The sequence below is a fragment of the Manacus vitellinus genome, unplaced genomic scaffold (genome assembly GCF_001715985.3).
Source record: "Manacus vitellinus isolate BGI_N305 unplaced genomic scaffold, ASM171598v3 scaffold_57_pilon, whole genome shotgun sequence".
NCBI lineage: Eukaryota > Metazoa > Chordata > Aves > Passeriformes > Pipridae > Manacus > Manacus vitellinus.
The window spans coordinates 433590-505678 of record NW_021940666.1 but is presented as its reverse complement, the minus strand read 5'-3'; the positions used below and the strand labels follow the sequence as shown (position 1 = coordinate 505678).

The following is a 72089-nucleotide window of genomic DNA, read 5'->3' as shown; positions in this document are numbered from 1 at the left end:
TTAGTTTTCTAATTCCACTGGTCCAAGAACAAAGCAAAGAGACCTAAGATAGCAAGTCCTGCACGTATCCTTTCACTCCTGCTTCAGGAGTGGGAGGCATAAGTAAAGAAACCCTTCTACTTGCTTGCTTCTGGCTACTGTCTTGCATCCAGGCTTTGTCCTGTTAGCCTGAGGTCTAGGAAAGCAAACAAGTTTCTTGGTTTCCCTTTTACAGAAGAGTAAAATAACAGCTCTAGTGCTGCATCATGCCACCTTTCAGTGGCAGAAGAGGATTTCTCCTTCATCACCAATCTGTGTATCCCATCCAAGTCACTTCATTTAATGTGGAAAAAACAAGGAGTGACAGAACACGGCCCTCAGAGTAAGGCTCCCAGCATAATGCAGCCACAAGAATTTAACAAGTGGGATTTACTTAACTGGTCACTAAGTGTTAGGATTGCTTTAAAGATATATTGCTGAAAGTGTTTCTCTGGCTATAAAGAAACAGAACCAAGGGAGCAGAGAAAATGCCTGGCAAGCAAACTCTCTCCCTTTTGTTTAATAGCTCTCTTCAGATTTGTAGGCCCAGAAAAAGCTTCATTAAAGTTAATGGACAAATCTTCCAGGGAAAAAAATTAAGTACTTAAATGTTACTAGTTTTGGTCTGAGCACACAAAATTTCTCTTCCTTGCTGGGCTCACCCCAAGATAGCAATCTTCAGACAGAATTACATAAATATTGACAGCTTTCAGGCTGGCTTTTTGTCTCAGACCTTATAAGTGACTGGCAGAGTTCACGGGCCAGGTTCACAAGCCTTGTAAGTGGGCACAGCTTCACTGAAGTCAGTGGGAAGCCTGCACACATTACAGGAACCTTCCATAAATAGAACAGAGCTGTGTCCATTTGTACCAGAAATGACTGCAAATTACTGCCAGAAACATTACAGAGTACATTTTTCACTCTGTAGACTTCAGGCAAACCATTCCTGATGACACCGTACGAAAACACCACCCCCGAGTCACTTCCTCAGCTATTGCCAGGGCACCCTTTCCCTTAACATTTAAAACCTCTCCAACACACCAATGCCAATTGCTATCACCCTTGCTACACCTCCAGTGTGCTACTATGCTTACTTTTCAATAGGTGACTCAGGCACAGATTGTGACCTTCACCAGGACCCAGTGAGTTGATGGGGAAACACAGCAAGGTGCTGGGACAAAGAAAGGTGAATATAATCCCTTATATAATGGATTTAACACTCAGTCTTTACTCACATCAGGCATTTCGCAGAAGAAATGCTTTAAATAGCTTCTTTATCCACTCACAGTACAGGAAGAAGTAAACTTACCCTGCTGTATGCTTCTAAAAGGCAAAATTAAAAAAAGCTCAGTTAACAATACATGCTGCCATTTTATATCTTAGATGAGATTTTAAATGGGTAGCCATTAACAAAAAAGGCTGTGCAACTTCCACCCTAAACCAGGCAGAACTGCGACTAAGAATGGGATGCTGCACAGAGACAACTGTGTTCTAGTACCACACCTGAGGTGAGAGATAGCAAACATAATCTGCAGTTCCCATTTGGGTGTTGAAAAGTGTAAAAACAACATTTGAGATGTCCTGTTCTTGCCAGACATGAATGATGCAATCAAAGATAAAGTATCCTGCTGTGAAGCCTGCAGCTCATACAGGGAGCAGAATGTAACAGGGACCACTTACACAACACGAGGCTCCTGACTGCCCTTGGAACAAGGTTGGCAGAGACCCCTCTGGATGAACAAGGAGGAGTCATTTCTCATTAATAGACTGTTCCTAAAATTTTTACGTACTATCTCACTGATATTATTATTTATAATATCGGTGTGATATTGTTATCTGCTGTTTGTTCAAATGAATACAGTTAAAAATAGAATAATGGATGGGGTTTGGTGTATAAGTGACTTGTTTTGGCAATTTTCAGCAGCACATGAGTAAAATGCATTGTGTCATGGCTTCTTTAGGGAGAGTCAAGTGCAATAGCAGAAAAATCAGTAAAATACTCCAAAGAGATTTTAAAATTCGGAGAGGATTTTGAGGGATCTCTTGGCAGCACTGTCAGGTTGCTCATGAAAACACACGTTTTAATACAGACTGTCAGTTCTCCAGCTATAAAGCAGACGCCAAAATATATGGGTCTGAGGATTCTCCTGTAAAAGCCAGAAGACTGAACACTCATGTAGTCACAAGGAAAACTGATAAGGCTGTCTTTGACAGAAAAAAAATTAAAATTCTGGGAGGTCCAACTCGACAAACCTCATGTTTTTCCCATCAAAATTAAGGGGCAGAAATCCAATACTTCACTGTGCAAACTTATGAGTCCAGGCTGACAGCACTATGTACTGTACAGAACAGAATGGGGTGCACAGGGACCTGATGTTTGGGCCTTTGCATTTTGACCCACAGCATCTGATGAGGATTCTGCAAAGCTATTCTAGTTTACTGCCCAAAACACACTGGTCTGAAGAAAATTGAGTGAATACCTGCTTTTCAAAGCTGAGCTTCACATTTAAGGCATAATGTAGCCCCGATGCATAATCTAGTTTATGCAGACTCCAGCTTTTTCATGTTTTACTTTCAAATCCAAAAACTTATTAACACTGACTTTCCTAAGTTTTAACAAAATGTCCATCTTGATGACACTGTAATCCCTGAAATAAAATGCCATAAGGCTTCAGAGCTCCCAACAGTTTTAAAATATGGAGACAAGTAGTACATATTAGCCCGTGATACACACAGGGGAAGATTATTAGCTAATAACAACTTTCCTTCTCTGTTCCAGCTCATGACTTTACTCCTTATGCACAGTCATGGCTGCTGCAACTTTCCTGTTTGATGTTCCTGCAGCTTTCAAGCTGCACACTTCTCCTGCATGTCTTCACCTGAGCAGCAGCCCCATTTCACACCTCCCACTCTCCAAAAAGTTCTGTCTTCAGGTGTTTTTCACCACTCACTAGTTTTCAGTCCTCTTTGGATTAGACACCACGAAACTACTTCCCGGATGAATCCATCATCTGTAATTTTGTATTGAGCTTATTTTGGATTGAGAGCGCCCTGGGGTAGGGACAGCTTTTTGTTCTGTTTGTACAGTACCTCCCATAAGGGCTTTCATAACTGAAATAATAAATATGTAACCTCTGTGTCATTAATGAGAGTCATTGGCAAAAGGAGGAAATGAGTAAGTGCTAATACCCATGACGTTAATCTGTGCAATGTGCTGCTTCTTAACACCACAGTGAGCCAATGGAGTAATTAAAACTGATCAGTGCAATTGTTTCAACATTAATGCAGAACTCAAGATCAGAAACTGAGCAGCTGCAGGGATTGCTGGAAAGTCAGTGTAAGTATCACCATCCTTGCCCGTAGGTGAAGAGCTGAGAGTGAAGATTAATACTCTGATTCACGGCATGGTAAAAGTACTTTACTCCAGCATTTTCCAGTGGACTTCTCTGCAAAGCTACCATAACTAAAATGAACTTGAAAAGGTGTTCTTTAAGAACTCTGTAGTAAAAGCGAGATGGGAAGGATCTTACTGCTTTTTCCAAAGCATGCTAGTATCACTTGACAATTTTTTGTCACATTGATTCAAATTCACTTTTTCCCCTGAGAAGTATAAGAATTCATCAGCTTTCCCTCTCTGATTTCTGCTGTCAAACACATCAGAAAGCATGCACCTCTCCATAATTCAAATTCTTTCCTGCCCACCTTAATTGTGTGTCTCTTTTCTGGATGTAACATAGCAAGAATGGGCTGTCTCGAAGGAAGACTTCCCCTGGATGTCCTTATAAGGCAGGTGTACATGATCACTGAAGGATAAATCCTACGCATAATTCTTCTGTCATCAGTTTACTCTATGTCTCCATGCTCCATGACAGCCATTTTGATGGCCTTGTCTACAGGGAATATTCCCATGAACTTCCTCAGACTCTGCAAGGAATGAAAGTAAATTGGTACCTCCAAGTATAAGTCATTCCAGCTGTTTCAGAAAAAAGGAAAATGGTAAATTCATGCTCTTCAGAAGCAATAAAACAGATCCTGATTTAGCTAATTGTCTTAACAGGAGTTGAGGAACTCAACAGTTTCTGTGGAAGCCAGCTAAGGTCTCACCTATTTCCATTCACCTTTAACAACTTCTAGTCAGCTGATAAGTTGCTCTGTTGATAACAAGAGGCTGTTGTGACAGACAGTAATTGCTAGAAAAGAGTAGATGATCGTGTCTGTGCTTCAGGATTCACAGAGCTCTAACAGACTGTAGATCCTGGAGTCTGCATGTGTGTGGATTTTTGGTTATACTGACTGTCCCCAGTGTTATGCAGAAGGCATTTGGGTCTCCAAATGCTATTTGTGCTACATCTTCAGGGATTAGGGCTTGGCAGCCCTGCATTCCTACCCTTTTAACTCCAAATGTCACACATTGCTAAGGAAGATCTTTAAAAATACCTAAAATTTGGTTTGCAGCACTGGATTCCTTCAACACAGTAGCTTTTTGAAATACCTTCACCCTGATACACTGAGGGTTGTAAACAGCACTAGACATAAGGGGAGAAAAAAAACCAGAAAAGAAGTAACATAAAAATACTGAACAAAAATGAAAGAGAGAAGGATGACAAGAGAAGTAAGACAAGCCAACTGTAGTGAAGAAAAATGTTCTTACGCTGATACTTTGGGGACTTCTGAAAAGAGTTCACAGCTCAGTGGTGTGAGAATATGTCAAGGTTATTGAACCCAAGGCATAGGTTGCTAACTAACTGTTGCTTACTTTGCTTGACCTTTGAGTCTGCTTACCCAGCTTCCCCAGGACTTTGTAGAGTGTACAAAATGCATCCTTTACACTAGATGGCCAGTAATTTGGGCTAAATTCCCATTGTTTACTGTGCAGCCAAAGAGCTGCCCCCTTGTTCTGCTCTCACATTTAAACCAACCCAAGAAGCATCATCTCTAAACTTCACTGAAAACATATGGATGCCTCAGAGTAAAATTATATACAGTTAAACATACAAAGGAGGTGCTAAGCTTGTTTCTTTCCATGCAGAATAAACATGGTGGAGGGGAATATCTGTGTGTGTGTGTGTGGTGGTGGGGAAAATACATCTGTCATCAATTAGCTGAACTGTCAATCCTTTCAATAGGAAAAAAAATTAAAAAAGGAAAGAAAGCACGTGACATAAGTATTTTCATTCTTTTCCCATTCTCTCAACATTTCAGAATATCTACAGTGGAGATTTATCATCTTTTAAAAGAAGAAACTTCCTAAGACATCTGACTCTATGAGGCCTTTTCAGGCTTATTAAACACACTCCCCCACAAAAAACCCCCCCAAAAAACAACATCCCAAAACCTAGAAGAACAGCACCAGTAGCTGTGGCTTGAGAGATGCTACTTTTGCCTTTCTTTTCCTTGCACTGTTTAGACAGATCCAACCTTGAAATAATCTTGCCATTGCCTACTGCTGGCTGGAGCCCCTTTCGTTAAAGTCAGAGAGAATCAGAATAAGGTTTGCAAAAACCTGAGAATAAAAATAAAACAATCACCCAGCAAACAGAGTAAAAAGAAATTGTAAGCAAGTATTTGTATCAGTAAACTTGAAAACCATCATCTGCTGTCTTCGCTTAATGTCAATAGTTACTGATGTCTGCTCTCATAAATATCATCTTGTAACTGGCTTTTCATCCCTTTCCACGCTTGCCACCCCTCCTCTTCAACATGCACTCAGTTGTAATATATGGAAAAATTGAGCTCTGTAAGTAAATTCCAGTCTGTATTGGCAAATCTCAACAGATTTCCACATAGTGCTGGCAATTTACACTCATAGCTAATTTGACCCATTAAAGAAGTTATTCTGGTCAATGAATTAGTTTGTTTACCAGTAAAAGGAAGTAGTAACTGTGAACTAAAGTGCTATTTGAATATTCCTTATTTACAGACTCTGGTTCAGCAAAGCTCACACTGTGGCTACATTTGATTAGGATTGATTCTGCCGTGCAACTTGAGCACAGGTTATTTGATCAGTATCTAACTAAAATAACACATTTTATTAATAAACTGTAATACTGAACTCTACCTCTGTTCCTCCAACTCTTTCAGGAAAAAAAAAATAAAATCCATAAATATACATACATTGTTCATATGCCTGAAGGCCAAGTGAATACACTTAGTGCTAGTTGAAATAAGACAGTTGAATGCTGCTGAAATCTTACTGAAGCAGCTTGCAAAAGGCCTGAGGAACAGAACACAATAAGCGTTCAAAAACATCTCACAATGTAATAATCAATGTGTAATATGAGCTAGGGGTTAGTTAAATAAAATGTGAAAGCTGTATTAATGAACCCTTTTGCTGTCCGACACAGCATTTCATTTTCTTTCATAGGCTGCATAATGCAGGGCTTGGGAATAAATTATAGATGAAACCCCCATCATATGTTTATAAATACACTAACATTAGCATTTTACTTCCTCATAAATCTGCACCAAACATTCAGGCACAAGATAGAAAGCCCTGTAAAACAATGATATATTCTCTGCTTGCAAGACTTGCCTAGTGGCCCATTCATTTTTACCGCTGTTCTTCAAACATTACTTTCTTCACTCATGCCCCCTCATTTAAAATCCATTTTAATTTAAAGATGTTCGATGCAGTCCTAGTGGTACATTTACTCATCCTGGTTATACATCATGGAGCAGGGAAAAGAAAATTGTTTAATCTAGAGATACGGTTCACTGTGGTCACCACTGAACAGTGGAGTAATTACCAGATCAGCTCTGCTAAAAATGCACTCAGGGTGTTCTGTGACCTATCATCTTCTAATCTGCATAGTGAAGTATAGCTTCATAACTATAAATTGCTGACTTAATTAAAACCAGGACCTTTCTGTCATTTAATTACAGGGAGAAAGGTTATTGCTTAAATGCAATTTTCCAAATGTGATTTCTTAACAGTTATTAACTGCTTCACCATCATTTATTGTTTCAGATTTTTCAATTTGAAAATAGTCCCTGTGACAGAAGTAATGACTTCATGAAAAACTCAATCTAGATGGAGCTGAGCAGACCCATTTGTTTCTCGTAAGTGGAGCAGACAGAAAACTTGAAAATGTCACAGGAGGATCCTGTGATTGCTCCACTTTACAGGAGTAATTAAAAACCAAGAGGTTGTATTAAAGGTGAAGAGAGGGGGTTTATGACAATCTCAAGGTTTTTCCCCTACCAAAATATTGTGCTTGCCTTTTCAACTCTATTAGGAAAGGTTTGGATTAATAATTGATAGTTTATCCCAATCCAATACACAATGCCAATACACTAAGACAAGCCACTTAGTTCTGCAGCTTTTCTATTCATCTTCCGAGAGTCACCTTAATTTGAAGAAAAATAAATTCAATATAATTTCCCTCTGCATATAAAGCTTTTCCCTTCTAAGAACTATTGTTTTCATGAAGTAAGTGCATCTTAACTAAAATTTGAATAATGGCTTGCTGTCTAAAATAGACCTTCTCATTCAAGAATTAATTTGATTCTGCTAAGCCACTTTTATATCAGTTTGAGTCCAGTGAGAAAAAAAGTCAGCATCAAGACTTCCATTGCAGAGTTCTGCATGAAATTCTACTTGAAGGACAAACCCGGCCCTTTTAACTCAGAGGAACAGCTAAAGCCTATACAGCAGATACAAGGTAAGGTCCCTCAAAAAAAAAAAAAAAAAAAAAAAGAAGGAAAAAAAAAAGAAGGAAAAAAAAGAAAGAAAAATATTAAAAAAAAAAAGGAAAAAGAAACACAGATGCTTGCTGTTGCCAGGACGACAATTCCTTGCTCCCCATAAGAACACATTTTTAATGTGAATTTTCCTTGAATCCCCTTTTGTCTAATTAACAGCCCTTCCAAGATGCAGGTGAATGTTACACGAAAGAGGTTTTGCAGATCATGGGAAGCTTATAGTTCAAGAATACCATAGGAAGCTAAGAAGCTTTCTACCAGCCAGTCATATATTTATTCCTTTGCCCTTGTGGTGAGACTCTACGTTCACATAAAGCTTCACTGGCATCACTGGCGAGGGCTTTAAGGTATTGGAGGAGCTGGTAATGGATACAATAGGCAGCACTATGGATCCATCCATTTCAAACATCTTTTTGATCCCATAAGTATACCATAGTCTTCAACTCATTCATTAGTAAGGGGAGAGCTGCTACCTCCAGGTAACTGGAGCTGAGGGACAGAGGCCACATGGTCCAGAACCTTCAGCTTGGGGTCAGGGCCTGGAGAACAGAGAACCTCTTCTTTCCTGAACAAACAAGCCACAGGGATTCATTTTATGTCCAGTTTTCTGAGGCATTCAGTTGTATGTGAACTATGAAACTAGAACCTGAAACTTAGTGGGGACTGTTACTTACGGGTAATTCTGCTGAGCAGTTTGCAAATATTCACTGTAGGCACAGCACCGGCTGCACTGCATGAGCCATGTGGCAGTGTTTGCTCTCCCTGCAGCAACACAGCTGAATATTGCCCATTCAGAATTTGCTCTGCTTTTACTATTAACACAACACCCAAAATATTTTCAAACCATGTGTCGCCTCTGTTCCAAACTGCATCGCTAAGTGGAATACGAGCTTTTGACTCTTTTTTTCCTCCCCTTCCATTTCTTATTGTGAGGACAAATCACGCTTTTGGTTAGTCACCAAACATATGTGTTATTGGTTTTGTTCCCTGACTGGTAGACTTGCATAACTTAGCAATGGAATCAAAACTGTAAACAGACAACATATGTGCATGTACGATGTGCAGTTTGCTTTCAGCTAATGATCAAGCACTCTGGGTTACAGTTTGCCCTTGGCAAGTATCTGTACCAGCATAGCTGGAATCCTTACATGTTTACACTCCACACTGGCAGGGGAGTGGCAGTGTGGCACAGGAAATGGCACGAGGGAACATGAATTGTCTATTTTCGAACTCTCTGGAGATGCCCTTCACGCGAATAAAAACTACAGAGAACAAAAATGCAAGAGAGAGAGAAAGAAATGGAGGAGTTTAGCAGAAAACGGGAAAGATAAAATGCAGCAACCATAGAAAGAGAACAGAAAAAGAGACAGTGGATACAGCTGCATTCCCTGGAATGAAAATACAGCAGCTCTGAGCAGAAAGCATCAGGTATAGGCAGTCTTGACAAAGACTCCGGACTATCTTACCAGGCCAAACCAACATCTTAGTGATATATACTGTGGCCCTACCTGTTTATTTAGAAAGCAGTGTTATTGCCAGTTCCATGGAATTACATGGTAGGGTTAATAAATTACATGATTTTTGTGACCTTTCCCTTATGCAGAGGAAACCCTCCCTTTTTGCCAAGAGATCTGTCAGAGTGCAAAAGTATCTCCTAAAGAAAACCATACACCTTCTTTCCCCATTTCAAATTAAGCTAGAAATTGTACTCTAAGGACACCAGTGCACTAGAGGAGTTTAGTAACAATTTCCAGTCTCAGTTCTACACTCAAAACACTTCTGTGTCCTTCTCCAATGCCAATAGCTACCCTGCAGGTGGAGGAAGGAAAGCCTGTGCCTGACACTGCAGACTTCCTGCTGGGTTGTGTCCTGTGCAAGTTGCAACAGAGCTCCTTACTATCACATCCATGCTGGGTGTGAGTTTTCATAAAGCTCTTATATTTATACAGAACTCCTAGGGAACAGACATTCCCTAAAAGGGCCCAAAAATGCTTACAGAATATAATGATGAGTATCTTTTGTCTCCAACCTTTCTCAAATACTTTTTTATCTCTGATGCCATTGTAGGTGGGACTAATCCAAGAATCAGAGAAAAGTTCCTAATAGTAGAGGCCAGGTCCCCTCCAAAGGAGAGAGAATGTTCCAGGCTTTGATCACTCTTACCCAAGTTTAACTCACATTCAAAAGGAAATAAATCTAATAAATTCAATGTGGCATTTTTTTATTTCCCCTTGCAGGTGCTGAGGCTCACAAGGCAATAGGGCACATACCACAGTTCAGAGAATTAGAAGAATGTGCTGAGGACAGTGAGAGTTACTTCCCATATACTTTTTGTGAGCCCACTAACATCAAAGCTGTTTCTTCTTTAACACCTGACAGATTCTCATAGATTTTTGTAGAGTAGAGACTCTTTCAGTGAACACTAAAATAGTAACGGATGCCCTCAGGTCAGTAAAATTCATTGTTTTACCTTGGATATGTTTGAGGCCAGTTGCCTGCTCTGAAGCAAACTTGTCATGCTCACATATTCAGAAATATGCAGTCCTATTTCACAGGCAGAACTGGCTTGATCACGTGAAACAAGACCCACTGTCTGTGGGGTCTGACAAGGCATGTGCTTACAAAAATCATCGTGCCATGCTGCCTTATGAGCTTTCCATGCTTTCCTATGAATTACAAAAACATGTACTCTCAGAGAAGCAACACATGAATTTCAAAGCACACCATTACAACAGGACATAATGGCCATGCAGGTTAATAGCCTGAAAATATAGAAGGAGCCCTTTTTGTAATTTCCTTTATTTTGTTCGTTTGATTAATTGAGCCCATTCGATTTCCATTGAAGACTATTAAGAAGTCTGTAGCTCCAGCTATTTTTGTCTGCGAGACTCAGCCTGGAGATTTCAGAAGCTTAACATTCTAGCTGCATGTCACTGCCACCATTGTCTCTTGTCACAATTCTAATTCTATGTTCTGATAATAAAATTTCATTAGTGTCTGCACATCCTTTGCCTTACCTTTGAAGTACTGTCTTGTGCTGAAACGATTAGCAGTACTTTACGTCATATCACTTGACTGTTTGACAGCCATTGTGAGTGAGCTAAACGGGGAGAAATTAAAATTTCTGACAATTTCCATTACATCTAAATTGCTGAGAAATTAAGGGATATTTACTTTTACAAATATTAAAGGTTGTTTAAAATGTAAACTGACTTCATTTTATTAGTAGATTCCACAATGTGCTAATTCAAAATGACTACATGGCCTTATGTGAATAAATTACCAACTCATTTTCCAAAAGCGAAGGACATTTCCTCCAGGCTGCTTTTTGACTGTTTGTGTCAGTAGAAAAAGAAAACAAAAAAACTTATGAATATTTCAGAGCAGAAGATATTCCTTGGTGCCTGTATTTCTTGCTTCATCTTAACAGAATAATGAGGTTATTCCTGTATGATAGGGTTTTTTTAACAACTTAACAAAAAACATGCCATGAAGCACTGAGTTTATCATATGATGTTAATTTATCTCAGGAGGGGTCCCTCCTTAATCAGTCTTTTGAGTCCTGCTAGTCCAGACCATCACACCCCACATGCCTGTCCATACAACGACTGAGCTTAATTTTAAAACTAGTTTAGGTTTTCCTGTTCCTGAGGGTTTACATGTTTGGTGTCACAATTTCTTCCATGATTCATTCTCCAACCTAAGTGGTTATTGTCCTTGCAGGCTCCAAAGGGACGTAAGCAAAAGGGAAGTTCAGCACACCTGCATGGGCTTGTGGGGTGTCACCAGTCAGGTGCCTATTTCAGACTCAAATACATCACTGAAGTCTTTTAACCATTCATTTAACTGAGCTGACTGCAGCTCAGTCCTGCTGATTTAAAAGCTAAGTTACTATAGCTGCCTATAGTTATTTAGGTTTCAGGTTGAGAATGAGTGTTGTTAACAACAGTCACGACTTTCTTTTATCTCAGCTGAAGTAGTATGGAGAGGCCAGACACTCCTTTATATTTTGAATTGCAGACTAGAAAATCTGGTCATGGTTCCTCCACTCTAAAACATTTCCTTTCATTCCCCCAGACCCTCTTCTGCACTATCTTTCTTTCCAGACTGATGAACCTTCATTTCATCATTTTTTAGGGTTTTTCACCTTGAGTTTTTTACCAAGACTTTTCTTGGTTTCTAATCACAGCTTTCCTCACAAACATTTTTTTTAAAGGTCTCTGCACATGGCCCAAAGACAAACACTGCTCCTAAAAGTCCTAATGCTTTGCCTTGCAGGTTCCTCTTTTATAGACTCCATTGTAGACAGCATTCACATGATGATTCTGGGATGAAACCCCCAGTGACTGCTCATAATGTGCTGGCATGTTGAATGTAGCTTATTTCACGAAGTCTGGTGCCCATAAAATGGGTATAATAGTTACCTACCACATAGGATGTTGTAAGGTTTAATTTATTAGTGCTGTAAAGCATTTTAGACCCTTAGAAGAAGGGTGTTACAAAAACATAAAGCACTATTGCCCTAAAACATTTGTCTGGCTGAAAACCCTCACTGGTCTGCCTGCAAAACAAAGAGAGATATAGGGAATCAGAGTGTCTTACCAGGCATTTTCCATTAAGAAAAAAAGTACTGCTTTCATTTATTTACTGTCAGCATGCATATTCTAAGACTCTTGGTGATGGAGAAGCAGGAAGAGCAGTGAGTAAGCTTTATTGCATAAAGCATTTCTATTTGATTAAAAGATTACTAGGACATGGAAAAGCATACGAGCTGTTTCCCATCACCTAAGCACATTTACGAAGAGAAACAGATCTGCAGATGCAGGAACTTTTAAAACTTTAAATCCTTCTGATTAAAGCAATTCATTATGAATAATGCAAACTGTGTAAGAAATGATGTGAAAGGATGTGAAAACAGAGAAAGATTACAATATTTTTGATGGCTTGGTTGTGGGTTGTTTTGTTGAGATTCTTGAGAAGCAAGAATCTCAGCAGTAAATGCAACCATGTTCAGTGGCTGCCACCAAAGCTCACTGTGTCTGAAATTCTTTCTTACATGCTTTGCTGAATCAGGACTCCAGTACATGAAATATACTTTGATCTTGACAGTGGTTCAAGTCTTTTCCTTAAAGTCAAAGCCATTTTGGTTTTTTTTGCTTTGATGCACCATCAAGCTCATGTGCATTCTTTGTCAGAATTTATCCATATAATAGGGTTATAATAAATAGTTCTTTTAACAGTTCATTTAGGATTCCAAAATGATGAGGTTTGCAAAATGCAAAGAAAAATCACACAGATTTTTTAAAGCAAATAAACTGTAACAATCCCTGAATTAATACTACAACTGAAAGAAAATCAAATCTGAGATAAGTTTATGTGACCTAAAGGCTTTGGGGTAGCATACAGCAATATGCTAAAGACAGACTCATAACCACAAGCCACATTTAGGACTCAAATCACATATGAGTGGCACATTTCAAATGTTCTTCTGCTCCTTAAAATAGATATGTGCTCACCAGATGTTGACAAATGGCTACCCTATAAATGGCTAAAGAAAGATTTCTCCTTGTTCATATTTCATTTTCTCTTGCATTCTATGTCATGTCCAGCTTCTGCTCATATGCTACTGAGTCAAAAATAGAGCTATTCCATGATAAATGTTGATGTATGATATTTTTGATCTGCCCAGAAGACAATACAGCATATGACAGCACATATTTCATACAAGATTTTCATTGAGTTCACTAGAAACCCCCATATAGGTGCTCATAATTTGGGCTCTATGTTTTGATTCCAAGAATCAGAGGTTGTAAATCTCAAGAGGACCTTTACGATCCTGGGCTGCCCTCTGGCAAAACAAACACCAAAATGTTCCTCCAGGAAATTGGAAGGATTCAGAGGAGCATCTCAACTTTCGGAAATATACTTTGATCAAACTTCCAAACCACTTCCAACAATATAAAACCAAAAATAATACTGGCAGGTGCATCTTTTGCAATGTCCTGTTGTATAAAAATCATGGGTCACTTAATTGAAGTGATTGGAAGTCAAGAAGATAATCTAAATATATACAGCCATTCTGTGAAGTCTGCTATGTTGTAACCAGACTTCCAAAAAGTTTGCTATGAAACTAGTAACAATATCTAAAATTAAACAGCACAAAATGAGCCTTACTTTTAAATTCTGATGACATTTATGACTGGGATTGTAAGACAATACAACTATAGGAATGAACTGGTGCAAGAATAGCTTGTGTGAATGCAATGATCAGCTTCACAGCAGAAGCTGGTCTGTTCTGTGCTCGCCCTCACTGAAATGTGCTGAAGCTGCTCTATAGATAAATGTATAGATCAGTGTGTACTCCGTGCCTCACCTGGCTGCACAGTAATCTGTGTAAGCATGTCTGGAGAAGGGGTTATCATTATGATCACGCCAACAAACATTGACCTCAAGGCACTTACACAGAGGCTACTCGTTGTTAGTAAAACCATGGCTCGCTCCAGCTTGTACACGGGATATTGCCACCAGTGGAACAGCAGCACTGCAGCTCCCAGGGAAGCTGTAGAATTTGTGTCCATGTGCTACCACTCAGCAAGTGTGTGCCTCAGTGACTTTGGACCTCTGACAAGGTCCAACTGTGCAAGGGTGGGCAATTCTGCCTCCAGGTTACAGTCTTTCCCCTTAAAGTACTGTTAAACCAGTTTAGCCCACAGCTTGGTTGGGGTGCTGCCTTATCACCAGTCTTACGGTGTCACCTCTGCCTTTGTTTCGTGTGGACTAATAAATTTAAGACCCCCTCCCTCTGACTTCAGCCTTGAAAATTTCGATCTCAACAGAGCAGTTTCACTGATTGCACAGTGGCAAATGGGAGATTGTCACTTGTTTTTAAAGTGCTTGCTTTTTACAGTGCAGAGCATGAAGTGTACCAGCAACGTTAACCTTCCGGAAACACACAATATTTAAATTACACTGCTCAGAGCACAGTAATTGAGCCAAACAGACATAAGTTCACATCCACTGAGCCTTCAACGCAGCAAATGCTGCCATCAATCCCCCTGAAGTGCCGGAAGGATGGTTCACATGCCCAGAATGTTGTGTATTTTTTTCCCTACTCTAGCAGTAGATTTAATAAACTAATAACTTCCTCTTCCAAATGGTACCTCAGCCATGTAATCTAGGGATAGTCAGATTGTTGGCTAACTCAGACCTTTCTGACACGCTTAGCTAAAACCCTGAGCAAACAATGAAATATCACTCTAAACACTTTCTTTGCCACATTTTGAGTGAGCAGACTGACAGGAGGCCATGCACAGGCATGATCATACATTTGTTAAACTGCCATGTTTATAAAGAGTCCCCACCTTATTAACAAGCATTTTAAGAAGAGATTCAATCACTTCAGAGTCCTCTATTTGGTTATGACCTGTACCTAGTAACAGAAACAAGACTTTTCACAGACCGTCATAATGCTTCATCCTTCAGAGGTCCAGATTCCTGTTCACCAGCCCTTACTTCATTACTTGCAAACAGAAGTACAAGAAAGGATGAACTGCTTGCCTACTGAATTCCTCAAAAACTACGTTCATTGCTTTTGCAATTTTCCAAACATCTGAATCTACTTTGCACTCACATAAGAGCATTACAGACACCAAAACACTTGGTTGCCACACAGCTGTTGCTGCCAGATGTCTCAGCTTGGGTGCTGCTGCATCCCAGGATAAATGAATACTAATGTTCCTAGAAAGGGAAAGAGGGTCTTGCCAGTAACATTCTTCTTACTTGTTACATACCACCGTGATGACTCTGGCCTGGCATGGGAGGTACCTCCAAAATGCTTCACGCTAAGAAAACAATTCAACTTCCAGCTACTTAGTATCATATGTACTAGGTAAAACATCATATATATCTGTATGTCTAATGTATAGATATAACCTGTGGTCATATTTCAAAAGACATAAAGAAATGCAGCAGCTACACTGTTATCTTTCCTCTTTATTTTGCACGTCTTGCAGTGAGTTTCTGGACTCACTGCACTTTGTGGCAGTCATGACATTTTAAGGTCTTGCAGGGTAAAGAGTAACCTCTGTGGAGAACCTGCACATGGCATATGAACCACTACTGTGCCTCCCTCATCTTCAAAGCAAGGTACATTCACCCCATCTGAGAATATCAAAAAGTGCTGTGCTCTCTCTGCTGGGTTACACAGGCACAAAGCAGATCAGGCAGAGACACAGGCAAACACATTTACTCATCTAAGAAATCCAAACATCCTTTTTAAAAATTAAGGTCTAAACTATCTTTTGAGAGAAAGTGTATTATATTCATGAATAAAATAAACACCTTTGTTATCTGTTAGGAACATGTGGTTAAGTATTTTTTGTTTTATGGTATTTTAGAATCTTGCTTTACTGATGACTCCAGCTCTCAAAATGCAGGAAATGAGCAGGTGCTCAACATTGTCTATTAACTACCCTATCAGCCTATCAAAATGACATACAGAGGCTTAATAACAGATTTTTGATAAAAATTTTATAAGTCCAGGTGTAAAACACATGCTATGTCACAAATACAAAGGGGTTTGCAATGTCAGCTGCCTGCTCTGCTGGTTTTTTGCAGAGTGGGTATCTCGAAGAAGCTTTGTCCATCTCAGATAATGCCAGAACTTTAATTATACTTGCTTTAGAAAAAAGTTATATCAACTATTCCCACACTCTCCCAAACCAAATAACAACAACTCTTCCCTCTACTTCTGCCTGTGCACATCATATGCTATAAGAAGGACTAAATGCATAAATGCATGCGCTCTCAATTTCATATTTCTAATGGATTAGTCTAAAGAATCCTCATAAAAAAAGTGTTTGGAATCTCATTCCAGAGGCAAGTTTTGCTGTTTGGAGTCTCTCCCTACTCCCAGATGCAATGGAATATGTCACACTATGGGCTAACAAACTGTTCTAAAATAAGATACTTGGGGAGATAGTGATCATTTTAACTGTAGGGTTTTTTCTGGGGGAAGAAAGTCTAGATCCTGACTCAGCAACACTCATGTTGACTTAAACAAAGCTGTTATTGAAAACAGGCATGAGCTGAAGTATCTTGCAGAATTTGTCCCTAAATATATATAAATTAAACATATAAAAGAAAGCCTTTAGACATAAAAGTGTTTTTCTGCTGCAAAGGCACCCTCATCTGAAATTAAATCTGCTGTGTAAATAAGCCTCACTCCTGATCATTGTGCTCATCTCAAACTCATAAAAGCAGCAGTATAATTTAAGAAAAAGTATCTTAATATATCGTTTATCACCCTTTCCTTTTTACAAGTATTGTCCATTTAAAAGTCTCATTTATTTTCTTTCTTATTCTGGGCAGGCTTGTTTATGGTGTTCTCATTTTCTAAGGAGAAAAAAACCCCAAAAGCCACAACATAAAATCACCCTCCTCAGTACTGAATAAAACCATTTCAGAAAGTCTAATTATACCCTTGCTTTTGTAACTTTTTCTCATTCAGATTCACAGAGAGCTCTTGAAATCAAATGCTAGTAAAAGCAAAAGATTAATGTTATTATTATCAAGCACTTACGGTGTGTGTAAATTTACTCAGTGTTCTTTACAAGCAGAGATAAGATATCCTTCCTACCCCAGAGATAACAACTGACCGCAAAGAACTGGGTGTAAAAGGGAGAACGCGGGGTAAAAGAGGGCGATAAGAGATAGGGTAATGAGCACTGAGTCACTTCTAACCCAGACCCAGCCCATATGGAAGGACGGAGCCGCGTCCTCCCCGTCCAACAGCAGGTGGGGCTGCTGCAGTGCCGCGGCCCCGGCGGGGGAAAGAGGCCCTGGAATTCCAGACTCACCTGTGGAAACACGACCTCTCAAATTCAGAACCGCAGTACGAACGGCCTGACTTTCAGATAACTTAATTTCATTGTTCCTGTTTGCCTCAGCAAGCTTTACCAAAAAAGCTCCCGAGTGCTTTTCTGCGTGTCGCTAAAACACCGAATCGGAAAGATCCAGGCCAGACCCTTGTCCCAAGTCTGCATCACATCTCTCGTGGCAAAGCTCCACTGGCTAGTGATACAAAGTCAGTCTACACCTGTGCAGAGCACACCTGAATGACTCCTGAAAAACTTCAGTGCATCTCATTTAGAACACATATTGCAGACCAAAGCCAGCTCTTTATAATATAAGGGTCAACTTGTCAACTCCTTCCCATAGCCCTATCAAAATTAGCAGCATGTAGAAATGATGTTCAAAGTAGAATGCAAGAAAAACTCCTGAGGACAAATCTTGTTAGCTGAAAGACTGAGGTTATTTTCAAGTCCAAAGGTCTGTTTCTGCTGGACTGAACGGGAAGCTGAGCCCTTTTTCATGAAAGGGAATGGGCACAGAAAGGTGGTATTTGGTTTAGCATCCAAAAACCACCTGCAAGGATGATAGAACCAAATTCTAGACTTCACCAAGCAGGCACAGCTCAGTGAGAAGTACTGGCTGCCACTGCAGAGCCCAGACATTTAGTTCAGCTCTGTGGACCTTCCTCAGTCTGACAGCTTACATAAGCCATGCCACAGGGTAAAGCAGGAGAGCCCCAGGGATCAGGCTGCGGCAGGTAACATCCGGATATCGTCATTCGGGGTTTGAGGCCCAGTTTTCATGCTCTATTTCTACCACTTCTGAGTCAGTGGCAGGTTGTTCTGCAGCATGACACAGTCCCTGCCAGAACGTTGTTTCTTCAGAATCAAGCACCATGGGAGGGTTTTAACAGTCCTGGTCATCATTTTTCTGGCATGGGTTCATACTTCCAGCACTGGAGTGGAAACACTGCTTTGTCTCCATCCCTCCCCTGGCATGCCAGCTATTATGTTGCTCTACACAGGAGTCAGTCTTCCCTTTGTTTGCCTCATTTTCTATCTTCAGTCTCTTAGCATTGATTCCATATGTGCTGAGGGTGTCTCTGGATGAACATTTGTACTGCTCATCCAAGATGTTATCACTGTATCCCGCTCACTAAAACAAGTGCATCCCATCCACAGCAGCATGATACTCAAGACAAACTGCAAAACTCACCCAAGAAGCAGCACAAACTCTGTGACAGTCATTTAAGTTAGCCATTACTAAGTAACAATTCACTCACTGTGACATTATTAACAGCTATCTCAGGGTATCTCTGCAAGCAGCAGTTGTTGCAGTGTCAGCATACCCTGAGATATACACACAAGGTCTCTGGAGACTTTATAACTTGGTTGCTGGCCAGTGCTGCTGCATCCTCACTGCTGCTATTACCTCTGCCAGTTAAATTAAGACAGGCAAACATGCTGCAATCACACCTTCATTTTGCCAGGTAGACCTGTGGAGATAAAGACAGACCCAAACCAAAAGAGAATCCCTGATTACAGGGAGAAACAGATGCATAAAGACAGCTCAAACTGTACTTTTTCTAGAGAACACAGAAATTCTGCTCTTTGTTGAGCAGCACACAGAACAAAAATATGCAAGTGTGGGGTTGGCCATGTCTCAGACGTCACTGAGGTAGGGTACAGCACCTCATCAGGTCCAGGGTCCCTGCCAGCCACCCACAGTAGGATAGCAGGGGGATGCAGGGAGCAAGAACAGTAAGAGAGAATGATGCCAAGTTAAGGACCCCCTGATTTTTCTTTTTTTTTAACTAAATGATGCTCCCTTTCTGCACCTTTTCATCACCTGTGTGATGCCGCTGTGTGTAGGGCCATGCAGAACCCCCTCATGACCACAGTGTCTGAAATTGGAGGCACAGCAGGGGTTTTGACTCACATGGGAAGAAATGGCCAGGTGGAAGCATGAGGAACAGTCAAAGGAAGAAACAGAGTCACCTTCAGAAGGAAAACAGACAAAAGAAAGCACTGCTCTTTACCCAGCCATTTCTGCTCTCCCAGTAAAATGCCTGGCTACAGTAGAGGTGCTTCCCTGGGAGAGGAGGAGGAAGGTGCTGTCTGGAGGATGGTAAGTGCTAGAGGCAGAGCTTCAGATTTGCATCCACCCTCCTTTGACCAGTCCCTGCCTCACAGCCTTAGCAAATTTGCTCCCTCCAGCACATGGCCTATTTTCTCACTTTTATTGCACTAGGACTGCAAGGAGCCTCTGAAATCAGAGGGGCTGCTTCTTCCCCAAAGCTGCTTTTACACCAGGCCAGTTTCACTTTTTACAGCAGGTTTAGTCCCAATTTGCACTTTGCTTGAGAGCAGCATCTTTCCAGATGCAGAGATGCTGAATTATAGTGTGAACATTTTTCAAGAAGCATCATTCCAAACAGATGCCTTCCCCTCACAGCAGAAGGGTACACTCTTAAATGGGGTAATGAACAGGCAGCACTACAACAAATGCTGTAAACGTTAATAACATGAAATCTTTACCAGAATTCTTGCATCTGCTCTTAGAGGGTTTGTTTTTCATGGAAGACAAAGCAGTGACTGTGTGTAAATTACTCTCATGTCAAGTGCTAAAATGCAATAATGCACCATCCTAGAACATGCATAGAAATGACTGCTTTGCCATGCATTTTGTACTAAAAGCAGAAACCTAATCATCAAAGTAAAGCTGAATGGGCTGTTACACACCCTCAGCACTGCACAGGAACTCTTACATGTCATGATTCAGAATCAGCAATTCACATTTTCCGCAGAAAAACAAGACCAAATGGCACAGAGAAACTTCCTCACTCACATCAGATGAATGCCTGCAAAGAACCCCACCAATACCACCTAGAATGCTGTCCCATGTTTAGTCCCTGCAGCAGTCAGGGCTGCAATATCCGAACAACAGAACTGGTTGGCCACTCTCTATCCAGCTTGGATATTGTTTGCCCTACCTGTGCTGGACAAGGAGCTTCATCCATGGACAAAATTACGTAGCATTCCTGCCTCACGACACTCCAAACTCCTTTGTGGACCACTCTAATAAAGAAATCCAAGATGAGGCCTTTGCAAACAGAATTTTTTCCTTCTCATCATTTGTGATTTGAAGCAGCAGACACAATCTAAGCCAGGTTTGTTGTGAGGAACCTGCTCTAGTGGAAGGTGTCCCTGCCCATGGGCAGGGGTTTGGAGCCAGATGATCTTTAAGGTCCCTTCCAATCCAAACCATTCTCTGGTTCTATGATTTGTTAGTGTAACAGCTCTCTTTGTCCAGGTGTTTTGTCCTATTTCTCTAACTCTGTCCTCCAGAGTTGCCTGCACAGGACAGAGATTTCTGCCACTTATCTGCTGGGGAAATCCCTTCTGGGAAGGGTGAAGTGTGGTTTGAGAACTAGCCCAGGCAGCATCTGACATTTCCTTACTGCAGTCACCCTCTCAGGGGGAAGTTGACTTTGGCTGGAGCACTGTGTGTTCTGGCTAACCCAACTGGCAGACAAACTCCCAGGGACTCCTGGCAGTGTGAGCCAGAGCAGCCTGAGGCTGCACTCCTGCATTCAGGAAAGCCTGGGGCAGAGACACTGAGTCCAGCACAGAGCCCAGCCTTCAGTGCCCCCATAAAAGCCTGAGCCAGCTCACAGTGAGGTTGGTGCCAAGGCTCCTGTACGAAAGGGAATCCAGCTTGTTCAGAGCAGCGTCCTCTGTGTCACTGCCAAACCCCACAGGATCTCGGGTCCAGTGTTAGTCATGCTGCTGGTGGTAGTACACATTTATGGGGTCTCTTGTTGAGGCTCTGCCATTTACTGCTTTGTTCATTCAAGAAACTCAAGTTGGCTTAATCTTATCGTGTTAATAGATCTAAATATGGACATAAAGAACTTGAGCATACATAAGCACAATGAATATGAGTCTCTCATTCATTCCTGCACAGTACACAGTAAATTGCCAGTGTGGCCCTTTCAGCTTATTAACATCTTTAGACTTGGCCTCACAAAGATTGCACTCCCCACTCAGCAATTCAACCTCCTTCTAATACTTTTAAAACAGAGGAAAGGTCAAGACCCCTAGGGAAGATGCCAAAGATTGAATGGTTGGCCCTGAAAGCAGATGAACTGCAACAGCCAGCAAAGCAAACAGGCCATGCCAACAGTGGTGCTCTCAAGGAAAGGAAGTACAGTTTCTGTTCTGGCATCCACATAACCCAAACACTTACACACACAATGCAGATCCCTGCAAGGCAACAGCGAGTATCTGCTTGGAAAGGGTCTTTGCCACTTGGAACTTTTTCAGGCTTTCTTAACGCTGTGGCTTTTCTTATGATTCCCTCACCCTTCTGGTCATTTTGGAAAAAACAAGTTCACTGCAGACCAGGCTCCCACACTTACTGGACCCCAGAAAGCTGAAACAGCTCAGGGCTGGAATATACTGGGTGATAGTTTGTTTTCTTTCTAACAAGAAAGGACTTTCATTTCTCTCTGAACCGCAGTAAGCACACATCAGGAAACGAGCATTTGCAAGGACGAAATCTCAACATCGAGCATTATTTAAATTTGTAGGGCTATTTAATGTTCATCACACATTTGATCCTAACAGTGCAAGTGATTTTCTATCAGAACATTTTTTTTTTCCACTTCAACAAGGAAAACCGCCCCTCCAAATATAAGCACTGCTTGTTATTTTGAGGCAGTGAGGCAAAACATACAGCACATAGACCACATTTGGCTTGCTTAGCAGATGTCTACAGATCACTTGATGTTAATTTCAACATAAAAGCTATTATATTTCTGGCCTTGCCCTATTAGTTGTTAAATAATTATTTATGCTTGGCAGATAAATTCTAGGAACCCTGAATAAAGCCCATCAACCCTACTAAACTAACCATATTTGACACAACAGTTTTCACTCATAGAAGACCCAAGATGTAATGTTTGTTGCCTATATGATTCTGTCTCACAACCTAAAAGGTAATCCCATATTTATATTTAAACCTAAACTGCATATAGGATGTGTTTCAACACTACTTCACAGGCAAAGAATTAGCTTGTTTGGTTCACTGACATTTACAGCCATGTGCTATAGCTAGTTTCAGTTCATAACTCAGTTTATCTAAATCACTTCACAATTCTGGCACTAGTTAATATGTTTTTCCATAGGTGTTTTGGCTTTGGCTATCTAGTTTGCTATACTTGTCATCAGCCAGGCACTGGTGTGCTATGACCTTGATGGCTACAAAACAAAACGATAATTGGAAATGTAGGCTTCCCTTAATTAATATATTTAAACAGCTAACCCTACTTACATGAGTGCTATTTATACACATTCAAAACTGCAGTTGTTGTGTATTCTGGTTGAATGGTTTGTAAATTCCAAATAGGCAATCTACAAGGCCCTGTATGAAAGTCTTTCAACCAAGTTTTGGACATTCATATGCTGTTGTCTGAAGAAATTTAAATGATGTGCTGTCCTTCGTGAGCATATTTTAGTGTAATTATACTTCTGTATCCTTAACAGACAGGTTAGAATTTAAAGATTTGGAAAAACAAGGAATTTGAACATTCCACTGAGGAGAACTCACTCAATATGCCTATTTCTATCTAATCTGTCTGGTTAAAAGAGCACAACTTCTCTATTATCGTAGTAACGTACATTATGTCTGCATTTAAGTTTATGTGCATTTTATGATTTTGTGTGATAAATAAAAATTAGTGATGCAAAAAGGAGCAAAAGGAATTCATATTGCTTCCAGCATACTGCACTTCCTGCCCTAAAAGCTGTGTGGCTTTGCTTTGCATCGTTGACAAACTAAACTCACAAAAGTTAAAAAGATGTTTTCAGCTGATTTTGGTGGACATTGGACAGACCCCTTTTGTAGTTGGGGTGCCTCTGTCCTAAGGTAGTTTAATTACAGTGGGCAATTTTGTTATATATTATTAATAGAAAATGTCTAAGCTTAGAAGCAGTTTCTCACTTTGATTTCCAAAGTGTTGTGGTTTTCCCAGAAAGCCAAGCCGCTTACTGAGAGGTGAGTATTCATGTTTCTCCCCACTTAAGCCCCAAATCCCAGAGGTCTGAGCCTACAGCTCCTCTGCTGTAGCTGCCTTTAGAACTGCAAGCTATTTTTTCAGGCCTCAATGTTTGTCAAAACAAGGACCTTTATCCAAGCAGGGAAAGAACTATCAGGTCTGGAGGTTGTGAGACAGGAGAAACCTGGAGGCAGCCACTGGAGCAGGTATCACACAGCCATACCAGCCTTTCAGAAATCTCCACAGGAATAATGAAGGAATCCATGCGTTCCTCTGGAAGTGAACTGTTACCAGGGCTTCTTGTGCCATTCCTCACCTGCAATAACAGACACAAAATGATCAGTCTTAACCAGAAGCTTGCCATTTAATGATGCCCTAAGAAAGAGTTAGGAAAGAGAGCTGAGATCCTCCATTCCCCTGGATACCTCCATTCCAGGCTGCTCTGCCGGGATGCACTTTCACATCTCTCATCCCTGGGATAAGTCTTGCCTACACTGGACCTTTGCCCATGGAGATTTTAACTGTGGGTTAAAAATGACCAATGAGAGCTGTGGGTTGTGTTTCACTTCTGCACATGGGAGGCAGAGGTTGTGGCCAAAAGCAGGGGTTTTTGTAGGTTGGTTTTACAATTTTTACTGATGACAAGCCAATTTCTCCCTGTTGATGTCTGCTGCATGTGACAACACAATGTTGCCTTGAACATCATGTCATAAACTAGCAAAGGTGAGCAACTGCTGAGGCAGAAAAAGGGAGGAGAAGAGACAGTAAATAAAAAAATGCACGTAAAATATTACTTGTTCATGCTGGCAGGTTCCCTTAGTTTGGTTTTAGTAGCTAGAAGAAAATTAAAAAAAAAGTGGATGCAGCACATGGAGGAAGGCAACACCCTCGCTTGAGCAGGGAAACAGAGTCATTAAATCCCACATTAGCCCTACATGTGGCATTAACCTAGACAAATCTTTTCTCATGCACACTTTTTTCCATGTGTTGGAATGGTGTTGCAGCTCTGAGGGAAGCTTTGCAACATCAGCAGTTTCTCTGATGAACTTTTAAAATCTTCAGTCTGTGCTACAAGTTTCATTAAAAACTGACACCATTTCTCAGACATTCCTAAGTTACTTGCAGCCTTTTCATTTTTAATCATTGTTAATCATACCTCACTCTGTGATTAAAAGCAATAAATAGAAGCCATATAGAAACACACTTTAAAAACAAGACTGCCAGGAAACAAAAAAATATGCCAGTGGTGATCCCCACTATCTCCTGGACTTAGGAAGAGGTCAGTTCAGTCCTGAAGAAGAAATCCTAGCCATGGAAAGCAGAAGACTGGATAATTGCAGTCAAGTCTTGTCTGGCTGTGATACTGGTCAGACAATGAAACTGGTACGTAAACAGGGGTCCAGGAGGTCTAGCAGTGCAGTTATCATGCATTTTGTTTTGAAGAAGTGCGCATTTAACTTGCTGGGGCCTCAGTTTGGCTATCCCTGTAATTCCAAGGCATCTACTGTTCTCTTCAATGTGATACGGGATCTAAGGAGAGGCCATCATCAGACAATCACATGCTGAAAATAGAAATGACAAAGAAACATCTATAATATGCAAAGCAGGCAGACAGACAAAATCTCCTGCAGATAATTAGGTTCAATAGTTTCTGCCAGATGATAAAAAAGCCTGACTTTATATATTTCTTTCTAGTGCAGTTTGTTTTTCTCAGGTAGATGTCCTAATTAAATATGGCATTTTAAAAAAGCCTCCAGTGTAAATCAGGGATGTCTGCAGCTCCAAGCACTGTTGCAAGGTTTAGCAACAAACTGGATCACCTGGATATGTGTACCTTTCAAATTCCACTGCCATCAATAGCTATGCTGGGCAGGGTGGCACAGCTGAGCAGTGCTGCCAGTGCTACCATTGGCTATGTATTGAATTGTTAATTCACAGAGACATAAGAGGGGAAGAGATTAAACCTTACAATCTGGGATTTGTAGGTAGACCTGTAAGAGTGGCAAACACCCCTGTACAAATACCAAGGGATACAGATTAATAGAATTTTAATCTCCAATTAATTAACACTCTCTACATCTGCTACCTCTAGCACAAATAAAGTTGCTCAAGGCCTTCAAAAATTTTGTTTCCACTCCCCACCATGGTTTTGTTTGAGAAACACTATGCTTTTATGATGAAGACAATTCAGTGCTCGCCTAATGAATAGCACAGCCTGCTTTGGGAACACTTACAAACTGGGATCTGATTACATATGTGCCTCTGGCTGCCTGGACCATCTTTCTCTGACTCTCCACAAATCTCCACTCTCTTTTATCAGAGTATTTCCTCATTAAATGGCTGGGGCAGTGTAGCTTTTTGTAATCAGTAACTTCAGCACAGATTGCAGCACTAACACCAACATTCCCACTATTTAACTTCAAAGCAAAAAAAAAATCAGCAACAATTTCATTCTTCATTAGAAAAACAAAACCTTTACTTAACCAATTTTCTTGCCTGCTTTTTTATATCTTTAACAAACGACACTAGTTACGGGTTAGAGGCTTATCTTATTTTCATACCTCCAGGGTTCTAAGGTTACACAAGGACTAGTGTATATGCAGAACAGCATTCCTGTAGATTTTTTTTGTTGCTCTTGCTTATGACTAAACAAGGGATAACTGTTACCAGCATCTTCTCTGCTGTTTCCTCATTTCAGTAACAATGCACTGACCCTGATAAGTATTCAGCCAGAGCATGTCTGCTTTGAAAGACAAAGCTACTCTCCCATATCTTCTGTAAATGATTTGAGGAGGTCTACACCTCAGTCCAAACATTTGTGGCTACAGTTCCACCCCTACATGCTCACAACTCTGTGTTTACAAATGCAAGAACTTGAGTTTAGGCACAACACAGCCCCACAGTGTATCCAAGTCTCTAGACTTTTATGCCCTACATACACTGTGGAATTTCCACTGTGCATACAAAATTATTCATGACAGAAACATTGAAGGACCACCCTCCCCCTCCCTCTGCAAATACGAGTGAGAAAAATAGCAAGAGGTTTCCTTTTGCTTTCTGATCATAGTGAGGAAAGGAAATTTTAAACCAACATGTTTTGGGGAAGGAAAGGGAGAGTCACTGCAAAATGTTGAAGACCAGGGGTATGAGTACATACTTGTATTAACATCTGCCATCCCTGGAGCTGCAGTAATTTGCATGACATTATCTACCTGGGATGTTGCTATGGTTATCACCATCCATAAGTAATTACCAGGGCAAATTGCACATACAGCGCACGGATTCATGCTGTCAGAAGCAAGGGATCTGCTTATACACTTGAAAACGTAAATGTTTGAAAAAACACAAATCACAAAGATTCCTGATAAGGAAAAAACTTCAAGACTGCTTCTGAGTGATGCAAAATTGTTGTTAACTATGCTTATTGACACCGGTACCTCAAGGGACAACTCAGACCACGTCCAAGCGAGCAAGATGCTGCACCTGCTCAGTAGAAAACCAGTAGAAACAGTCACCAGTAGTAGTAACCATAAACCAATCAGTAGAAACAGTAGAAAATCCCTGCCAAAGAGTTTACAGTCTAAGTAGATGAGAAAGGCAAGGAGAAAGAGAAGTAGTGTATCGTACAGAGCAAACAAGATTGTCAGCCTCACAGTACTGGTGTGATTATTTTGGGCAGATTATATCAAGAAACTTGTTTCTGGCAACCAAGCCAAAGATGAAGAAAAGAGAAGGGGCAGGGGGTGATGTAGGCTACATCCATGCTAAGAAAAAGACAAGGGACATGATGGTGTGATGAAGCAGCCAGTCAGGACAAGCCAAAACTACGTGTGATCAAAGTGGTTCTCTGAAAGTTCCCCCATTTCCCCTCCTGCAATGTTTCTGCTGCTATTTGCTGGCTGGGATCTGACTGTACTCTGATCTCTTCAAGTTTCCCACAGGAGCCAAGATAAAAGTTACAGTCCATCTGCAGTTGTACACCCAAGCTGAAGAGAGCAATTAACATCCAGCAGAATTTGGCTGAAAGTACAAATACAGGGTATCTAATGCTAGATCATCCAACATAAGTTAAATGTTAAGGGTTCATTCTGCAATACCAATACAGTTGCATTTCCAATAAAATACAGCTGCACTGCATACAAACAGCTTGAGCTGCAGTCTATTGTTATCCATGGAAACTTTTCAACAACTTTGATAAAGGTGTTCTGTGTCCTCAGGAAAGACAAGGTTTTAAAAATTAGTGCTGATACCATGACCTGAGTGAACCACATTAGCCCAACTGAAATGTAAAATATAATTCTGAAAAACACAAAACAGGTTACTATAATTTAATTTGAGGTGACATAAGTGAGTCTCATGTCCATCCAAACCAACCATATGCTCTGTGTACAAAGGAATATTCTAATTTAGTTGTTCTGGACTTACAAAGTACAGTAGAATCAAGGAGAAAAGTTATTATGTTTTCCATTTGTAGCTTCTCTGAAAAACAAGTTCTTCTGCTTACTTAGAAATCATCTGCTTCTCACAGACATTTATTTTTATCTCCTAGTAATACTAACAGAGTTATCATCAAAGATCACCATTCTCCCTAACTGAGCTGCAGAATGCGTTTTTTCAGAGCTGAAATAGACTGTAATCCTAGACCTAGCCTTTCACAGTTCTCCATGGGAATCCAGGCAGTCTGCCACACTGATCCCAAGGATGATGGTACTTCTCCACATTCACCACCAGTAAGTTGAGCTCACTTGTGTTTCAGCATCCAGCCCGTGAAAGCCATCCTTCCCTGATAACAAAGGGCCACCATGAGATCCCCAGACTGCTCAGTTAAACCTACTCTCTCATTCCTCCAGGTTGCCTCAGGGGACTGTTATTCATAGCTATGTGAGACTCTGAAATGAACTCGATTTGTTGATGAGAAAGCCAGTGAGTGTATCGGTGCTTTACCTCTTTACAAGGGGATCTCTGCAGCCAAATTCCATGAGGTACCACACGTGAGTGGGAAATACACAAAGGAATTTGTGAAGAACAGAGGAAGAAAAGTCTCAATGTCAGGATAAGTATGTCTTTGCATGATAGTTAGGATGTTGCACAGATTTAGAGAAGGCAGAAGATTTCAAGAAGTTCTGCAGGTTGACTTTTTAACTGAAGGTGTACTGGCACTCTAACAACTGTTGGTGCCACATCACTTTTATTTTTCACCATATCCTTTCAAGCCAAACTATGATGCAGTCTTTAGGCCTGAATCTCATTCTAGTTTTAATGTGGACATCAAATGCAAGTAAGAGTATACAAAGGTCCTTACTTAGAAAGCTACACTATGACAGCATCAAGTATTCTGACTATTTTAGCAGATGGGACTCAAAAAACATACTGATAAAGATATGCTCTGAGAAGAGTTTTGCTACTGAAAATGTGATAAGATCAGGTGTTAGCCAGCAGGCTGTCAGAAAGCACAGTATCCCTTAGGGATCATTTACATGGCCCCAGGGAAGTCACAATATTTCTTTAGCCAGAAATACTGGCTAAAGACGCAAGATATGTGTACCCTCGTTAGGATAAAGGCAGACTGAAGTCAAAGACAGATGTGAAACAAGTAATCTCAGGCTTTATCCAGGTAACTGGATGCCCACAATGACAGGCATATTGTAGCTGTACATATATTTCACATAAAACGGTTGATGATAAATATATCAGTGAAAGGGAAAGTAAATATGTGAAGAGCAAAATGCAAGATGGAAGAAGTGAGATAAATATTGTTAGATTCAGGGGAAAAGTGCTATAAACAGTAAGCAAAGCTCTTTGATTTGCACTGTTTTCCAGCCCATAAAACCCTAATATCTGCCAGTGTTTCATTAAAAGCTTATAAACTACCCAGCATGCCTGCTGCTGCATAAATGTATTGCTAAAAAACATTTTCGATGTTGCAGACTGGTCTTTTGCAATGTTACAAAGAAACCCTATGTGTATATAACTCACACATTACTGAAAGAAGCGTGGATTGCAAAAATAGCACCTTAAACTCTAAATCTAATTAATCATTCAGTAGCAGTAGGTTTCTCTCACCGGAGACGTTCATAGTAATACCCTTAAACCAGAAAACACAAATATTACAGGGAAAAAACCCCCAATATTTTAGGAAACAGGCATTTTGGATAGAGGAGTTAAGAGAAAATTACCATTTTGTGAATTGAATAAACAGAGGATTGAGAGTTCAAGGTCACCACAGTCCAACAGCAAAATCTGTAAAAGTTAATCCGAGTGATACAAAGATCTGGCAACACTATGACTGACCAGATCAACAACTGTTTTGACTGAATGTGCTCCCCATTCTTAGCATTAAAATCTAAGACTTCAGCCCTCTAAGGACACGTAATCACAATATCAGTCCTTTTCCACAAAAAGTCATATTGAATCAATCAAATCTTTATTGTTATTACCAGTGGTCCTGATCCAAGACTGGAGGGATCAGAACATTCATGGTTTCCCATCTCTTGTAAGATCACTACATTTCAGGGCTCGCTCACACTTGAACCCAAACCCAGGGCAAAATTAAAATGTTCCAATGGTCAGAACCCACATCCCTGAGGCAAACCCTCCCAGTGTCTGGAGGCTTTCAGATGAACGACCATGTAGGCACTTAGCCCATTCTGCATTGCTGTTACTGTAGCTTTTCTCACAGAAGTGGCTCCAAATTGTTCTGACAACAAAACACATAGATTCATTTCCCACATCCCTCAAACAACTTCACGTTCTTCTGCATATTCCACAAGCATCAAGTTGATGCTTGATTACAGCACCGATGGGGTGAACGGGCAGCAAAGCCTACCTGTTACTCGTGCAAATGACTCATCTCTGAACTAGCAGCACAATCCAAGACTTGTGGATCCGGAAGCTAAAAATTCAGCCCCTCACCACAGCCTCAGTTCTGGGAAAACATCAGAAACAATATTATAGATGTAGGAATCAGGGACAGGAATTTCAGAAGACTGAGACACAAAAAGAGTCATATCTGAATTATTGCACAAATATAAGATTCTTCAATATGTTAACGAAAACTTTGTTTTGCAGCTATATGCTTAACACATAAATAAATAAATAAAGCAACCAAACCCAAACACAATAAAAAGATTACATCTCATTAGCTTTGTAAACTCAAACACTGCTAATCTGATCAGCTGAACCATTTTCAAGCTGCCACATGCATATCACAGCTCTCACCAACAGCACTGAAGCAGTTGCTCAGCTCTGGATGTACAAACACACCCGGAAGACAATCTGCCCAGACCTAAAGCAAAGGGCAGCTCATGTGACTGAGCTGAAAGGTGTGCATTAGTGTTCCACGCTGTCTAATTAAGCAGAAAAACAACATATTTGACTGTTTAAATGTTTGAAATCTGCTACTGTTGCCAATGGTTCTGAGGCAAAATCAGCACTAGCCCACCATGGCTCTCATTCATACTTTGCAAGAGTCACAAAAGGCAGAAAACAACAAATGTGGAAGTCTCCACTGCCACATTTCTGCTGTCATTACAAGCAACTCCTGTGCCAAGCACAGTTCAGCTACAGGTTTAGGTCGAACGGATGTCTACCAGGGTAACAACAGTGCAAGGGGAAGTTGTGGTCTGGTTCAGCATATTGTATGTCAGCGTTACTGGCACACCCAAAGACCACATCATAAATGTGGTTTATATACCCTGTGGACCAGGCTGACAAACCAGTCATTGCAATTTGGGACTAGTGATACCCTCAGGTCCAAAGCAGCAAAGGACAGAGCAGCCCTGCGGGTGGTGCACACTGTGGCCCTACAGTTCATCACAGGACGAACTCAGCAGCACGATCATAACCTGCAACATGCTGCATACATTGACAGTCCTCTCTACAGTGTGATTCTCTGACTGTGAATTAAGACTGTAACACAAGAAAAGGAATCAGGCAAATTTCAATTACCTCTGACTAGAGACTTTTACAGTTGTGAGCAAAATAAGTTGTAATTTAAGCAAAACAGAACAGAATATAACCCTTCTCTTTGCTAAATGGTTTGGGTTTTCTCTCTCCTGCTTTTTCAGGATACCAAGTTTGCTTCCCTTCCAGTGACAGTGACCCCATCACCGCAAATATCCTCTGTGAGAGTGCTTGCAACCTTTTTTCCCCCCAACACTGCGGGGATATCAGGCTGCTGTAACACTCAAGAGTCTTGACTGAAGAGGGGGGATTTTGTTATTGTCGTTGTTTGTTTGTTTATTTTTGTTTGGAGTTTCTGTTTGTTTGGGGGTTTGTTTTGTTTGTTTGTTTTTTTACTTGTAGCTTTATTGCTACTTGCCATGAAAAGAAAAGAGAAAAAAAAAAAATAAATCACGCTTCTGTCCTCTCCTAACCAATTCGGGATGACAGCAGAGACCCATCATCAACCTGGCGCTCCGGGTGACCGAACCGCACAGAGGGAGCACAGAGGGACAGACCCGTGTTCCCCAGGGCGGGCCGGGGTGGCTCCGGCGATGCCCGGTCCCAGGGTCCCCCTTGCCCTGCCCCGCTTCCGTAGGTATCCCCAAGGGGCGGGCCGGGGTGGCTCCGGCCGATGCCCGGTCCCAGGGTATCCCCCTGCGCTGCCCCGCTCCGCTCCCGCCAGCTCCCGCGGCCCCGCCGGCCGGGCCCCCGTGGCGGACGTGGCGCCCGCCGGAGGCCGCGCGGCCCGCCCAATGGCCGGGCCGGGGGCGGGGCGGGCAGCGGGGGCCCGGGCGGGGACGGGAGGGGCCTTGGCTGAGCGGGCGGACGGCCGCGGAGCGGGGCGGCGGAAGCGAGGGGCTGCTGGGACCCGGCGCCATGGCGGGCGGCGGTGCGGGGGGCGGAGCGCTTGCTCCCGGCGCTGCTGCTTCTGGCGGCGGGGAGCGCTGGGCAGCCACGGCGCGCAAGGAGCGGGCTCGCGCACCGGAGCGCAGCACGAGGCACCGGCCCGGCTTCCAGTTACGACCACGAGGCCTCCCTGGGCAAGGAGGAGGCGCGGAGCTTCGACCAGCTGAGCCCGGAGGAAAGCGGGAGCGCCTGGGTGAGGCGGCCGGACGGGGCGGCGGACGTGGCAGGGGGAGGGACCGGGGCCGCCTTGCCTTGGTGTCACAGCGCTCCGTGCACCCTTCTCACCCTCAGGGGATCGTGCAGCGGTACTCTGTATCCCAGTGCAGTACCCTATACCCCAGTGCAGTACCCTGTACCCCAGTGTGCTGCCCTGTACCCCAGTGCAGTACCCTGTACCCCAGTGTGCTGCCCTGTACCCCAGTGCAGTACCCTGTACCCCAGTTTGGTACCTTGTACCCTCGTGTGGCAGCAATACCTCTGAGGTTTGACTTAGAATCGTAGAATGTTAAGGGGTGGGAAGGGACCTTGAAGACCATCTAGTCCCAACACCACCCCTGCCGTGGGCAGGGACACCTCCCGCTAAGACCAAGTTTGCTTAAGGCCTTATCCAGCCTGGCTTTGAATACCACCAGGGTTGGGGCATCCACAGCCTCCCTGTTCCAGTACCTCACCACCCTCAGAGGGAAAAATTTCTTCCTAATATCTAACCTAAATTTCCCCTCTCTCAATTTCTACCCACTGCTCCTTGTCCTATCATGACTGTTCCTGATGAAGAGTCTGTCTCTGGTTTCGCTGTAGGCCCCTTGAGATACTGGGAGGTTGCTATGAGGTCTCCACGCAACCTTCACTTCTCCAGGCTGAACAGCCCCAACTTTCTCAGCCTAATTCTCTCATACCCTGCTGGTTTTGTAAATGAGCAGCCAACAATTCATCACTTTGGTGTTTTTCTCTCCTGCCTTTCCTGGCCCTACAGCAGTAAGCCTAGTGGAGGGAGCTGCTGTACGTAGTGCTGTGCCTGGTGTTGGACAGAACTCACCTGTTGCTGGAGGGCTTTGCTGCTACAGCTCCCTAACTCTGGGTTACTTGTTCCTGCCATATCAGTGTGAATCAAGTTTAAATCATTCCTTACTTACAGTTACGTTTACAAGTCCACTTGAGGCATCTTCCCACAGCTTTTCCATCTTTGAGACATCTTTGCCCACTGTGTTTCAGTGTTGCTCTTGCTTCCATGCTGCTGCCAAGAACAGAGACCACTCCTTACTTTCCTGCTTCTCCCTCCTTTACATCTACAGGAAGGCAGATCATTAAGCAGAGCTAAGTTTAACAGGAATTAAAGAAAGTTCCTTTAATGTAGTTACTAGCAAGAAGATAATTTGAAATATCTGCACGTTCTCGCTAAGATTCCCCTTGCCTAGTAAAGTACCACAGGGAATGGTACTTACTGATTGTCTAGCTCCATCCTAAGACCTTAGTGCAGTAGCACTGTAATCTCACTGACTGACCTCTTGATCCTTCTGGAAGCTGTCACTACTATTTATGTGTATCTCAGTGACTGGACAGATAAAGTAGTTACCAGAAATGACCGACTTCATCCACATTGTTTCAAGGAGGAGAGAAAGGAACCATGTTCTCAGCGTACACAATTTATGACCTCGATTCTCACAAAGTGTGTCACTACAATGGACATGCCTTATTAAAATTGGTCTACACCTACACCAGAATAGATAATTCAGTTGGGGCTATGATTTAACAATACGGCTGTTTTTAGACAGTTTTTACAAATGTCAACTCAGCAAGGAAAGAAGCTTAGCTTGTGTTGATGTCACTGTGTGCCCCTTGGAGAGGTGACACAGGCATGTTAAGCTACAGCCACAGTCAGTAACCTTTTAAATGAAGGGGACAGGACTGTCCCTCGGAGGACCAAAGCACAAACTGTGGGGTGAGCATTGTGCATCAGAATATCAGAGATGTGGTTCCTGAGGGGCCCTGTGAGAGAGTTTCATAACTTTCAGCATTTCCCAACCTTGTGATTTTGGATAGCGTACTGGGAGGTAAAGAGAGGATTTTAAAAACGTTTCATGTCCTAATAATCGGATATGCTGGCACCCCCCCTCTATTTGTAACCCTGTAGTGGATTACAAATAGAGTCACTTCTCAAGAAGTGATTGGCTTTTAGGAAGAAGACAGATTTAAATAAAAGCTATTTCTAAATGATTCCTGGGGCTTACAGTCTGCTGCTTTAACCAAAGTGCATGCTGCTGTATTTATTTTACCTTGCTTAGGAAGAGTGGCAGCACATATGTCATCCCAATGACCAGTGCTGGGATTGGACTCCCAGGGCTAGGCATCATTAATGCAAAGCCACTCTCACCTTCTTCCAGCAAACAAAGAGCAACCAGCTAGTGTAGAAAAATAGCCCTGCAAACTCTACCTGCAACCTCAGTGGAGGAGCAGCTGCACAGTATGATCTTGGATTGAGATGGTGGCACATACCAGCCCCCTAACTGCACTGTGACCTGGGAGAGCACCAGCCCTGATGACAGATGCTGTGACAGGGGCATCCCTTCTCCCTGTCCTCCCACCCTGGATCGCTTGGCAGAGGAGGAATCACACATTGCCCATCCATGTGCAGTACTGCAACTCACCTGGCTTTGGAGAAGCGTGACATAACCCTGGTGCAGCATCCAAGGACTGCATTAAGGGACTGGAGGTGGGCCGAGGAGGAGGGGAGCGGGGCTGCAGGCATCTGAACCTTCTCCCTGCCATTTGTGAGGGGCCTGTCACTTTTAAGAGAACACAGAAGATGGTTATAGATCCTCACAAAATAAACATTTCTGCTTTATGTACAGACTGAAGCCAGAGTTTATTGACGTACAGTTGTACTCACATCAGGTGCAGAGGGGAAGCCTTCCTCTTTGAGCCACTTGGCACTAATGGTTTCCTTGCCCCAACTTTGTTCCATCACCAGATGTCTTTACACACTGGCAGCTTAAATGTCTGTGGTAGAAGGTTGTGTGTACCAACTCATACTGGCTGTAATACCACTTCAGATAAAGGGAGAAAGTAAACTTTCAGGTATTACACACTTGTGCAAGTAAATTCCTGTTTATGAGCTGGCATTTTGTGTCTGTTAACATGCTCCTTGAATTTTTTCTGTATTTAAGAATTAACCATTTAAACCTGAGGCACTAAAGCTTTTCAGACTGATCAACATGCATTAGCTCCACTACAAAGCTTAGCATGATCCCAAGCCATTTTACAGGCAATTTATCAGTATAAAAAGTGAGGTCCACAGTCCATACAGTAGCTTGTTACCTGTGCCTTTGGGAGCCTGTAGGCAAAACTATTTCATTGTCCCTGTCTTCAGCTGAGAAGCAGAGTGAAACAGTGCACATGGATGCAATGGACCTATAAAAACAGGTGAAAAGGAAAAGGCATGAAGCATCTTCTGCTAAACAGTCCTGACTTCTTTCATGTTAAAAATAGCCAAGAGCTACTGGCAGAATCATTTATTATGACTAATACATTTAACAACAGAAGGAAATACCATATAAACCAATTGAATCAGATTCATTGTGGGGAAAATCTGTTGACAAATACAGTGCATCACGCAGTGAAAGGGACCATTGGCAGTCAGTTCTCCATGAGATTTATGCAAAATAGAAAAGGTTTTTCTAGTCAGTTAATTCATACTTTACTAATTCAGAAGGCAAATTCAGCAGCCCCTTTTTTCCCCCCCCACAGCTCAGAAATGGCATGTTTTTAAAATCAGTCTGGTACTATTGGACTCACACAAGATTGCTGGAAATTCAGCAGAAGCTGCTGCTGTTATTTGGCTACTTACCACTTTCATAAGTAAGGCTTGTGAAAGGACATTGCTTCACTGGTCAAGCAGTTCCAGTTGGCCAGGGTTGGTTTCTTTGTGGAGAACCAAGATGCTGAATTGAAAAGAATACTTAAGAGTGGAGAACTTCTCCCAGTGTCCTTTGGCAGCCTGGAGGTTTAGGGAGCTCACCTGTTGAATGTCAAGTCAGGATTTAGATAAGTCAGCTCCTGCTTTTACCCTTTTCATACCAATGACATGTAGGTATTCCATAGGCGTGGCAAATCAGCATTGCCTTTATTTTTTAACATAGGTTTTTAGGTCAGTTTTATCTGCAGCTGTGTGCAGAACGTTTCAAATATGGGAGTTTCCCTGGGAGTATACCAGTACCTTTCACTCCTGATTTCAACAGCACTTGAGGCTGGCAGCTTTACACAGGGCAGTGGTTTATGTCCCAGCTGCCAGCAATGACTGGACACCTGCTGCAGACTAACAGTGCTTTAGCAAGTAACAGGCATTCCTGGCAACACCAGCAATACTGCTTCTCATTGGGAATGGAAGAAAAGAAACAGCAGTGGAAGGACAGGCATGGAAGGGAAGACTGTACATGATGTACATCCCCAGCATTATGCAGTCATATAAGTCACTCCACCCAAGTGTCAGTCTGATGGAAAGCCAAGGGAGGAACTGCAGGTGTCCACCACGTCCTAGATTTTTGCCCTGGTTGCCTCCAGCAAGCTCAAGTACAGGCTTTCTCCTGTAGTGAAGTTGGTGTCTCCTGCTCTGAGCCAACATGGCCACTCCCTACTGACAGTGAAGAACAGGTGCCCCTAAGAGAGTGGACACAACCTAAGAAAGCCAGGTATTATCTGAGGTTCCCTTTGTCCACTAATTTTGATTGCACAAGCTCCATTTCAGTTATTTGTAGCGATACTGAATAAAGAATAGAGACATATCCCTTCAGATAATCTGTAAAATGCAGGAAAGCCTTAACCACTAGGGCAACTTTATGAGTTTTGGGCACTCCTTTTTTGTGGAAAATCAGAGCCAGATAAAGATTACTAAAAGTGGCCTGACATGCAGTTTGTTTTTCTGCCAACTCTTAAGGATGCTGATCTCTTTTTACAGGAAGATTGTGGATAGAATAGATGACAACAAAGATGGCTATCTCACAACAGAGGAATTAAAAACCTGGATTAAGCGGGTACAGAAACGCTATATCTATGAAAACGTGGCTAAAGTTTGGAAAGACTATGATCTAAACAAGGACAATAAAATTGCCTGGGAAGAATACAAACAAGCCACATATGGTTATTATCTAGGTAAGAGATCAATTTCAGATTGTATGATCAAGGATTTTGGAGATTATAAAGTGTGATTTCTTGCTTTACAGTCAACAGAAGTTTGGTGTCTCATTTAAGTCTCTTGAAACTCACATTAAATTTTATAAATGCTCAGAGGTCAAAAGCACTTTTTAGTTAGTTATTGCAGCCCACCAGCACACAGAAGGTTTTGTAGAAATATCGTTAAATGTACTGACACACCTGAATTATAGTCTCCTCCGGTTAGAAATATATTATTTTTTAATATTTAAAATGGTATTTTAATTAAAAAATATATATTGTGCAATTAACTGTATTTGTTAAGTCATTCTCTCTAAAATCTTAATTCTAGATGCTAAAAATTGATTCTAAGCCATAGCAAAGTTATTGATTAAAATTGTTTTGGAGAATAACATGCTTCAGACTGTGATCCACTGCAAATGAAAATTCTTAACAAATCAGGCAAAAGAAACATTTATTAAAAAATATACCTGAATTCTGCCCCCACCCGTTTCCCTTGCTTTTTGTAAGTTAATGAAGGGAAATGAGGAGAAGAAATCACTTAAGCTAAAGGGCAATACTGACAGAACAACAAATCAGTATTAATTGACCGTTTATATTTACTGGAAATGAGAAGACAATATTCACCTACCACAGAGACAGTTTCTAGACCAAGCTTCCAGTAGCAATAATCATTACAAAGTCTACCTGAGATTAAAATAGAGCCTGTTACATTTGTGGAAGGAAATGTTTGACACACAATCCCTGCAGCATTATCCCTGGGAACCCTTCTCAGCCCTCTGTCTTTGCTCTCTGTAATCCCCAGGATTTGGAGAGCAGATACTACACTGTGGGCTTGTGTTAATGAATACTTAAAATTCCCATCTGTAATTCCTGGCCTTGTCTTTTTTGCCTGTGTTTGTCTCCCAACATCTGAATTGTGAAATTGTTATGAGTATTTTTCATGTTTGAAGTCAGTTTAATGATCCTATTAAAAAAAATTATATCAAATACCATTCCTTTTATGCCAGTGAACACCCTGAAAGAATGTCATTGTTTTAAACTGAAAATAATTGTTAGGTTCCCTGTAGCAGAGGCGTAGCAGTTAGATAATTTCAGACAGTCTGCCACCTTCTGAAACCACCTTTCCTTGGTTTGCCTGCTTCTTGAAACTGAAAAGTTGTGTAGATCATCCTAATTCCTAAAGAAGAATAAAACTTCCGTGAATGAAATCTACCCCAAATACTAACTCAGTGGTGCCTGTGAAGGCAGATAAAATTTAAATATGTGAGGATTAATATATAATACTGCAAAATCCATTATCCTGGATTTCAATAGAAGAAATTTACCTCTACTATTGTCACCTTTAAAAATCAAAACATGTACTTGACCCCTGAATTTAAAACTTCACAGGAAAGAGAAGGAAATAAGCCTTTGTATTTCTAGACTCAAACAGCAAGTTGGGGAGCTTCATTGTGCTAGTGTGTTTTAAAGGAAAACACTTTTGAGATCACCTTGATTAATTTGCAGAAAATCCAGAAGAATTCCAAGATGCAACTGATCAGCACAGTTTTAAGAAAATGCTGCCCAGAGATGAAAGACGATTCAAAACTGCAGATCTGGATGGAGACTTGGCTGCCACTCGTGAAGAATTCACTGCTTTCCTTCACCCGGAGGAGTTTGAGCACATGAAAAACATCGTTGTCCTAGTAAGCAGCGCAAAATCAATGCCATTATTTTTACTTTTTATTTTTATGGATGAGCTTTGAAGTGCTTCTCTAACCTTTCCAGGCAGGGTTTAGAAAGAGACACACACATAATAGCTAAGTGGGGAACAGAAAGGGATGCCTTTCATGAAATCCACTTGATTTAGAACTCTCGATATAAAAAGGACTTGTTAAGTGCACTTAGACAGCTCCTCAATGGAATCAAGAAACAATCTTGGGGCACAGACTTAAGCCAAAATAAAAGGAAGGGTATGCTGACATGCAGCACCCAAGTGTTTCATGCAGGCTTGTATCTGCCCCTGACTTAAGCATGGTATTCAGTTCATTCATACAGGAAATTTTTTCAACATGAAAGGATGTTTGTATATTCATTGTATAAACAACAATCACACTGGAGTTAGTAAGAGTACATTCACTTGTGTACAAGGGTAGGTCAAGGCCTCAAAACAGTAAATGATCGAAGAGGCAAATAGTCAGAATTCTCAGTTCTTTCTTGGTTACTTCGATGCAAAACTATTTTCCAGGAAACCTTAGAAGACATAGACAAAAATGGGGATGGTTTCGTGGATCAAGACGAGTACATTGGTAAGTGTTGACACTTGTTTCTTACAAAATCTCCAATCCATTTTTTCCATCTTCTCTCACATTTGCAGCAGCATCAACAACCCAGGGATAAACAGCTCTGTGTTCCAGTTCGACTGTTTTGTACCAACCATCCAACTCAGATGGTTGGTACAGCCTAATTTCATTTTAGGCAGATAGCAACATCACCAGGAAAAGGTTCCTCACACTTTACAGCATAAGATTCTCCTCATGTTCTCATATAACTCAGCTAAGAGTTATATGAGAACAAGAGAAGAGGATCTGGAATAATATCTTCCATGAGAGGGATATTCTGTGTATACTAGGCAATGTTAACAGCTGTTTGAAAGTGTTTAGAAATGCAGGAAGATTAGAAAGTGAAATAGTCTTTTCCCGAGTTTGAATGTTACTCAAATATACAAACCAGCTAGGAAGCACACATTGCAAAAAGAGAAAATTCACCTTTTGTTTCCACTAGTTTTTTTCCTAGTCTAATTAGTAAGTAAAGCCCCACACTTCTCTAATGGTGATACCACTGTATTTCTCCTAGAAAGAGAAGATACATGAAAAATGAACTGTGTTAAAACCGCGCTGAGATTTAAGATTCTCAGAGAAGTTGTGAAATGTGTGAAAGTTAGCAGTGCATTACTGCAGTGGCAGAAAGAGAACAAAGTGGGAAACATCCTCAGCAGATCAGTCACAGTTAATTTACACAAACTTAGTCACACCAGGCAGTTGGCTGCTGTCTTGCACTTAGACCCATGAAGACAAAACAGAAGCAGGAGTGGAGATCAGCAGTATATGATACATTTTAGCCTTTTGAATCATTACTCCCATACCAGAACCCACCTTCTCCACTGCACTCGTTTTGATGGGTTTTAAATCAAGAAAGTAGCCCCAGGAAAGCATTAGTGCAAACTTGGATGAATCTTTGTTTCAAGTGGTGCTGTGAAGATCGCTTCACACAGAATCAGGAACAATGTACACACGTTAATTAATGGCAGGGGGTTCTGTTCCCTCTAAATTATATTTAGCCCAGAAAGTGAATGCTATTCATTTATGACTGAAATAACAGAGCAGCATAATTTCCACAGTAATTTCAGTTCATTCAGTGACATTACCTACGTATAATTATAAGGTAATTGTCAACATTTGTTACCATGTGAATGCTGGTTTTTCTTGTCTTCTATAGATAGGAACATAGAATGTTCTAGTCACGATCACCCCACATTGGCAAGGATGATAAAAATCAAATTGACAGGACATGTCAGTTGCTTCAAATAAACAATATAATTTGCACTTTAAAAAATGAAAAAAGAAAGTGAATGTGTTGTCTGAAGTTTCCTTCATGAGTTGAGAAAACTATGCTTAAGATGTTCTTACTTCCCTTTTTCAGATATAATTATTTTTTAATTTTGATGAAGTCGGGGTTAAGAAACCAACAGAAAACTAAATCTCTTCTTTGATAGTTTATGGTTGATAGTTTACACAAAAATAGTTTATACAAAAAGAAGTCCAAAAATGTCAGTCTCTAGATCGGGTATTTGATGGGGAAATCTGCTGAAGGTTATCACATGATTCCTCCCTCCTTCTCCTTCTTTCCTCCTATTTTGTCTTTTACAAAATTTGTTTCAGATTTACACAAGCAGCAGAGCAAAATATCCCTAATCACGTTGAGCAGAGAGAACTGAATTCTTATTGTGCATGGGTAGGTGACAGAGTATTTCAGGGACACTGTGGACAGTGGCAATAGAGAACTTCAGCCTAGTGTACACACTCACACTGCAGAGTCAGAGGAGGTTACTCCTAGCTTTGAAATCAGCATTTATGTTTCCTATGGATACCAGCCAGCCTCTGGCTCTGAGACCATCCTCATGGGGTGCACTCTTCCTTAGCACATCCTTGACAACCAAACACAAAAGGCATAGGAGAGGAGTAGTATCAAAAAGCAGGCTTTAATTCTATTTAGAAAAGTGGAAGGCTTGAGGGACAAACAGCCCTGATGAGCAAAAAGCGATTAGCCACAGTGACCAGAAGAACAAAGTGGACACACTACTTATCATTTGGAAGGCCTGTGATGCAAAAAACCAGTTCAGTTACAAATCACTTGCTTTTAATAATCACTGCTCCTGTCCTAACTCTGTTTGTGCAGAGAGCAGCTGCCACTGTGGTGTTGTCCTGCCGATGCTTCCTAAATATAGCACAGGACTGATGTGATCTCTGCATCCTGTGTCACAAATGGTGCTCCATCCCGAGGTACCAACCTATGACAAGTGCCCTCTGCCTGTGGTTTTTCACAGAATGCACCACTGATTCATGACTTCTCCAGCCCATTCTTTGTAGGGGAATATCTTCTGCTGGAATATGTTACAGCACTGCATGGTTAAAAGAAGACTCGTCTCTTACACAGACCTCTCTAAAAGCAGGATAAAAACATGCAAGTTCCATTTAGCAATTTTTGTTTGCCTAAATTTCCCCTGTGCCTTTTTTCCTTTAATCACTCTCTGCTGGCTGGAGTTTGATCTTATCCACAAAGACATTTGCTGGCAGGGACAAGATAAAATGGCTGGGTTCCTTTCTCCCCATGTGACTGAGCCTAGCACTAAAGCTTGTGATTGCTATTTAACTAAAGACCCTTAGAGAATTTTTTCATTCTGAAACTCAGTGATGATGGCCTTTGAACACATTCACCTCTCATGTTAGCCTGACCAGGAGTGCACAGTTGTGAGACAAGGGTAATGTAAGAAAGGACAGAATCACCAGCAGAGAAGAAATAGGCCTGAGACAAGATACACACAGCTACTCTATTTACACCCCACATTTCATTTTCTGTACAAAGAGATGCTGTGCAAAGAGTGAAAAGTTTGGTCTTCCTCTGAGGAACACTGTGCAAATGTCTTTAGCCTGTGCATAATTTGCAAATTAAATATGACTCGAGTGAGACCTTTATTTCCTCTCCAGCTGATATGTTTGCAAATGAAGAGGGTGGACCAGAGCCTGACTGGGTGATTACAGAGCGTGAGCAGTTTGCAGATTTTCGTGACCTCAACAAGGATGGAAAGATGGACAAAGATGAGATTCAGCACTGGATTCTCCCCCAAGACTATGATCATGCCCTGGCTGAAGCCAGGCACTTAGTCTATGAGTCTGATGCAGACAAGGTACATAGTGTTCTACTGTAGTTTTTAAAGAAGTTACACAAGCTGTTATGGTTTTTTTTTAAATATCAGCTTGCAACAATTTATTCCTGATAACTTTTCTTATTAGTACACTTTAAATGGAGTTTTAGAGGCTAGAATTGCTCATGCATTAATGTTTCCATGCCAATTTCAGTTGGTAGGGTTAGAATCACAAAGTAAAAGTAGTAAAATACAGTTTGTCAGCTTGAGAAGTTCCCTTGGCTATCATTAGGTGAGAAAAGAATCTATTTATCATCATTAACCTGGGTGTTTTAACACAGTAGAAATACTCTTTTCCTTTAAGAATGGTCATGACTTTTGTATGTTAATTTAGATTACAAGAGGAAAATAAAGACCTATTTACATAGGGGGTAGCAAAATCACCCTCAGTTCTATAATCAAGCACATACCTTTCACTAAAGGCTGGCTCAGTACATCCACTTCCTCTGGTGTGGGACACTAGATTCCAGATGATGATCTTCACAAGTGTAACGTGAGCAAAGTCTGAACCTGAAAAGCCAAAATACTCTCTTACACAGAGAGTGTGTAAATTGCTGACATAGCAACCATCTTCAGCAAAGTACACCAGAGGATTTTCATTCTTACTGTCAGGAGGGCAAAACCAAACCAGAGGGCAAAACTGTGTACCAGATAACCCATGTACTGTTTGGCAGAGAGTTCATTACAGAGAACTTTCAGTTGGCAGTTTAACCCAAATGAATCCACTGGAGTCCAGATTTCACTCACCATTACAGCTACAAATGATTCCTGAGCCTGCAGTCTGCTGCTTTGAAGAACTCTGTGCTTCCCAGGGCTCCTACAAGTGTCTTTTACTTAGCTTTGAAAATGTTCTTACAGAGGTTTTGTTTTCCTCCTACCAGGATCAAAAACTAACAAAAGAGGAAGTTCTTGACAACTGGAATATGTTCGTTGGAAGTCAAGCTACTAATTATGGGGAGGACCTCACAAGAAACCACGATGAACTATGATACAAATACCAACCAGTATGCTACACACCTTTTCTCCACTTTACTGAAATCACTGTGTCCATCCCTTCTTTCAGGGGGAGATGGGCAAGGGACACTCACAACTGAACAACTTGCATTAATATATTTTTAACATGCCAGCTTATTACCTCAGAAACCGCTTAGAAATAGCTTTTTACTCTTTTCACATGGTTATATAAAATATATAGTTACTACAGGTTTTATTTTTGAAAAAAAAAAAAGGTAACTTTTCTGAGTAGATTAGAGCCTGACATGGAAAAAGCACTTCTAAAAAACATAATTGCAAGGATGTTTAATAGTGAAATATTTTCTTCAAATACCCTCTTTTGCCATAGTGAAATGCAGCTAGGGTTAGAAAGAAACCTAATGTTTAAACAGACTAAGCTGTTTAGTTGTCTTTTTTTAATAGCATATAACAGTTTAAAGTTAAGACTTTGAGCCAGAGAAGAGGTTTGACGCAACCTTTGTCTCCACAGAGTTTTTGTCTCCCACTTTGGGTCAGAGGTGCTGCAGAAGTTATCCAGCAGCCCTCTGGTTCGGAGCTTTCCAAGTTCAACACGTGCAGCTGGCCCTTCTCTCTGACCCCCGTGACAGAGCAGAGGGGATGTGGAGTTCAGAGGGGCAGCTGCTCATTCTGATGGCAGGGGAACACACAACTGTTTGGGGGCTGCTGGCCGGGCTGTTTCCTGGCAGGAATTGTGCCACACGGAGCAGAATTTACCTCGCGCTTTTCGCACTTTACCCGAGCCGTGCTCTTGTTCATGCAGTGTGAATGGCAGCAGCTCTGTGATGGAGAAAGAATGAGACATATCACCCCTCTGGGCCTTCTGCCTCCTCTGCCACATAAGAGGACAGATTTATGTGGCTAAAGTTCTGGGTTTGTATGTATATACGTTTAAGTACATGTTAGTGAAGCAACTCTACAAAGACAGCTCTCCTTCCCAAAAAGGGGGTAAGCTTTCCACACAGGTGCTTTCTTTTTTACTGTATAGTGTGAGTTGTTACATGTATATTTTTATATACCCAAGTTAGATAAGTTTGGTTGGTTTTAAATGTACCGGTTTTAAAATAAGCACAATAAAACCAATACTTCTTTTTGATACTGTGAAGTTGCAGTAACACTAACACAGACTAACACAGAGACATGATGTGAAAGCACAAACCAAGCCTCTAAAGCCAGTAGTTCCCAAAGGACTGGGTCATTGGCAACTCCTGCAGCACTGGGTGGTCATCTACAAACAGCAGCTGGACATACAGCACCAACTGTTTCTTCTTCACCTTAATAAAGAAAAAAAATGAAAAGCTAGAAAGAAGTCCAATATACATAGTTGCTATAACTAGAATTGTTTCTGAACAATAATAACTGGGAGATTTGGGCTCCACAGCAGTCACTGGGAGGTTCCTTGAAGGTTTGGCCTACAGCATCACACGCTGGAGGTCACATAACCATCCAGAGAGGAGCTTTGAGACTCCCGGGTTGTGATACACTTCAGCAGTTCAACAAATCTGTGAAAACCAGCATGAGACAATGCAGAACTGTGACCTTTGTAAGCAGGGTCATTTTCATAAGGTCATACAAGAACTGTGGTGGAATATTTTACATCTTCTCATTGAAGATAATTAAATCTAGATACCAGAGTCTGGCAGAGATTACATGTTCTTGCTATAGCACCATTACTGAGCTTTTGGTGTGCACTTCTTATGACATTGCCAGCAATGTCTCTGCAAAGTCCCTACCTCTTCCAGTAACATACAGTAGGACAAATGTCATAAGACATAAGTGAACTGGTTTTGCTTTTAGAGTACCCTCAAGTTAAATAAATGCCTAAGTGCAGTGTTACCTGAGAAGCAATAAAATTGTATCTTGGCACATGTAAACGATCATCTGGTTTGTTTATGGCTTGAATTTGGAAAGGTTTATTGTGTTCAATAATCCTAAAAATCTTGAGAACTTTTTTTTTTTAAGTTCTTTCATATCAAAATTTGACATATTTTAGTAACAGATTTGCAGTACTCTGTCTGCACTTCTGCTGTTTCAGGAAACAATACCTTAAAAGACCTCAAAACAAGCTTGTTTCCTGCAAGGGAAACTGCAGCTCAGGCTGGATACTAAGCCAGGGATTTTCACTGAAGCCCAAGGGAAGGTTGTTTGCTCACTCTTGTTGAAATTCAGTGGGAGTTGGGTGCTGAGACACTAAGCATTGTTGCCTTCAGCTAAACATGACACTTGCAAATGCACTATGCACTGTCCCAACAAAAAAACACATCTGTGCTTTGACAAGCAATCACATTTCCTTCCACATTACTAAATGAATTTGGAGTGGAATTAGCATCACACAAAAGAGAAATCATGTTCCCCTGTTTGTTCTTGATTCCTATTAATGCTTGGTACACACAGGCATTTTCCTGTATAATACTATACTTACAGGAGTAAGAATGCTGAAATCAGAGGAGTTGTTCATGCAAAACTGGAAATTTTGACCCATAGTATTTTACTGTAAAAGCTTTTTTTCCCCAAGAGAATGATACTCAGGTAGCATATATCCAGCTCTGAAAAAGGCAGACATGCCAATTAGAACGAAGTTTAGAATAATCAAGTTATCTATCAGTAATGAGTAATGGGGGTGATGTTAAGACAAGGAGCTTTTTTAATAAAGCAGAATATAGAAACATTTATTTAGAGAACATAAGTGTCCCTGATATAATTTTGTTCTACAGGCTCCCCTCTTTCTGCAGTTCCTCATAGTGTTTCTCTCACCAACACTCAGTAATGGCACAGTACATTCCATGCACTAAATTTTCCTTTCAAGCTCAATGCACTATAGAAGAGTAACTCCAAAAGAGACTAGAGCTTCTGGGTTTAAATTTAACACTATTTAAGGAAAGCAAACCTTTGCTAGGGGATATAACTGTTAACATTGTGATTTTTCAAGCCTAAGGTTTCTAATGGGGTTTGACTGTTCCAGAGATAACATTTTTTTTCCTAGGTAACATATTTCAACTCATATTATGAGCAAATGTTACGAAATTTTAGTGTAATGTGAAATACTGTAATGTCAGATAGCATTATTTATCTGCTTAATGTGACTAAAACCATTAATTGCTGGGAGCCATACTTCATCCCAGCAACATGAAAATCCATTTTGTGCCTATCTTGTCAGTTATTGCCGATTTTCTTAATGAATTGTGACGTAGTGAAATTCTGTTGGGAAGCGTGTTTATATATTTCCAACTGCAGGTTCTGTATGGTAACTCTTATTACATATATCCTCCATTAAACTCAATGTTTTCATTATGCCTGTGCCACGACATATCAAAGGTGCATTTTTCTTACTTGGGTATCTGGAATAGCCATTATTATTGCACATGCAGTTTTAATTATTAGAGTTTATGAAATGAGCTAAGTGGCTGATGTTCATTGTCCTATAATTCCATTTAAAGATTCAATCAGGTTGAATCTGTCTCCTATTCCAATCAAGGGACTGTTCATAACTCCCTGAGGAAAGGAGATCGCAGCCCATCCCGATCTCGTTACACTTACACAAGTATCTTATGGTAGTTGCATAATGCTTTGCTATTTGCAGTGAGAAGTTGATCTTGATCCCAGTGAAGTTAACACAGAACTAGTTTTAAGGAGAATAAGAACTAGTCTAAGTCTTAGTCCAAGGCCTTAGGCTTGCCCAAAGGCAAGCAGAACAATGGGGTGGTGGGACTGGAAGTCAGAAATAGCCTTACAACCATCAGATCCTGATCTCCTCAGTGAGGAGATCTCCTCACTGATCTCCTTACTACTGAGCACTAACATTTAGGAGTTTAGACTGGTTCATACTCTTGTGAGATAGTTAGGGCATAAGTCTAGTTCATGGAAGGCAGTGTCTGATGTTCTGCTGGTGTGGTCAAGGAACCTTAGGCTTTTTATTGAGCGACAGTGGCGTCACTCTTAGACAGCAAGTTACCATTAGCAGATGAAATTAGTTTTACAGGGGGACAGAAGGATCCATGGAAAAAATTTCAAGGCCAAAAATTTTGCAAAACCGCACTCAACTTGTAGTCCCAACACTTGGAAGCATCCACCACTAATAAACAGTGCCCTTCTCTTTTCATCGCTCCAATTTAGTGTGTGCTATATTCCATTTTATATGTCCAGCAAGGAGCATATTAACCATATTTGCTAATTACAAAGGAAGAATTTAGGGTTATTTTCCACTGAAGTTTCAGGCACCAGTGAGGCTGATGTCCCTCAAACTGAGGTGCTATGTGGATTATTCCAAACTTGATGTGTTTCAAAGCAACCTCGGAAGAACAAGTTACCAGCTTTCCAGAGTGTACAAGGGGCACACATTTGTACGTGACACAACAGGCAATTTCCCACCTGCATTCTGTCCCTCCACAGGATAAAGTAAAATATCTCCAACAGATGGGAGAATCCCTTCACTGTGCCAGTGACAAGAATATAATTATCCTGTGTACACATTACTATTCCTATTGATAATTAAGGAATATCCATCCTCAGCACAAATGTTGGCTCTGGAGCTTAGTTTCATATACTGAATGTTAGTCATTTTCCTTGTAGAAGAATGTATTTCATAGTCATAAAAGGTCCAGATATGATCTGGTTGGCCAGCTTTTGAAGTTTTAGTGTTTTTAAGTTGGCCTCACATTTGTGAAGTTGACCACGGTTGTGGTCTCCAACCACCACATACCTGAAGTTCCAGGACAGCTGTATAGAACAAGTCAAGGCATGATCCTGAATCTGAGCAGTAATTAAGGGTGACACATACATTAGAAATGACAATGTTTCATCACATCAACAAGAATTTAGATACGCATCAAGACACTTTCACAGTTAACTAGGAAATATTTCCTTTATATGGAAATAGCCTGACAGCTTTTAAAAAGGACCAAAGGGGGTACAAAAACTCAATGAAAAATTAGTATAGCTTTTGAAGACATAGCCTGAAGTCCTCAGTGAGGTGCTTTTGTGGACGGTATCACAGAAACATGAGTTGATAACCCCACAGCACCTGCCACATTCTCCAACAGTTCCAGTACAGCACTGCCCAAGAAACAGCCATCACTGAAGATGCTGCTTTTGTACCTGACAGACCGAGGAGGTTTTGGTAAAAATAAAGTTAACTCTGCTCCAGCATGCACTACCTTCTCCCACCTGAGGCTGCTGTTGGATTCTGAGGAAGTTTGATGGGTGCATGATAAACGTCATGTGGGTGACCATGAATCCCACCACTATGATTCCAGGTAACAAGTTGGTATTAAGGCCGCAGTACCTAGGAAGGGGAAAAAAAAATTCGTTATTCTAGTTGTTAACTATTGAACTCCCAAGAACATGGTGTTCTCAGGACTTCTCAGGACATACCTTCTGTGTGGATAAAAGCCAGTGAATTCAATGTTTCAGGAAGACAGAAAAAAGGGGAGACGGTGCTTTTGTCATTAGATTGGCTGTAAGATAACACAGACATACCAAAAAATAACATTGACTAGATTGACATGTTAGATACATCCCCCCCAAATTATTCCCAATGCCCCCACTCCCAACTTTAAATTCAGCTGAACTGAAGTTCTGCTGACATCGCACTCCCTGCATCTCACAGGGCCTTGGTTGCTGGGACACAGAAAAGAGAGGAATGCTAGTTGAGAACTCATCAAATGGGAAGTGCAAAAGAATTCAGAGAGCTAAAACTTCCTGAAACCTTTAGATGGTAACATTTAGATGAAACATTTTTAAATCGTAGGTGAATTCACAGGCAAATTCCACAGGCAGCAGGAATGAAGGGCAAAGAGTGGCTAGAGAGCTATCCTAGAATCTAACAAAATCAAAAACTTCTCTTCATTCCTGCTCTTAATTTAGAAGATTTTGCATTTATTCCTTTGCCTGTCTTCTTTATTTGTCCTTAAGTTTTAAATTCAGTTACCAGTCCAGATGTAACCTTTCTGGGTACCTCCAAACCTTCCCAAATCACTGAAAACTTTGAAATGTTTTGTGCCAAAGACATGAAATTTTCACAGCTATTACATCTGCTCCAAACTGCATACAGCAAAATATAGTTAAACAAAACAAAAAATCCAAAGCACAAATGCAAGAGACAAAAAATGTATTGTTCCATTATTCCATCTATATTCATAAACAGAAATATATCTAACCCAGAACAGACATATTTAGGGTTATACTGAGTTGGAGTACTTAGTTTACTACAAAATAATTTAAAAGTGAACTCTAGACAAGAAGAATATTTGTATACATGTAGGCTAGAGAGTGCTGTTTTCACTGATACAAGAAATGCAGTAATTTATACTTAAGTTTAGTCAAACTGGCAAATGTTTCCTGCATGGGTCTTTCTTCAGTATGGTTGCATGACCATTAGAATGGACCTTCTTGAGCTAACAGGCAAACCACATGACTTTATTCCAAGGCTGCCTTCTCAGTTTCTTAATAAAAATGTCTATATTAGATCTGTTCTGCAATTGCTATGTGTTCTGAGAGCAGAGTTTGTAAAAACTTTCCATCATCACAAAACCCTTTTGAAAGTATTTCTCTGCAAAAAAGACCCTTCAAAAGCCTTGTAATCCACTAGCATTAGGTTTACAGAATAGTTACGTAGACATCTGAATGGATGTAATAATTTATTTTTCCTCTTTTTGCAAGGAAATCTTTTTTTTGCATTTGTTACCCCAAAGCTTGTAAAAAGTGAGATTGTGACAAGATGTTAAAATGGGTCCTCTGGATAAGAAACTCGGGGATAAGGTAGGTTTTCCCTTAAATCAGACTGTATTCACGGTCCAGCTTTGCAGTGTTTTCAGAGAATTTTCTAGGCATGTAACTGTGATGTAAATAAACATTAGTTTAATAGTGGGAACCTGGGTCCAAAATGCAGTCAACAGAGACAAGTAGGGCCCCTTCAACTGTGGCTTCAGAAGGTATAATTATGGGTGCATAAGGCAGACAGGGCAGATATCCTCTCTTTATATTTCTGCATCCCTTCGTAACATACACAAACATAGCTGAAATAAAAGAGGCAAGATGAAGAGCAATGAGAAACGACGTGAAATACTGCCTTTAAAATCTACTTTATTCAACTGGAAACAAAACATTTTAAAAGGTGATAATGTTCTAAAAGCTATTTAACTCGCCAGCCAAATCAAACTGACCAAAATCTAATTTATTCCTTGTCTTGTTTAGCAGATGCTTAAAAGATCAATATAGTTGTCTCTGTAGATCGGCATGAAATATTAACCAGTCTGAGTGTTCTGAAGCTTTTTACAACATATTCAGCCTCATTAAACATTAAGCAGCCTTGAAATATAAATATAAAATAACTATCAGCTTCCTATCCTTCAGACACAGAACAAAGGTAACTCAAATGTGGGAAGCAGGAGGAAAAAAATATTAAATGAACTGGGAATTCATAGAGAAGTTAACTTAGGAAAGCTGTCAGCATAAATTGGCTCAATCAGATACACTTTACCAGAAGGAAAGAAAATATTGCAATATCAGAAGAATATCTGCTAAGGAACAAAACAGGAGTGTGACATTTGTGGCATGAAAAAATTAATAACAATAAGCCTCTGACCACAAATATACTAATCTTGGGCCCAGTCCTCATTTGTGCTACAGCTCCTTTCACCCCTCGTATCTGCTGCGAAACCCACTCCCCAGGTTCAGCAAGAACGAAGCCCTCTCCTCTTTTCCCTGCCTTTCATTGCTGCCTGGTACGTTAAAAATATCTGGGCAATACAGCAGAAAGGAGTTTCAGGTTCACTAAAGGGAAATGTCAGCTTTGCAAATCACTGAAAGTAACCGGACACAAACTGTCAAAATAAGTCAGCGAGACAGCGCGGTTATTGTCAGCGCGTAACTCAAGCCTGCAATCCGAGATGTGGCTAAAGGTTATACACAATGCAGCACGACAGTTCCACTGCCACGTGCAGATCGACTAATTTAGCTAAAAATGCCCTGTAATTTTATTACGTGCAGTATGTTTGATACCTTTTTCTCCCATTTAGCTGCCTGCTTTATTATTACTGCATACCGATGGCGAAGAATAAAAGTCGGCCCCTCGCACTGGCACTGCTGGGTCTGCCAGGGTTTACAGAGAAGCTTTTCATGGAGCTTTCTTACTGCTGCTCCTTGCCTAATGCTGGTATCAGCCCAGACGTACTAGGGTTACAATTCATTACAGCCGCCTCCTCGCAACTTGGCAAGATGGTAACAGCCAGTGGAACTGCGTGGGATTCATTCCCCTGCAGAGATACGAGATTCTGCAAGCAGTTTATGGAGCTATTAAGCTGGAACTTTCAAATTCTCTTGCACAACGTGATGGTTGGAATGCCGTCAATCAGTCAACGCAAAAACCGTGAGGAGCTGAGAATGAAACCAAGAAACTGATTTGGTACCCCCAGAGGCAAAAAGGAAATAAATTTAATATAGATATTTTTGTATTTTTGCAACATAAGCAAGATAGCAGTGGGCTCACATAAAGCATAAGTGTATCAGACACATTAAGTTATATTCAAATAGCATTTGACATTGGGCTATTTTTGCTGCATTCTCAGAATAGAATGGAAAAGATACTTTTTCATTCCACTGCATTACACCGTATTTTTATACTTTCCCTACCTGTACGCTATGCTGTTAACAAGCATTGATTTGAAGAGCATCAAATCAAATGTTTAACACCTCCTTGCACGCTAAATTTTCAGATGTGCTTTGTTACAGGGTTAGTGTCTCCAAACACGCATTTTAAAATTAAATTTAAAATTACACTTAAAGAGAAAAGATTACACCCACTGTGAGCAAAGCCCTACACCTTACAGTTTAGTTAAAGGGGCAAATAATGACCTAACCATGACACAGGCTTGTGGAGGGCAAGCAAAGCCTTTACCCTCTGCAGTTCTGCACCATCCCGCCCTGCTCCTGGTAAAACTTGGAACAATCTCAGATAAAAGCCAGCTCTGCATTACCAGAACCACACTCATCCCTTCCCTCTCATGCCTTTTTCGTCGTTGTTGTTGTGTTTTGGTTTTTTTCTGCAAGGTGACTCGCAGAGCTGAGCTGCCTCAGCAGTTACACGAGGAGCCGCTCACATTTCTCACAGCCTCCAAGGAGCACAATGAAGCCCTAACAAGGCACAGGGATGAGGCTGCCTGATGCAGACAGGAATGCCCAAAATTCACACAGCAACCTAAGTGGCAGTGTGGTGCCTTGCTTGCTTCTTTAATCCCAGGGCTTTGCCTAAATTGCAGGTCCTGCGTGTTGTTTGGGAAGAAAGGTGATTTGACAGTAGTGTCAAGCATTTCTTTGATACCACGGTAGAACACAGAGGAATTGAGCAAGATAGTTTTCTTGCTGAGATTGTCACAACTCTTTCATCCAAAAATCCTCTTTTCTCAAGGGTGTGCTCATTCATGTGTCATCCTTGTGTCTCACTGAGCTTCTGGCATATAGGAAACAAGCCAAACACCGGAGTTAGAAGGTCACTTAAGTGTTATGAAATTGGCATTGAGGCTTGGGGTAAAACAAGCAGGCACAAGGATGGGGATATATAGGCAGCAGTAGTACTGCAAAGGGAGAGGAATTTTCACTGTCCAACTGCTCTCCAATCAAACCTGGAAATCAAGCCTTTGCAGAGATGAAATCTGTTTCATTTTTTGTGTTCTGCTCCTCTTGAAACTCTGAACAAGATGAAAAAAATGAATGCCAGATTTACTGTAAGTATCTTCTCAGGCAAGCTGTAATGGTTTGCTTTGATCCAGCTGCACTTGCACATCTCTTAAACATTCATCCAAACCTGCTTTCTGGAATGCAACCTTTGAAGTCTTGCACGTTCTTTTCGTACAAGATTTCTGTCCACCCACACAGCAAAAACTTTTAACTGGGCAGTCCCTTGTTACTCATAACTTCACTACTACAATTTTTTCCTATATGTGCAGCTCCAAGTGCCACTGCAAATCAGTGGAAACATTCCACTCCCTCCAGTCCATCAAACTCCAAGAGACTCCACTTTCAAAACTCTTCACAGCCTACAGTCCACACTACCCCTGATTTCTCACCCACTGCTGAAAATTTTATTCCTCTCATTCACCTACAACAAAATGAATTTTTTAAAGGCCAAAAATTGTGTGTATGCTCACGTGCTGTTCCTCATATTTTTAAGAGGGTTTTCTAAATTTCTAATTAGCTCCCAATTCTCTCTTCAACTACGTCTCATAAAAATATAACTGACAACCAGCAGATTATTAATTTTTGTGTATCATCAAGACAAAACAGAGAGGAAAATATGAAGCTCTAATAGACCAGTAGACTTTTCAGAGAGTAGGGAGGAAGAAACTTCTGAGGACTTCCACCTATCAAACTCAGTCTGTGCACTCCTCCTTTTGCCTCCATCCCTGTGCTTTCCCTTTTCTTGTGCTGTAAATTCTTCAGCAGTCTCTCTTTTGGTTCAGCACTGCTACAGTGGTTAAGACAGTGGAATTGTGCCTCATGATTTGGATTTCTAAGAATTACAGTAATACAAGTAATAAAACAACCACAGTTTTAACTTTATTTGACTAAAATTAATACCTCAAGACCACCAAACCACGAAGAAATAGCTCACAAGGGAGTGAGAAAATAATCACACTGATCAGAAAGGCACACCACAAATGCATCAACCTTCAGCTCATATTAATTGGTGTGGCTCTAAAAAATTTATCTTCTCTCTCTTTCAATGTACCTGTGCTCATTTACATCCACAGGCACTGTTTAAAATATATTTAAAATAGATTTGTCTGTAAACAATCCTCCTAGAAAAAAAGGAACACTGAATGAAGCATTTCTGCACAGGTTTTTTTTGCTGCTGTAGAAGACACATAATGGATGTGCAACAGCACATGAAAGACAGATGAGGAAGCAAATTATTCAGCTTTTTGTATTAAAACAGAATAAAAATTTTAACATATTTGCAAATTTCTTTCACTGAAAACTATAAAGATGTCTTGGTACTGCTGTGGCTTTCCATTGTCTTTAGAAGAACTGAAAACCTATTTAAGATCAAGACAAAGATAGGTACACACAAATCAGTGGGCAGTGAGAATGCCATCAAAACATGTCAATGGGAACATGTGCTGGTTTTGGCTGGGGTAGAGTTGTTTTTTTCCACAGTAGCTGGTATAGGGCTATGTTTGGGATTTGTGCTGTAGACAGTGTTGATAAGTTGATGAGTCAGGGATGTTTTTGTGACTGCACTTACACAGAGCCAAGGCCTTTCCTGCCTCTCACCCCACCCCACCAGCGAGGGGCTTGGGGTGCACTAGGAATTGTGAGGGGACACAGCTGGGACAGGTGACCCCAACCAACCCGAGGGATATTCCCTACCCTAGAGCATCATGCTCAGTATACAGAGCTGAGGGAAGAAGAAGGAAGAGCAGGATGTTTGGAGTGATGGAGCCCTGCTCTCCTGGGGATGGCTGAACACCTGCCTGCCCATGGGAAGTGGAGAATGAATTCCTTGTTTTGCTTTGCCTGTGTGCATGGCTTTTGATTTCTCTCTTAAACTGTCTTTATCTCAACCCAGGAGTTTTCTCACTTTTACCTTCCTGACTCTCTCCCCCATTCCACTGAGCAGGGGAATGAGTGAGCTGCTGTTTGGGGCTCAGTTGCTGACAGAATATGAGAGCTTTTATGGAACACCCTAATAAAAATCCATTACCTACTCACAAACCTTTGAAACTCCACTTACAACAGGTCACTGAAAAAATAACTTTCTGGAGCAGACCTTTTCATAGAATTAGACTTTTCCTTTGTGAGTTAAATGACTATTAGACACACATATAATTGGACACAAGCACACACAGAACACAGATGAACTACCAGCAGCACTTGATCACTTATTTTCTTAAAATGTCTGATATTCTTCAATAAGTTTGTTTTCAGAAGGCATCATGATAGATTTGCAAACAGGCTGGAAAAAAACTAATTAGAACTAACTATTGTTGAGAAATGTTAATGTGGAATGGGAGACATTTAAAGAACAGCACAACAGAGTTTAAAATATAAGTTCATTCCAGTAAATCAGTGTCAAAATGACAACAGAAGCCAACATGGCTCAAGACAGATATATGAAACAATATATAAGACAAACAAAAAAGCTTTTGAACCCATCCATAAAATAGCAGAAGTGAAAGATTTGATTAAGTATTAAAAGAAAAAGGCTAAACCAAGTGAAACAAAACCAAAAGTGAATCATACAGTCTAAGTCTCTCAGTATGAGAGAAAAAAACAGTTTTTCCTGGTTTGGGTGAGGTTTTTTTTTAAAAAAATCAGGTCAAACCCAAGAATAAAGAATTCACTTTCCAGAATGAGAGCGAAAAGGTTCAAACTAAAATGCAATGAGTACTTGGAATATTTAAAGAATTAATTTGCAACTATTCCAAGATATAACTGTATCTGATACAACATACCTGAACACAGCACATTACCTCTAGTTGATATGATGGCAGACAGCACAGACCATGCCAGCCCTTCACAATGGTGCTTTGCAGCAGGTTGCTGGGGCAAAATGGTCTTCTCAGTCTTATCTGGCTCCTTACCCTGTCATAATGATCAAAACTGGAAAGGTGAAGTTTTTTGTGGTAACTGACCTCTGCTGAATTGAAAGGCCATTGAGTTTTGCATGCTTTTTCCAAATCAAAATAAACTTCTAAGAGAAACAGTTCAAAAGTACCATCACACTGGGTGTTCTGTAGATCTCCATCTTTCCCGCAAGGCTTCCCAAAACTTTGACTTCACTCCTAAACCAGAGCTCAGTGGCAGCCCATGTGAGGGAGCAGTGACTTACATCCCTTTCTTCTCTTGCAAAGGGGTGCACAGCTGCTCATAGCTGAGCCCTGAGGAAGCCCACAGACTATACATAAGATATCCAAGAGAGCAATAAAAGCGGGTATAGAAACTGAGAGAAGTCTTCACCGACACTTTACAAGTTCATGTAGTTCAAGAGAGATCCCAGAAGACAAGAGACCATCATAATGCCATTAGTTAAGGGAAAGCCTAGGGAAACTGTAGGGAAAGCTTAAAAATCATTTTAGAAAGCCAAGTGAGGGAAACACTTCAAACAAGCACACTGGTGGTTCAATTAAGGGTTTCAGAGATGCCTGTAGGAGGAAATCTCAAAGGATATTAATACTAGGATAGACAAAGGGAGGCGATGGGAACCTGATGTGGAGATGTTCAGAACCATTTCCCCAAGTTTCATATTGGAAACCAAAAGCATTAAAATATTTAGAACAGTAAATGTATTCCAGAAATGTGGACAAAGTGCATTCAATAAGCTATTCAATCATATATCAGCACTAACAGGGGGGTAGGAGCTATAATTTTACAAACAGAAACAGCACTGAAAAGCAAAGCAAAGGAAGCCTTGATTCATAAGGTGGGCTGAGGGAAGAACAGATAATTTAAGTTTCAATAAAATAGTTTAGACCTTCGTTAAAGAGAAGATTCAAGTCCCTTTAGGAAGAACACTGTGCTAGCTGATCTATCAAAGAATCCAGAATGAAGGCAAAAAGGCAGAGAAAAAAGTCATAAGGAAATTTGTTTTAAATTATTAATGAAGAATTACACTTGCACTGACCAGGTGCTTTCCAAGACAAAGAATACAAGTCATTGCAATTAATATGATGCAATTAGTGCATTTTTACACAAAAATAATTTCTTTTAGCAATGATGGCAGGGTTGTTTTCTTTTTTGGGGGGGAGGTAGGGGGAGAGGAGTGGTGCTGATGATGTTGGAGTTTAACACTAAACCAAGGTACAGAATTAAAAAATCAGCAGACTTTATCATGTAGTCCTTTCTTTTCCAAAATAGGGTTACATTTTCCCTAGAGGCATAACCTGTACACAGGTATTTTCCATCCCCTGATTAGTGTGCTTTTTACAGCCCCAATCTGAGCCCCAACACTTAAGTGCCAACTTATTCAGCAGAGAAATCTAAGAGCTTCCTTCTACAGCTCCACTGGCACAAACCACTGTGCCACACACTCCCACATCCACTCTCCATGATCACAGCTGTATGGCCTTCATTTAAAATTAGGTCTGCATTTGCTATTGCCTTGTTCATAGGGAATGGGAGGTTTCCACTGTAGCTACAATCCTTTAGCTCCAGCCACGGCCTCGTGCTTTTAGGTTGGAGGAATCCAGCTTGATTTCCCATGTGTTGAACAAATATCAGAGGTCACACAAAGGGAAAATATATGACCCTATAAAGAGCATAAAACCTGGGGAGGAGGGAGGGAAAATAAACAGCAGCTAACACCACCACAGAGAGAATAAATCAAAACAAGCTATTTAATGGGGTTTGAAATTGCTGACTGCAAAAAATAACTTTACCCCGGATCGAACAAACTGAAATAAATATTTAAAGGTGTACTGCTCAGCTGTTTTCTCAAACCAGTAAACCTGTGATAGTCTTTTCCCAAAGTCTGGCCTCTAAGTAAGGTGACAACAACATTCCAAAGCAGCTAAAAATTCACTAAGATCGGCGTAGTTTGACTGATTTGCAACCACAGTAGAACAACACAGCACAGAACAATCCCCACACCTTTTCTCCTCTACCTCTTCATTTTGGAGTCATGTTCATAAATGGAGCCCACCAGCTTGCTTCATGTGGGCAGAGGCAGGAGGGACGAGGAGCAGCAGAGGATGGAGCTCTGCATATTCCCCAGGCTGGGATGGTTATCCAGCACTCTCCTGGCTCTTTGGCAGTGACTACAGCCCACAAAATAATGGCCTCAACAGCTCCTCAGGCCACTCGCTGTTATAATCTGTATAATAAGTATTAGTTTAGCTTTTCGTATGGAAAGTTAATCCCCTAATAACATTTCAAATTACTGAACAGTGTTTGGGAAAAAAAAAAAATAAATCACAGCTACCATTCAGAAACCTGTGCTGCAATCAGCCACACAAGATATACAGCATTCTGTAATTAGGGCACACCTTTCAGACTTGGCTAATTACCTCTTATGAATTAAAAATGTTTCCCCCTCCCCTGCCACTATATTTGAGAGTTAAAAAAAAAAAAAAAAGCTTTATGCTTCTAAGGTAGCTAAAATTCAGTAAGATAATGTCTCTGATATGGTTATTTCCAGGTGAACATCAGGTTATTCAACCTAGGTGAATTTAATGATTCTGGACAGATTGTGCAATGAATTTTCCTATAAATCACTTATAATTGCAAACATAAAAATTAAAAGTCAGTCTGAAGAGAGAGATAACACAGTATAAATGATGGAAAGCAGTAATCTACAGATAGTGGTGCTGCTGTTTTAATTGAGGCCATTCTGATGAGAAGCTTCTGAACCCACGGGGACAGTGCTAGGATGAAGAGCCTAGGGTCTCTAACCTGCAAGAGCTTTTAAATGACTACAAGTGATTAACAAACATGTTTTCAACATGCTGACATAAAAACTTCAGTTTTTCCTCTCTAATACAAGGTTCTTCTACATGTCTCAGAAAGACCAAGCTCAACTTGACTTTCCATACCCCCTCCACAGTATCTGCTACCAGCTGGATTTTACCCCTGTGCTGAGCCATGGATCGGGAGATTTGCTTGCACTAAGGTTCTCAGTCAGCATTTTGAAAGATGCAGAGCATCATTCTCCTCCCCTCACCTGCCAAGAGCCTTAAGTAAAGGCTACACATGCAGGAAGAGGAGTGCACATGTCCTCGACCTGGTATAAACATGTTTCCTCCCCTTCCAGAGGGAAATCCAGACATATTTCATGGATATCATCTAATGAAGAAATCCTAGACTTCTGAAAATAATTCTGTTTTAATTTGTCGCCTCTTTGGAGTTTTTGAAAGGCTTTGATCCCTTTTACTTTAGACCAAAGCTTTCAGGAATATTATTAGCTTTGTCAAAAGGAAACACTGAAAGCCATACTGCAGACTTTCAGAATTAGAGATGACTTGAATTTAAGTCTAGGAGCCAAACTCATCTACTTTGTCCTTTATGAAATTTGGAGCCAAGATTAAACCCAAGCTTTTTCTGGTCATAATTTAGATAAGACTGAACATTTCAAACATTATCCATTTTTATCAGATTTTGGCTCCAGATGAAAGAAACCTTGCAGGTACAATCATACAGCCAAATGACTAACTGCCACCCTTTGTGCCTGTTAATTATTTCTGGCCACAGCATTCTGTGCATAATGGAGCATGGACACAATATGATGGCTTTCCTTCCCCTCCACCCGGCCTCCTTTTTTTTTTTTAATTTGGCTTCTAGATCAACATTTTGAGAAGTCAACACTTGCTTTGCTGAAAGTAAAGGGATAGTCAGCCTGGAACACCTTGGGTTGTTTTGTACAGGTACTCAGTATTTGCAGCTCCCAATGACTTTTAGCTAGAAATGGGAGAGCAACCATAATTACACAATCAGGCTCAAACTGCTTCAAAATTAATCACTTCAAAAATCCAGAAACCATTAAACAAATATGGACATGATGTAGGGGGCAGGGAGGGTGAGGGAAGGAGTTTCATCCCTGGGAAAAATAACCCACACAAACTCCTTGTCCCAAGCCATTATATTTTATTTTATTTTTAACTTCTTCCTACTTGTCATGGGACAGAGGTATTGAAATCTTTCTATGGTATCACATTAATATAAAATCATTCTGCCTTTTTTCTCATGTGATAGTGAAGTGCAGTCACGTTAGCACATTTCATTGTAAGTTAGTAAAAATGAACATTAATATGACCTGATACTAATCCACCATGACAGAAAATTCCTAATACGATAAAACTTTCATATCATATTAGTAGAAAAAAGTCAGTTCCTGCCTGTTCCAGGTCACTTTCAATGTAGCCTTTGAACATAAAGTAATGACAAGCATTTGTCTATCTGCAAAATGGGTCTCTAGCACTGTTCATTGGCAAAATGAAATTATATTCAAATATGCCTTTTTTTTTTCTCTGTGTGACTCAGCCCATTGAAGGAGAGTCCTCAGCTATATCATCTATATTAGCCTTCAATTCTAGGCTTTATTCTGAGATGCTCAAAGTGCCTCTCGTAATGAAGAGTGACCTCTTTTTAAAGGCTTGTTTCTTGATATCAAAATTATAACAGCTACAAAAATAAATATTCAGTCCAGCATGGCTCCTCTCCTCATTTTCATGACCAATCTTTGGCAGGAAACTGTCTAGCATGGTTAGTGAGTCCCTTTTTTTTCCCCTACAAGAAGTTAACGGAGGTCTGGATGAAGCAGAGCCAACTCACAGCTGGTTCCAGAGCAGCTTTCAGTGGGGCAGCTCGTGGAGGCTTTGCAGGCCAACCACCACACCAGTCACACTGGCTAGTTTGAACATCACCATCAGTTCTTCAAGTTGTCTGCATTACACTACACCACAAAAGCTTAAAGTCTGATCCCGCCTATTTGTCGTCTCTGGGATACCTTAGCTTCTCTGGACCAGGGTTTAATGAGTGATCATCCTTCCTGTAATGCCAAAGTTGTAAACCTAATCTAGAATATCTAAATAGGATGATAGGTATCATCTAAATAAGATGATAGGTATCATCTAAATAGGATGATAGGTATCATCTAAATAATATGATAGGTATCATCTAAATAAGATGATAGGTATCATCTAAATAAGATGATAGGTATCATCTAAATAAGATATCACACGTAAATAAAAAAGTGTTTCTCAAGACTTGGGCATTTCCCAGAAAGTGATAAAAGATTTGAAAGAAACACCACCAACTTACTACAGAGCTTTGCAAAATGTCTGGTCAAGCTGAGTCTAAATGATAACTAAATCCACCTCCTTTATCCCAGGTGAGGAACATTTGGGTCACTCTGTCACGTGGCATAAACTAGAGGAGCTCAATTTAAACCCTGATCTCTATACCAATTTCCAACAAACTAAGGTCTGGTTTTCTTGATGTGGTCACTTTTTCATTGCACTCTAATTACCCTGGACTGTAAAAACAACTATACAACCAGGTAATCCTAAAAGCTGCAAATGCTGGGCTTCCTTGCACAGGTTGCACAATTCACAAGTTAGTGTTACAGATAATGTAGTTTTTCAACACAAAAATTCAATTTTATGAACTGAAATACATTCAAACAACTACAACAACAACAATCCACACATTTAACTTTTCCTCCAGAAAAAAAGAGGGCCAAAGGATTCAGTTTAAACTGCAGTGGAACAGTGCTGAGGAGAGGTCACACAATGGATCAGCTCAGTCTATAGAATATCTCACAAGTTGAACAGTGTAATACCTGCTTCAGTTTGTTCTTCAGTTCTGATTATTGGATACAATTCGCTGTTGTAGATGCTAAAAAAGCCTCAGAATTTTCTAGTAACTTCACTGCTGTACCTTAAGAGGAAGAAGAGAGATTAAAAAGAAAGGAAGTGGTTCTGGTGGGGAACAGCCAGGTTACTACAACAACAACAACAAAATAAAATAAAAGACGAATTTTCAGTTATATTATTGCGTGTGAAACATTATAAGTGCAAAATGCAATTACCTTAATGCTATTTTTGATATCATATCAGCAAATTACACTGAGTCCCTACTGTGACACTTATATCAGGGTAAGAATTATCCTGTTGTGAGTGTCGATCCCAGGGGAAGATGAGGCAGCATAAATGGCTGTGATTCTTGAGCAATTAGCTGCTCCAAGGCTGCAGATACTCTTATTTAAAAGATACTTATGGAATGTTTAACCTGTAAACATCTTGAACATTTACCTCCTATTTGTTTTTTTCAGTAATTAGGCCTCCAGGGGATCCCCCCATGTAACAAGCATTTCTTCCTCATTTTGCCACCCATTTTTCTTTTTAATCATGAGAAAATCCCTTTCTGCTATTAAGATACACGCCATGAAATTTGGAATTGTTTGTAATAACTATGTCTTTCCATTAGTACTAATACCCTAATGCCACAGGACAACCTTGTAATGTGCTGAAGGATTATGTAACTTCACGTCGAGCAAAGAGAAATTACAAGTTTTAATCACCTTTGGGAGGCAGTTTTTCAGTTTCCAGAGTTCTTTCAGAATTATTCAGGGAAGAAAGAAATACTGATTGCTGCAAGCATTTGCTCTGTGGTCAGAGACATCGGCCTGAAAGAGCCAAAAGTAAAGACAACTGCATTAGGCAAAGGCTATCTTAACACGTGAGGATAAAAGGCACAGGATAAAAACCAGTTCTGCAATGGGCATCAAAAGTATAGGCAGCTCTTCAAGGAAATTTTATACACAGAGCAAGAGGAAAGGGAATAATTTTAATGCATTTCAGCATCAATTTTTGCAACAATATCTTAAATTTTGAAGTTTATAAGCTTAGGTGCTGCAATCAAAAATTTGGATGAATGTAGACCTTGTAGTTTTCTATTAATCAGTACAGGTAAAAGACAGCCAACCCTACAGCTGCAAGGAAAAACACATACAAAAGTACCCTTTATAGTTTTCACCTCCAAGCACAAAAGGGAAGATGAACACGTTCTCAAAAGAATCTAAAAATCTCTCTTTAAAGCATAGACAATAACTTTTTATAACATTATTTATAGACAAAATATAAGTTGATGGTTTTTATGTGGTTGTAAGTAGGTACTTTAAAAAAAGTTAAGTCTTTCTTCTTGTAAGAGAAAAAAATCCACTTCATGACTTACAAAACATCAGTTCAACATCCCAAAACTTCTGATGTAGTACAATTCTGCTAACAGCCATTCTTTTAAACTAAACAAAATTACAACTGTTACGACACTTGCATCGTTTTAATGTGCTGCTGAAGCAAACTGAAAGCTTTGGTAAATGTGGAAATTATTGATTTGTTAAATGCTTTACATGACACATACAAGACTCACAATATTACCCATACAGATGCTAAGATATTTTACCACCTTTAACCACAGTTTCCTTCCTTCGTTTACAGTTGCCAAACTTTTCTCCTGTTTAGCAACTACTGATTTTCTCTTAAATAATTAACTCCCTAGCAAATGTTATGCTCTGTTTGAAAATAGCAACAAAAAGCTTTTCTTTGCAGTAGTTAAAAAGCCTTGAAATATACTGGCAAATGCAATAATTTTGACATCTGTTGAAACTCTTCTGCATTCATTCTCACACTCGCTAATAGCATCAAACTCTCATGGGTCCTATATAATAAAATAAGAAGTTGTGAAGCATAAGAGATTTTTCTCAATATCAAGACCACCACGTAAACAGGTAGCTTTTCACTGCACTATAGTTTTCCACTCAGTATATAAAAGGTTTCATATTGATTCCTTCATATGAATTCTGACATCCCTGGCAATAAAAATATAGGTTCAAATCCTCATTTAGCGATCAGTGGAGTTAACTTAGCCTACAGTGGCAGAAGAAAAAAGGATGATTAAGTGAAAAATGACTCATTATAATGCCATCCTTTGAAACAGTGCATGTCTGCAAATATCAATAATACTGCCAATTACATTTAACATACCCAGATTTGTGCAAGGCCATGGTTAACATTCACTTAAGAAGAAAAGATAATAACAAATACTTGAGAATCAAAACATTCAACAGTAAATTAACAAAAAATACAGAGGACTATCACAAATAGGCTTAAAACATGTACATCTTGCACTTTAAATTGCCTGAAAAGATCTGCAATGAAGACACATGTCTTTACTTTCTTAAATTAGAAAGAAAACAGATCCATCCCACATACATTTTCTATATTGCCCAGATCACCAATGACTCTTTCCTCTCATGGAACAAGGGACAGTCAAGAAATGTGTACCAGTGAGCCTGTTGTGGTCACTAAGACAGTGTTCCTCACACTTTGATTTGTGACAGGGAGATTCACAGTTCTGCAAACAAATTCACTATGCACCCACTAAATTAAAATTCCATCAATCCAAAAACCTATAAGGCAAAAAGGATTAAGATGCAGCAACAAACAGCTGGATTTTAATTATCAAGATTTTAGAGGGCAATGTCTTTATTTCCTCATAATTAGTGCTGAGTGCTACATAGAGATAAGATTTTTTGGACAGAATATAGCTGGTCTTTCTCTTGCTGCTTAATATTTCCTTTCTATGTTTCATCTCGTTATTTTCTGTTATGCTTTTCTGATATAGAATCTCTATTTTTAAAGTGAGACCAAAATTAAAACGGGAGAGTGCATTTCTTGTGAATTGTCCATCTCACGATCACCAATATAAATATAACAGCAGTAGAAGGAAACAATTCCCACATCAGGAGAACTGGCCTCATATTTAATATTTGCTGTGAAACAGGATATAATTTTGAAAATAAGGACAAACAGGAGACCCACACACATCCCTCTGGCACTCTAATCTCTCATTCTCTTTTTTTCATCCCTGAAAATGATGAGACACTACTTACACAAAGTATTTTGGTGCAATCTTTCTCCCAGATTGGTCAAACTTGCTGCCTCAGAGTTTCTTTTTGCAGAAAACAATACAATCAGAGGGTTTGGTTTGGGATTTTTTTTTTCCTTTTGGGAACAACATCATAAATCCGAGGGTAACTACAACAAAGATTTTTCTATAATTAGTTGTAATGAACCTTGTATGATAGGGGCACATTCAAACAAAAAAGAAACAAATCTTGTAAGAAACAGAATCTTTTTGAATATCTCATGATACCCCTTTTCATGATACAGTCTCCTTGAAAACAAGATCATTAAGTAATGCTTCTCAAAGTGTCATTATAATTTTAGCACTAAGATATAGATTAAAAAAAAACCCAAAATACTTTGTAGCAGTCTGTAATAGATCTGAAGTAAAATTTAAAATTACCCTAACTAGATAATGCTTCCTTTGTCCATAGCACACATTCCCAACAAACATAAAGAAGAAAAAGGGCTCATGCAAAATACTGAGATGACCTTACAAACAGCTTTATGATGGATAAAAAGAGGGGGAAAAAAAGTCATAAAAAGCAACTGCATTGGAGGGTAATTTAGAAAAGAGGAACATATTTCTATACAAAGCTGAGTATAAATATTTATCAGATGCATAGATGGTCTAAAGATATTAAGAAAAATAACGAAAAATTACTATTTCATTGTCATATACTTCTTGCAAATACATGCTGGGATAATGCTTCAACTATAATAAAACTGCTCATTATCTGGAGATGCAGTAACAGGAGAACAAACATCATTTATATTGCCGAGAACAATTCTGAGGAGGCAGCGAAGGACTACAGGAGCAGAGATTCCTTTTTGATGTTTGATGTTTATGTAGGTTGATTGAATTGGAATGATTAAAGTCATTTAATTAGAAACTGTACATGGGAGTTCTCTGCAAAAGAATAACGTATGCATTTGTTCAAATTCACAATACCCACTCTGGTAATGGTACAATATCATTTTGGGGACAGAGGGAAAGCAAATCAGGAGAGGATATTTGTGCTGCTCTGCAGCTGACCACAAAATATTTGATTTAGTGTTTGTCACATGGGCAGAGCATTGGATGTGCTGTTCAGGATGCACTGCTCTCCATTTCTCACTGGTTATCTGGTGACCCTAAAGGGATTGCTCTGTTTCCAGTACTCCATATACACATACTGTGTGCAGTAGCTCCCATCTATGAGCCACACTCCAAGTTATTAATGTCAGTCTAATGCTAAAAAAATACCAGTCTAATTCCTGAAAAAGACAATTAGAGTAATTTCTCAAGTAATGTGGATTTTTCCCCCTGCAAATAAGATTTAAGACAAAGATATGCACGATAGTAAAGAGAACCAAACCCCTTTAATAATAACACTCTTCCACTTAAAGACTTACAGAGGTTCTCTATTATCTATAGTCACCTTACACTACACTGAGAAAGTATTATTTTCTCTAAGTAATGAGGATAAGAGCAGCAAGATGTGAAGCAATTTACTTGAGGAGAGCTGGTGGCTGGTCTGAACTGAAAGCTCAGGAATTCCTGGATGCTATTACTGCACTCCTCTCCATAATCTGGTGCTGCCTTTGCTGTAATAATCTCCCAGCAGTGTTTGTATTAATCATTTGCACTGCTGTAGCATCCAAAGAGCCCAGTGAGGCCTCTTACAGCAGTTAATGTACACACAGAGCAAGAAACAGAGTATCAACATCAAGAATATCTTGCACAATAAAACAACTTTTTTTTTAATTAAAAAAAAAGGGGAAAGAAAGGGCAATAACTTAAAGAGCAAAATGAACAGTGCATGACAAGCCTGCCCATTACTTCCACTCTGTGATAACAATAAATACTGTTTTCACTACACCATAACATAAACTTACTTTAGGAAACTTTGCTAATTTAAAGTTCTTACATTTTCTTGTTTTGTTTTGGTTTTTTTTTTTTTGTGCAATATAAAGTAATTTTAACTTTACTACATGCTTTATAGGACTTAAAACAGTTGCACATCATACTTTGCATCAAATAGTGTTTTTCTTGTTTCCTGGCAGTGCCATTCTTTTTGTTATGTTTTCAAAAGATTTCATTAGAAGAAATTAGCTTTTATGATAGAATATATATATATATATATATGTATATCTCAATTTGCAAGATTACAGTTCATAAAGTATTTGCATTTTTTTCAGATACATCAGCATTATTTTCACCTCAGGACCACCACACGTTTTGCTTTCGGATTCCCACAGATTCGCACTGAAAATTAAAGATAGATGGACACTGTGTAAGACAGGTTGTGCTGGTTTTGGTTGGGGTAAGGTTAATTTTCTTTACAGTAGTTAGTTTGGGGCTAAGTTTGGGGTTTGTGCTGAAAACAGATGTTTTCCATGCTGCTGTTTTCCATGGAGTCAAGGCTTTTTCTGCCTCTCGTCCCACCCCACCAGTGTGTAGGCTGGGGGTGCACAAGGAATTGGGAGGGAACACAGCTGGGACAGCTGACCCCAAACAGCTCAAGGAATATTCCAGGCCACGTGGTGTCATGCTCAGCATACAAAACTGGGGGAAGAAGGAAGGGGGGATGTTTGGAGTGATGGCATTTGTCTTCCCAAGTAATACCATGGAAAGCCCTGATGGAGTCCATGATGGAGCCCTGCTTTCCTGGGGATGGCTGAACACCTGCTTGCGATGGGAAATAGGAAATTAATTCCTTGTTCTACTTTGTTTTGCTTATTAAATGGTCTTTATCACAATCCATGAGCTTTCTCACTGTTGGTCTTCTGATTTTCTGCCCCATCTTACCTTGAGGGAGTGAGTGGCTGGCGTGGGCTCGGGTTGCTGGTTGTGATTCACAGACAAACATTTTTAAAGTTTGTGTATAAAAATATGTTTATATATAATATAAAATCTACAAATATATATACAAAGGATACATAAAAAAGAATTTGTAACATCATAACCTTACCTACTGTCAGCAGCAGTACAGGTGCCATCTGTGAGCATTCACATGAGGAGAATGAAGAAGTATAAAGCATTATACAAAGGAAACGTATACAGAATATATGCTGTTGGCACCCACATCTGCCCTCCTGGCTGGGCAGCCCTGGGAGGAGGGCACTCTCAGTCATTCCTTGACTATTAGAATGTCAAATACAGAGTTTGTTTATTGAATTAAGTTTCACATTGCAATTGAAATGGCAGATGGGTCTCCAAACGAAACACTAGGAAATGAACCAGTTGTTAAGTTCAACACCATTTAGGAGTGGGAGCAGTGATGGAAGATGGGATAACAGCAGCAGCACAGAAAGGTGCCCTGGCACTGAAACCAGCACCTCATCCATTCGAAGGTGGGGAATTTAGCAGATGGGAGGAGTGGGTGGATGTCGTGGATACAGACCTGAACAGTTTGGAAACTATCCTCTCCACGTTTCTGTATCGTGATGTGGTTCTTCTTTAAAGAACAGCAGGAATATCTGACTAACGCCCTGCAACTGAGATACAGCAAACACAAAACTTACAGCAGATGAAGAGTGAAAATACAGTGACCAAGCATTACAGTTGTGTTACAAAGATGAAAATCTCTAGCAGCATTACAGAAGTAGAGGCCAGGATTTGCACAGTAACAAGGGGGGAAAAAACTACTGGAATATAAAATAATTCAATTTACAGGATTTGGCCTAAGGAAAAATACATATAGCTGATGTTTTGAAAAAGGTTGCTAACCAACTCTATTCACTGAGTCTAAAATTAGTCAGGAGCCAACAGGAGTATAGCATAGGTTAATTTTTAAGATTCTAATATTTTTCAAGCAGCCAAAAATCCCCAACGAACCAAACAAAAACATTCCTATCCAGAAAAATCCCTTATTTCTGCATCAACAACCATGGGGAGCTGCCCTAAAATAAAGGTCTGGGATTTGGAGGCATTATAGATTTTCACATGCAACACATCAAGCTTGTGAGCAAGAAGAAAAATACTTCATCTAAAAAGTCTTACTCTCATTATTTGCATGAATCTGAAAGAATTCACATATAATGTCAAGGCCACAACTAGATCCTAGCCTTCAAATCTAGCCCAGAACTCAGCCCCTGGTTTGTCCACATCTCCCCCTTGCTCGGTCAGAACTGGGAAAGGGAAGGGGTACAGGAAAAGCTCCAAGTCTGCCTCTGACACACACTCAAGACCATCTTAGTCAGCCACGTAGCTCAGCCCAGAACTGACAGATATTCTGACCCGAACTGAACAGAGTTCACTAAGCATAGTTCTGCCTGGCAATGTCCCTTGTCAGGCTTCATTCCACTTTCACCCCTTTCTGGGACATTTAAGAGTTGCAGGGAATTCCCCTCGGCAACAGCTGGGGAGAAGCTCTTCCTCCCAACACCCTGAGGAACAGGGGCCAAATTGGCTGTGTTTCACAGCTGAAAAAAGAAACAGCCCTTGGAGCAGATGGCAGGCAGCAAAGAGTGGTGTTGGAAATAATCTTTCAAGGCAATTTAACCCAAAAATCAGAATTCCACACAGCTTTCAAGTGAGATCCCAGCTACCTGAAAAACCCTTAATGTCCTGGCAGAGAATTTTCTGATCCTTAAGTAAAATAATGGTAAACAAATATATAACATCTATGATTATTAAAAGTAAAGGTGTAGCAATACAGATTAGTGCCCGGGTACCACCAGCACAGACGCAACAGAAAGAGACAACCACACGTCACAAATGCATTTTTCCCCTCTATATGGGTATCAAGAGCAGCAACCAGATTGATCTTCAGCAGCAATTCAGAACTTGTAGCAAAAAAAGTGTTCATTGAGATCACTCTGAGAGGACACGTTTTGCCACAGGACTGGAAGTATCACATCCTCCTCGCTGGCCATGGCTCATGACTGCAACATTTTGTGTAAAACTATATATAGTGATATAACTGTAATAACAGGTACTAAAGTGATTAGTTTTGCACCATGCTAAATTGGTTTATTCTTAAACTTAAGATTAAAACTTAAGAGTAGAAACTAATGGTATTCAGAGATTTTATTGCCCACTTTTACTCAACAGAGCCCATGCTGTTATCTGTTAAATATCATCTTCATCATCAGAGTGCCCCCTTGCCCATTCTGCCAATTAAAATCACCCCAAAAGTACAACATCAAAAAGATTATGTTTTCTTTAAGCTGACCTTTAAAACTGAAGTTTACAATGCCCTGGTAAGAACTTAACATCTTAATTTACATAATTTTCTTCTAAATTACAAGTCATGTTTTATCAGAACAGAGCAACCCAGAGGACATGGGCAAGCTATGAGCCAGCAGCAAAACACTCAAACCCCAACGGGCTTAAACATTCTCACGGACAGGTTACACAACACAAGGAAACAAGGAAAACTAAAAAGTCATCTGCTATTGAATTACACACACCCTCTTTCCCTTGGGGGTTGCCAGTCACCTTCCACTCTTTCTGAACCTTTTAAACAATTGCCCAAATAAGATGCAAAATAAAAGTTAACAAGTGTTGAATTGCTAGGATTGTTCATAACCATCTGGAATGATATGGCAGAACAACTTCCTGAATTAAGAAAGGTTGTTTCCTTCACTTGCTGCATGGAAGAACATATGAACTGAAAGTTGTTGAGTCCACTTCTAGCCCCAGCAGCATCACAGAAAATTAACATCAATCCAGAAGGAACACAATGATGACAACTAGATTCAAAGTGCTCTGGCTGGAGGAAAGTTTCCCTCAACATGTGTTAACACCCAGCATCCATCAAATATATTATTGTTCCTTGACAAATGTGTGAAAGTACAGAGTAGGGCCCCAGAACAGTCCAAATCTGGAAGGCACCTCATGCATTAAAACAAGTTTGTAGACTTGGTTGAAATGGTAGTAGCTACAGATCTGTATGCAAGCAGCATATTTTCAAGGTCAGATACTTGACTTCTAGTAACTTAAAAGTATATATTTGGTGTAAAACCCTTTTAAAATTAGGTAGAAAATATGTAGCTATTGTCATACCCTCTGTGGTGCTGATTATTCTCATTTGGAAGACCCTTGAACAAAAAGTAGAAATGAAAACACACTCGGCACCCCTCCCAAAATTCATTACATGATGTGCTAGGAAAAAGATTTTTTTTCCCCTCCATTTGAACTAGCCCATGATTAAAAGAATAGACACAGCTACTACAATTTTTACATGTTTGATTGCTGAAGCAGACAAGGTCCTACTATCACATATGCATGCTTGATAAAGCATATACATGTCTTTCTAGCAAGGACATACACTAGTAAGAGGCAGGTTAGCTGAGCAAACCCAAGTCAGTTGCTCTAGAGCAAGCTCTGCAAATCAGGTTTCTACATTGTGCTGAATCTGCATCTGATATTCCCACTCTGTTGAACGGTCCTTTTATCAACTTAGATGTAAAAACTCAAAGGAGGAACAAAAAAACCCCCAAATGTTTATACTTAATCCTACATTTCCTTTTAAACATTATGCTTCAATAAAAGAATTTAATATCAAAAAAACCCAACTAAACCCAAGATATTTCTATTATTCTACTATTCCCACGGGCTGGAGTGCTTGTCAGGCTATCATTAAAT

At 40.3% G+C, this 72089-nt stretch overlaps 1 protein-coding gene across 1 annotated transcript; it reads left to right on the top strand.

Moving 5' to 3' along the window:
* Positions 1–32449: 32449 nt before the first annotated feature.
* Positions 32450–47414, top strand: RCN1 (reticulocalbin 1). The gene is made up of 6 exons (XM_029963253.1): positions 32450–32672; positions 37430–37624; positions 39155–39333; positions 39876–39936; positions 42895–43094; positions 43994–47414. The coding sequence occupies exons 1-6, from the start codon at positions 32450–32452 to the stop codon at positions 44099–44101; spliced, it is 966 nt and encodes a 321-aa protein (XP_029819113.1). The 3' UTR covers positions 44102–47414.
* The last annotated feature ends 24675 nt before the right edge of the window (positions 47415–72089 follow it).

Bases quoted from the DNA above. Each gene is read 5' to 3' on its own strand.
- RCN1 (XM_029963253.1), top strand. From the start codon at position 32,450: ATGGCGGGCGGCGGTGCGGGGGGCGGAGCGCTTGCTCCCGGCGCTGCT. The intron at 32,673-37,429 runs GTGAGGCGGCCG...TCTCTTTTTACA, and splicing joins AGGAAAGCGGGAGCGCCTGG to GGAAGATTGTGGATAGAATA. The intron at 43,095-43,993 runs GTACATAGTGTT...TCCTCCTACCAG, and splicing joins ATGAGTCTGATGCAGACAAG to GATCAAAAACTAACAAAAGA.